This window comes from Cetorhinus maximus, chromosome 14, assembly GCF_964194155.1.
Source record: "Cetorhinus maximus chromosome 14, sCetMax3.hap1.1, whole genome shotgun sequence".
NCBI lineage: Eukaryota > Metazoa > Chordata > Chondrichthyes > Lamniformes > Cetorhinidae > Cetorhinus > Cetorhinus maximus.
Window position 1 is genome coordinate 3,621,833 of NC_135892.1, and position 72,089 is coordinate 3,693,921.

General features: G+C 45.5%; 1 long non-coding RNA gene across 1 annotated transcript; it reads right to left on the reverse strand.

Moving 5' to 3' along the window:
- Positions 1-7,491: 7,491 nt before the first annotated feature.
- Positions 7,492-36,635, reverse strand: LOC144690067 (uncharacterized). The gene is made up of 3 exons (XR_013578744.1): positions 36,588-36,635; positions 31,972-32,122; positions 7,492-7,548 (listed from the first exon to the last, which is right to left on the reverse strand). It is a non-coding gene; the product is annotated as an uncharacterized LOC144690067 (long non-coding RNA).
- Between the last annotated feature and the right edge of the window lie 35,454 nt (positions 36,636-72,089).

A 72,089-nucleotide genomic window follows, 5' to 3' on the forward strand; every position in this document is an offset into this window, starting at 1 on the left:
TCCCTGGAAGCATCGGGCAAAAGTGCAGCTGCCGGGATCAAGGCAGCAAACTGGCGGCAGGCTGGAGGGGACCAGTGCTCCGGGGAGGCTTAGAAGCCCTTACGTCCTGCCTGGCTACAGGGGACCCCCCTCCATCATGGTGGCCTGGTTACTAAGGGTATTTTCTACTTTAAAGCTAAGAAAAGTTGGAGAGGGTGCTTCCATCTTGGGGTACCCTCTCCCTCACTTACATCGATTCTTCACAGCTGGAGGGCCTCTTTGTTGGCTCTCCGGCTTCGTAAGCACCCCCCCACCCCCCGCCCCCCAGTGTCCTCAAATGGTTGACCAGCCTGCCTTTGGACCACTAATTGGCCAAGTCAGGGAAAATCACAGTGGGGTGACTGTTCCCTGAATAGTGCAGGATCCTGACCCCCATTTGACCCTGATGGCCGGATTCTGAAGCTTGAGGGGAAAATCCTACCGGACAAAACTGGTTGACATGTCCCTCCCATCACAGGGGTATTGGGACTAATCGTAGCATCCCCAGCAGAGAGGCAACATTGATGAGACCACATGTAGATACTGTGTACAGTTTTTGTCTCCTTACTGTAAGGAAGGATATACTTGCATTGGAAGCAGTTCTGAGAAGCTTCACTAAGCTGATTCCTAGGATGCATTTCCTCTTATGAGGAAAGGTTGAGCAGGTTGGGCCTATACTCATTGGAGTGTAGAAGAATGAGAGGTGATCTTATAGAAACATATAAGATTCTGAGAGGGCTTGACAGGGTAGATGCTGAGAGAATGTTTCCTCTTGTGGGGGAATTGAGAACATTTTAAAAAGAAGGATTCTCCTATTTAAAACAGAGATGAGGAGGAATTTTGTATCCCAGGGGTCATTAATCTTTGGAATTCTCTTCCACAGCGAGCAGTGGGGGCTGGGTCATTGAATATATTCAAAGCTGAGTTAGACAGATTTTTGATTGACAAGGGAGTCAAGGGCTGTGGGGGCAGGTAGGAAAGCAGAGCTAAGGCCACAATCAGATCAGCCATGACCTTATTGAATGGTGGAGCAGGCTTGATGGGCCAAATGGCCTACTCTTACTCCCATTTCTTGAGACCCTATGACAATGTATGGCCATACTGCTACTGTTGCCAGTACTTAACACAGTAGGGATATAAATCAGGCCCTGCCTGCTCTTAGTGGCTTAGCTCAACGTTAGGCTGCACATGGTACCATTTGAACCAGTGAAAGAGTTCACCTCACACTATTTTTCTCAGTTCCAGTATATCTAAAGATGATTATTGGATTGCTGCAAGCTCCTTTAACATGTAACACTAGGCCCTCACAGGTATTGGCAGTAAAGAAGAGATGGGTCAGAGATGGATTGTCAGCCTCCCTCCTAATGAGTTTTAGTACAGTTGGTATAATACTGCTTTCTCAACAGCTGCTTCTCCCCATTGCAAATAAATCAAGCTGTCGCCTTTAACAAGTATAGACGTATATTTGAGTGCTTGGCATTGAATTGTTCTGACTAGGATCATTTAAACCCATCTGGTGCCATTGGTGGATAATTTTAATGCCCTGTTTGCTTTCTTAGCTTCATATTAAAAAGTGCTATCAAAATAGCCTTTCAGTAAAACTAAAAATGGCAAGACAGTAAAATAGAAGGTTTGCATAACACCGATTGTGTTGAAGAAAATGTTGGTTAAGTTTTTGTTACCAAACATATGGCAGACACGAAGCGTGTTAAACCTTTCGCTTTTAATTTTACGTCAATACTCCCTCATTCTGGATCACTAAAGCAACGGAACATGGAAGGGTCATGGGGGTAATAGAAGGTGTACAAAAGGAGCATAGAGGTGGAGGGGGCATGGGGGTATGTAGGAGATAAGGAGGGCATGGGGGATATGAGCGGATATGGAGGATGCATGGGAGACAAGGAGTGGGTGTGGCAGTGAGATGTGAAGGCTAGAGGGGTGAACAGCCCTGAATTGAACAAGGCCGATGTCCCAGGCAATAGGGGAAGCAATCTAACTTGCCAGCCTTGCACTCCGCCCGCCTCCATGGCTGCCTCAGCAGAGGTTCGGGAGGCAGCAACCCCAACTCCAGCCTGTAGCTGACACCCAGAGACTAACGTGCCAGGCGAGTGGGCTGACCTTTAGAGGTCAGAAGGGAATGGCTCGACTCGCAGTTCCCGAAATGAGGATGGAAATCCGGTCCTATAAGTCCATACACACAGCATCCACTGCATTTTCCCCATCTGCCTTTTCCACCACTTCCTTAGAGAACTCTATCAGGTTCAACGAGCACGATCTTCCTTTCTGGGATCAGAGTTGGTGGCTTCTAATTAGTTTCCCCTCATCAAGATATTTAGAAATGTCTCCTTTGGTTAAAGATTCCTACATTTTCCCTGCCGTAACTGTCAAAGTGACTGGCTTATATCTACCTGACTTAGTTTTGTCTCTCTTTTTGAAAAGAAATATTACATTGGTTACCCTCCAGTGTACACCCACTCTCAACAGAACCCTGAAATATGAGCCCCACTTTCTACTTGGGCACCTGAGTTGGGCAGCAACCTGTCCTGGTCTTGGCAGCATGAGGCCCAGGAGGTTTTAAATCCTGGGCCTCATGTGCCTAAGGACATAAGAATTAGGAGCTGGAGTAGGCCAGAAGGCCCATCGAGCCTGCTCCTTTCTTCATTCAGATCATGGCTGAACCTTTACCACAGGTTCACTTTCCTATAGGTCATTGAGAAAGTGGCAGCTGGCTGATGTCTGGAAGTGTGACCGGAGGGGTAACAGGAAGGATGACAGGAAGGTGCCACAGTTTTAGGCGGGGGCGGGGGTGGGCTGTGGGGTGGGGACAGTCAAAGGTAAGTTGCTAGGAGAAATTTTGGAAAAGCCTCAAAATCATGGGAGAAAGTTGGCCTATATTTGAGGAACCCGGGGATGCCTTGGATGCATCTCATCAGATCCCAACACTTTGTTCTCATTTAGTTTAACAGTCATTTCTGTTATTTATTAGAATTTATTGTAATATCTCATCAGGCAACTTACCATGAACAAGTCTCAGCAATTCAATGCTTAGGAATATGAAGCAGAACGCAACAGCTGGATTTCATTGTAGTTCTAGATGCGTTAAATAAAATAAATAACCCATGAAAAACATTCATTCTATCAGCCATGATATTTGCCCAAATAGTCCAGGAATTTGCCATTGTTAAATTCTGTTATCATTGTTTGGTTGGTGATGTTTTCATACACTTATATGGCCTGTTCAAGAACTTGTCTGCCCTGTGCAGCATGTGCCAAGTCTCTAATCAGTGTCCATACAGTGCACTCAAAATTGAAAGTTAGGTATTTGCCTTTCAATGCTTTATCAGCTTTACAAGCAAAACAAAACAACTGCATAAAAGCAACAGAAGGCCAACATATAATAATGTGTTTAATGAATCATCAAGGATGTGGACCATGAGTGCATGAGTATTTTTTACAGGCCATTAACTCATGAACTCTCTGTGTTCATCCAGGATAGAACGATACAACACAGAAGGGGGGCATTTGGTTCATCATAACAGTGCTGGTTCTTTGAAAGAGCTATTCAATTATTCCCACCCCTGCCCTTTCCCCATAGGCCTTCAAACTTTTCCCTTTCAAGTATTTATCCAAGGCCCTTTGAAAGTTACTATTGAATCTGCCTTCTCCACCCTCTCAGACATTGTACTTCAGATCATAAAAGTTTCTGTAAAAGTTTTTCCTCATCTCACCTCTGGTTCTTTTTGCTAACCATGTTAAATCACTCCTCTGGTTACAAGTCCTTCTACCACTGGAAACAGTTTCTCCTTACGTTATATTCTACAGTTGGGCCGCTTTACTTGCGAATGCGGTTGCATGCCTATCTAATGGCTGGTGAGTTGGCAACAATATACTGCCGACGCAGAGACCAATATAAGGTGAAGCACATACTGTTTATTTACACAGATAACAGAGTACTAACATGATGTGTGCTTCTCCAACCAGACCCTACTCTAAACTACTCTTAACATTGTAACCCGCACTACACCTCAATTGGGTCTGACAGTCACATGGTCAATCTGCTCACATTCTCTTAAAGGTGTATTGCACCTCAGATTACCACACCTTATTTACTCTGTTAAAACCCTTCATGATTTTCAACAATCCTATTAAATCTTCCTTAAATTTCAGCGCACTAACAAGAACAGGAGCACAAGAACACAAGAAATAGGAGGAGTAGACCATACGGCCTGTCGAGCCCGCCATTCAATACAATCATGGCTGACCTTGACTTCAGGTCCACTTTCCTGCCCACTCCCCAGATCCTTTGATTCCCTGAGACACCAAAATTCTGTCTGTCCCAGCCTTAAATATATTCAACGATGGAGCATCCACAATCCCCTGGGGTAGGGAATTCCAAAGATTCACAACAGTTTGAGTGAGGTAATTTCTCAGTCCTAAATGATCAGCCCCTTAACTTGAGATTGTGCCCCTGCGTTTTAGATTCCCCGACCAGAGGAAATAATTTCTCAGCGCCCACCCTGTCAAACCCCTCCAGAATTTTGTAGGTTTCAATGAGATCACCTCTCATTCTTCTAAACTCCAGAGAATATGGGCCCAATTTACTCAGCCTCTCATCATAGGTCAACCCCCTCAATCCAGGGACCAATCAAATGAACCTTCACTGGACCACCTCCAACATGTATATATCCTTCCTTAAATATGGAGACCAAAGCTGAACACAGTATCCCAGGTGTGGTCACCAAAGCCTTGTACAATTGTAGCAAGACTTCTTTATTCCTGTACTCCAATCCCCTTGTAATAAAGGCCAACGTGCCATTTGTTTTCCTAACTGCTTGCTGCACCTGCATGCTGACTTTCTGCGTCCCTTCTATGAGTATACTCAAGTCTTTTTGAACATCAACATTTACAAGTTTCACACCTTTTAAAAAAAGTTAACTTTTCTATTCTTAAAACCAAAGTGAATAAGCCACGTTATACTCCACCACTTCCCCACATTTTACTCCATCTCTCACTTTGTTGCCCACTCACTTAATCCATCGATGTCTCTTTGCAGCCTTATTGTGTTCTCCCCACAGCTCCACCCAGTTTTGTATCATTGACAGATACATTACTCTCTTGCTTTTCTAGTGAATGATGTTGATCTAAAGACTTTCTTTACCTCTCATAGGTTTTTTGCTAATTGTCTAGAAGTGGGTTCCATGAAGGCTCGATAAAAGATGTTTGTTTTATCGTCTGAAGAGGTGATGGTCTTGCACCCTGGTCCTATAATATACTTTGACATGGAGTGGTAGATACCCCATGTCTTTGAACCTGTTAGTCCCTTTATGGTGATATCTAAATCCTACTCACCCCATTGGAGAGGGAGGGGTATAGGTACAGGACAGAGATATTTACCATAAGTCTTCGAAGATCTAGTACAATTTGGGCATAGTGGTGCAGTAATTATGGTACTGGATGAGCAATCCAGATGTGCTGAATGTAAATACTACTATGACAAACTATTAAATAGAATTCAAGTAATTCAGGTAAATTGGTGGCTTGCACCCCAAAAAATAAGCCTTAAAGTGATTGGATTGATGCAAAAATCTAACCTATTCATGAATGTCCTTCAGCAAATGGAACTTGCCACCATATCTGGTTTGATGGCCTAGCCAGCTATTAGGTAATGGCCTAGCGAGCCATTATATTATGAAAGAAATGTGGTAAGGTGGCCCTCATTAACTAGAGATAGGTTATAAATGCAGCCCCGTCGACTTCTTCCACAAGAATAATATGTAGAGGCTGTAGGAAAGTAGGAAAGTTTTGCATTTATTTATAAAGTGCTTTTCATGACCACGGGATGTCTCAAAGCACTGTTAAAATGCAGTCACTGTTTTAATGTAGGAAGCACAGTAGTTAATTAGCACACAGCAAGCCCCAACAAACAGCAATGCGATATTGCCAAAATAATCTGTTTTTGTGTTGTTGATTGAGGAATAAATGTCAGCCAGGACACTGGGAATAACTCCCCTTACTCTTTCTTCAAAATAGTGCCATGGGATTTTTTACTTCAACCCAAGCAGGCAGATGCGTGGGGTCTCATTTCAACATCTCACCGGAAAGACAGCATCGCTGACAGTGCAGCATTCCCTCAGTACTGTCCTGGTGTGTCAGCCTTAACTTCTGCACTCAAGCCCTGGAGTCAGATTTGAACCCAGCACCTCGTGACTCAGGGGCCAAAGTGCAACCGTAGGTAGCGTGGGTTGTCGAGCGGAACTGTTAACTCTGTTTCCCTCTCCACTGATGCTGCCGCTCCACCATTTGCTTTTTATTGCAAAGTCATTACCTCAGCTGGTATCTTGGTGCGTGGCAACCAAGAGAATCAGAAAGGAACAGAATGAAATCCTTTGAAAGGAAAAAGGACCTGTTAAACTTAAGACAAAAGTTGTTTTTCTATTTAGGACCCGACAAATTTTGTGCCTTAATTCCTTCCCGGCCTTTGCCCAGTTGACTGTCAGGCCAGCTGGGTGACCCATTGTAATTTTGTTCCTTGGTGGTGGGGGGGTGTGAAGGGAAAATAAAATCAATATGTTACAGTGACATAATTTTGAAATGTCTGACACATCATCAGCCAGTGAGACCATGTAACTGACAACGTAACCTCCCCGTGTCAAACTGTAAATGACTATGTGGAAGCATTATCAACAAATCCACAGAACCTAACCCGTAACTTTAGAATCAGAGTGACCCAGTCAATTTGTGAACAAAGATATTCGACACATGGGAATACTGTGCAATAGGATGCTAATATTTTAATCAAAGGGTCAGAATCGTAAGCTATTTTAATATTTCATAACTACACTAAATAGGTCGGAATTGTAGATGGATCCTTGGTATTAACATTTATTTTTTTAAATCCTGTTCTCTTTACATTTGTTAAAACCTGCTTCATTATTTTGGCTTGTGAAATGAACAGGCAGCTTGGAAAATGAGGTGGAAGTGGGTCAGGGAATATTGTCTGACCAAAAAGTATGGGAACAGGATGTGAGGTACATTGCTTTAAAAAAAGTACCATTGCTCTATTTATAGGCCAACATCCAAATGTCGCATTTTATTATCCAAAATGAGGGGAACCACTTTCCAGGGCCCCTGTCAGAGAGGCACATACCCAACAAGTGTTGTGACATCTGTTGCAGCCATGCGCACTGGTGCAGTCTGCACAATCTTATAGAGAGAAAAATAATGACCCACCAATGGCAGGGTGGCTCCTGTATCCCAATTCCAGGAAACTGATGAGTGTTAAGAACATGAGGTCTGAAAGGAACTATCAAACAGGGCAAGGTTGTTTGTGGCATTCACATTATGCTGAATGTTTTGTTTGAAATCTAGATCTAGATTTGTTATTTTGCAAATAAAGTTGAAGTCCAATTGTTCAGCTGTGTGTTTGTCTTCCTGCCCAAGCTGACGATGGCAGTGAGAGAGGGTATTCGGTGACTGGCATGCTGCCAAATGAGGGGATTCCTGTTGCTGCTGCTTCTTTGCTCTTCCTGCCTGGGGAGAAAAATGAGAATGGGAAATGGGCTTCATTCTGGCACAGAAATGTTTTGCTCAGGCAGGCAGCCAGTTTGAATCACTTTGCAGTCACCCCTCAGGCCTTATTCATCAGAGTTCAAGTGAAAGTACAAGTGTACATATTGGACACTAAATGCGCCATATGGAATAATTTGTTATCAGTAAAATCATTTCATTTTGCCAGTTGGCTCTGGGTCAAGATCTATAAACGTGCGAGAGACTCTCTCACCTGCCCTTTCCTCACCTGCGATTGCCTCCAGTCACCCCAGACCAACACCACCTACCACCTGCCTTAGTGCCGGGGAACTATTCCTCCTGATTGCTGGGTAGCGGTCTCCCACTGCCTGATATTTAATGACCAGACGGCTACTTATGATTGGCTACTTGGCCATTTAGGTCAGGAGGTCAGCCAGCCATTAGAATCGACTGAGCCTTGCCCTCAGGCAGGTCTATCACTCACCAGGCCATGTTCCTGCCCAGGGAGTTAAAATCGACCCCAAACTTAGACAGTAACACTCCCAATTTAAAAAAAGCAAAAATTGTTCCATATAAGTATTGATTAGTGGCGAAAATTATTTGCAGACAAATTGAGAGCAAAAATTGGATCGACCCCTTCCTGTGACAGTCTCTCTATGGGGAAGCTCCGAGGAACCATTATAGCAACTGCTGCTCGTCATAAAGAGATTCTTCTAGTAACATAATTGGGCCGAAAATGATGGGGAGAGAACAGCTTTCTTGTGAAATGGAATAATGAAAGTGGAAAATAACCAGCTACAAGATGGAAAAGCACAAGTATTGAAGATGTACTCAGCCAATGAAGAAGAAAATTGATGCGCATTCAGAGAAGAAAATTTATGAGCTACCCACCTTTAATTGGAATGATGACATAACAGAACCAAAATTGTGGTTATGGCATCACCCTAGCTACCTTATTGCTGCACCAAAGGCTCAACTTTCGTCTTATACAGATGTGCATTAAACTCGACCTCCCCTCACTCATAATTGTGAAGAAGGAACACTCCTCACACGGATGAAAAGCTGCCTCTCCCCTTTAGCATTGAGGCACTTTAAGGGAGAGTCTCTGCAGTTGCCCAACCCCTCTCTCTTCAACTTTTTCAGTTCTCACATTTGTCCTGGAGCAGCCTCCTAACACTCAACTCCCATTGGTGGATCGGGACAAGGGTGAATTCAGATTAATAATCTGAAAGCACTCCAGTTCTCAAGTCACCTCGTAGCTTCCTTGGTCCCTGCCCTTCAACCTGCAAGCCCCATAATTTATGCTCCACTGTGTCTGGCAGAAATTAATTCTCTTCCCCCCCACCACCGCCCACCTCCCCCACTTTGAGCCTTTCTTTCATTGCCGAAGGTTAAATCAATGTAATCATAGAACTATAGAAAAGTTACAGCACAGACGGAGGCCATTTGGCCCAACTTGTCCACGCCAGCCCGAGGACACCCAGGTGCCCTTTCTAATCCCACCTTCCTGCACCCGGCCCATAGCCCTGCAGTTTACAGCACTTTAGGTGCAGATCCAGGTACTTTTTAAAAGAGTTTAGAGTTTCTGCCTCTACCACCAACTTGGGCAGCGAATTCCAGACACCCACCACCCTCTGCATAAAAAAGTTCTCCCTCATGTCCCCCCTACACCTTCTGCCACTTATCTTGAATCTATGTCCCCTGGTTCTAGAATTCTCCATCAAGGGAAACAATTTTATCCTGTTCACTCTATCTATTCCCCTCATAATTTTGTACACCTCAATCAAGTCACCTCTCAGCCTTCTTTGTTCTAAGGAAAATAACCCCAACCTATCCAATCTTTCCTCACAGCTACATTTTTCTGACCCTGACAACATTCTTGTAAACCTCCTCTGCACTCTCTCCAGAGCTATTACGTCCTTCCTGTAATGTGGTGACCAGAACTGCACACAATACTCCAGTTGTGGCCTCACCAGTGTTTTATACAATTCCAACATTATATCCTTACTTTTATATCCAATACCTCTGCCAATGAAGGAGAGGATTCCATATGCCTTCTTTACAACCTTATCTACTTGAACTTAATCGTGGAGGACGCTGCTGTGATATATTTAGGCTTCGATAGAATTGTTTGACTTGGCCTTCGCAGGAGGTTACAGGTTACAACAAATGAAACTGGTGGACAATGACAGGTAGCCCATGCTCTTACAGAAGTTAAACACCATGGTAGCTGGAAATCTGAAACGAAAGCGGAAGATGCTGGGAACGCCCAGCAGGTCAGGCAGCACCTGTGGAGAGAGAGAAACAGAATTAACAGGCAGAATTTTACTAGCTCTCCGCGAGCTGGCAGGCTGAGAGGGGAGGGGTGGGGTGGTGGCACAGAATGGTGGGTGCTGCCAGTGATATAGTGGAGAGCAGCATCGGGGATGGCAGTCCTGCCCCGGAAAAGTTTCCCGGCAGCAGGTAGTGAGGAAGATTGGCCATCTTACGCAGCCACCGGCACTTTGGGAGCAGTGGTGCAGCCTCCTCCCCACCTCAAGTGGGGAGGCCACCAGCTTTCACCTGCTGCAGCCCAGAGACCATCAGAGCTCGAGGGCTCCATGGCCTAGAAAAGGGGCTGCAGCCCCAACAATCCCCATGGTGAGATTTCCCCATCAACCCTCAATCCCCCGATTTCTTTAAAATTCTTAGGGGAGAACCTTCTTCCCGCCGGGCGGGCGATTTGGGAGTGGGCATGTAGCTGATCACCGCCCGCGATTGGCTGGGCGCTGCCATTTTGCGTGGACGGGCCAATTAAGGCCTGTCCAGAGTGACTTGTACCCGGAAGCGCTGAGTACTCCCTGTGTGGGTGGGGGGGGAGGAGGGAGAGTTGGGGCCTGCGCTCTTTCACGCACGTGTGCTAAAATCTCCGTGCCTCAGGGAGATTCATTTCATTATAAAACTTTGCAAAAAAGAATTGAAAAAATGATTCAGACATGAGCTGGGACTTGTCAATGATTTTTACTAAAAATTCTTATTACATTTATAAATTCATCATGAAGCCTCAACCCGCCCGTGGATGAGGTTCCATAAAAAATGTGAAGGCCGCCTGGGCTCTTCGCCTGCCCCCCCACCAACCTTAAGATTAGACGGGATTAATTATTGCAATTGGTATTAACGGGCCCTTGACAGTTCGGCGGGAGCACAGCCAACTCCAGTGTGCGGCCGCCGAACTGAAGATTGGAATGACACGCGGTGACGTCTGGACGCACACCTGATGTCACCCCGTGTCATTTTATGCATCAGTGAGTGGGTCCCGCCCCCGCACACCGACCACAAGATTCAGGCCTTAATTTACTTGCGTGGAGGCCCCCCCAAGGTCTCCTGGCTACCTCAGCAGCATCCACCTCTCCTGCTGGCATTGCTGAGGCTCCAGAGCTGCAGCCAAAGAAAGCAGGAGCTGTTCAGATACACAACTCAGGATCCTGAGTAAAGCCCCGATTACAGTTTTCAAAAAGAGAGCGACAGATCCCAGGTGGCACAGGCCAGTACTAGTTCCCTGGGCATTGTAAGGCTCAACTGGCAATCCTTAAAGAAACATCTCAAGGCCTACCCAAGGAAAGGTTACTTTTGTAGAGGAAAACATTCTGGCCAGGAGGGGTAGGAATGTTCCTCCGATCCCCGCAGGCATCTCCCAGCCCCTGATGCACTGTCATCCCACACTCACGTCCCCACCCAGCATCCATTTACCCAACAGGGGCCAGCTGGCTACATGCCCAGTCCAGCTGATTTTCCCAGCTGCTGTTGTTGGCAGGCACTCTCTGTCTCACAATCTGTAGAAGTGAAGAGGACCCTTCCCACAGAGCCCAGGTCAAGAGCTTGCATGAGGAGTTTTTTAACATGGCAAGCTATTGCACAGCAGCTACCACACAATTCTGACTGACCGGGAAACTTGCCCACTCTTACCACCTGCCATAGGCACATCAGAAGGATTTGCAGGTTGACAGCCAACCTTCTTTGCCACACAATGAACGCACCTCTCATGACCACCAAGTCCTGGGGTGGGACTCGAACTCGAATGCAGAGCTTCTGGCTCAGAGGTAGGGACTCTACCCACTACGCCACAAGACCGCCTTGGCAGGCATTGAGGGCGCATCGCCAATATTGCACCTGTTCGGGGCCCTAAGCAAGCGTCTACTTCAATCTTTGAAAAAGTTCAAAATCAGAAAAAGATATTCGAGTGACAGTGGGCAGTTCACCAAGACACATCATGGCAAAAACTCAAAGTGGAGGCAGCGCAGAAGGTAACATTTGACTAGATTCCCCAAATATAGGCACAACTTACAGCTGTATTGTTAGAAATCGGGTTTTTGCTTTGACACAGGTGGAAGCTTACTATATGTACCCGATTTTCTGAGGGCAGTTCACTAGGTATAAATGAAAATGCAGGTCCAGATGAGTGTAGGGAGCGGATTATTGATCGCACATAAGTGAAATTCAGGGGTGGCATTCACCCATTTATATTAAGTGGAATTAATATGTCATCCAAATATGTTTAGCATTTTCAGGTTAACATCATAAAGAGTCAATTTAAGACTTAAATATACATGAACAACACCCCATTCAATGTTCCAGAATTTCTCATTGTGCAACGTTCATCCTTTAAATACAAACTTTACCACCCCTAAGCTACTCAGCATCCTGACCTGGAAGTATATCGCCGTTCCTTCACTATTGCCTAGTCAAAATTCTGTAACTCCCTCCCTAAGAGCACTGTGGATGTACCTACACCACATGGACTGCAGCGGTTCCAGAAGGCAGCTCATCACCACCATCTCAAGGGCAATTAGGGATGGGCAGTAAATGTTGGCCTAGCCAGCGAAGCCCACATCCCAGGAATTAATAAAAAAACCTTGACTACTGCCTCAGGTTTTATCGAGTTCTGAAAAGTATTTATCTGAGCATTCTGAAACTTTTGCTCTAATTCCAGTATTTATCCCATATGGTCTAGGATATTACATCTTTCCAGATTCTGCACAGCAAATACATTCCTAATTTCTCTTGGTGGGGGAGATGATTGTCACATTTTTGAAATGCTTCTTGCATTTGTATTAAATTCCTCTCTGTAATACTAACAATAGTGGCTTTCTTAAATTTATGTTTTTGTTCTGGGCTCAACAACAAGTGGAAACAGTTTCTGCACATGTTGCCTTGCTCTCTCTCCCTTTCAGGTAACCTTTGCCATCATGTTTGGTCCCAAGATGCGTTTCTGATATCTGCACCATAACTTGAGACTGCCAATTTCCACCTCCACAACATCTCCTGATTTGACCCCTGCCTCATCTGATCTGTTGCTGAAACCTTCATTTATGCCTCTCTTACCTTTAAGCTCGACTATTCCAATACAGTCCGGCCGGCCTCCCACATTCCACTTTCCTTAAACTTGAAGTCATCCAAAACTCTGCTGTCCATCCACTTACACACACCAAGGGCGGGATCTTCCGGTCAGCGAGTGGGGGGGCGGGGCCTGCTCGCCGACGCGTAAAATGACGCGGGGATGACATCAGGCGGAACTCCCGACGTCACCCCGCGTCATTTCCATTTTCAGGTCGGCGGGGGCGCAGCCGGGTCAGCTGTGAACCCGCCAACCTGTCAACAGCCTATTGAGGCCATTGAAAAAGTAATTAACATCATTAACGGACCTGCCCGCCCAACGGTAAGGTTAGCGGGCAGGCCGGGAGCCCTGGTGGGCTTAAGAAAAAGCATCAAACCTCCTCCATGGCCAGGATGAGGTTTCATGAGGCTTTTGAAATATTTAATAAAGGTTTCAGTAAAAGTTATGGACATGTCCCAACTCATGTGACAGTGTCAGGGAAATCTTGCTATCATTTGTTTAACAGTTTTTAGTTGGAGCCGATCTCCCTGAGGCTGCACTTATCCTCAGGGAGATCAGTGCGTTCTTTCGGGCGCATGCGTGAAAAAGCGCATTCCCGCTTTTGGGGAATCTCCCCCCCCCCCCCGCCCCCCGCCCCGCACAGGGAGCACATAGCGCTTCCTGGCAGACATCAAGCTGGGCGGGCCTTAATTGGCTCGCCAACTTAAAATGGCAGCCCCCCCCATGATTGGAGATGCCGATCGGAGGTGCGCCCGCCTGCACCCACTCCTGCACTTCTCCCCCAACGAGGGGAAAATTTTTCCCCAAGTCCCGTTCCCCTATCACCCCTTTGCTGGCTGACTTACATTGGTCCCTGGTTAAGCAAGGGCTCAATTTTAAAATTCTCACCATTGTTTTCAAATCCCTCCATGGAGTCATCCCTCCTGTAATTTCCAACTGTCCCACAACCCTCCAAGATATCTGTGCCCCTCTAATTCTGGCCTCTTGAGCTTCCTCTATTTTAATTGCTCCACCATTGGTGGCTACGTCTTCAACAACAAAGGCCCTAAGCTCTGGAATTCCCTCCTTAAGCCATGCTGCCTCTCTCTTTCCTCCTTTAAGCGCTTCTTAAAACCTGCCTGAGTAATTAAGCTTTTCTCATTTGCCCTAATATCACCTTATGCGGCTCAGTGTCTAAAGTTGCTTTGTAACGTTCCTGTGAAACACCTTTGCTTTATAATGTTAATGGTGTTATGCAAGCTGGTGTTGATTTTGTTGTAGGTATCAGCCTTGGCTCAATGGATAGCACTTTCACTTCTGAGTCAAAAGATTGTGGGTTCTAACACTCACTCCAGAAGACCTGAGCACATAATCTATCTTAACACCCTCAGTGCAGAGCTGAGGAGGTGCTGCACGGTCAGATGTGAAGTCTTTAGGATGAAATGTTAAACCAAGGGCTTGTCTGTATTCTCAGGTGGACATAAAAGATCCCATAGTGCGATGCTAAAAAGAGCAGGCAGTTCTCTGGGTGTTCTGGACCAAGAGCACTAAACAAATTAAGTAGTCCTTGATTTTGTCACTGTTGGTGGGACTTTACTGCACAAATTGGCTGACACGTTTGCTTACATTAAAAAAAAATGACTACATTTCAAAAGTGTTTCATTCAATGATTTGGTTCATCCTCCAAGCCTGAAAGAGGCAACAGAAAGACAAACTTGTTGATGTGATAATGCCACCCATTTTACCTGACCAACATGATTGTCACTGTGATTCTCAATTGCCCAATATTGAATCGTGGATGGAACGAAACATTCTCCAGCGTATCAGCGGCAAAGCTGAAGCCATCTTGTTTCGCTCCCACTGAAGCTTCTCCCCCCAAAACCATTCTCCACCAACAATCCTCGCTCAGGCTGAGCATAAGAAAGCGCAACCTTGGTTGGCGCTGACTTTTAAACCCTGTAATCCATCATCGCTAAAGCATCCTGTTGCTGTCTTCGATTTGTCTTCTTCACCACAATCCCCGATCTTTTGAAACTCAGACCCATGCTTTTATTCCCCCTTGCTCCATTCCCTCAATGCCCTCCTTGATAGCCTTGCAGCACGCTCCAAGCTCCCTTACATAATCTCCAACTGATCCATAACTCGACTGTTCATCCCCAGGTAGGTCCCACATAAAAGGTCAATATCAGAAACATGCCAGCACTTTAGCTGTGAGGTATGGTGCAGTGGGTAGCATCCCTACCTCTGAGCCAGAAGTTCTGGGTTTGGACCCCACCCCAAGTGGCCAAGAAAGGTGCATTCATACAGCAGCCAAACAGATTGAATATCAACCTGCAAACCCTCCTAATGCACACGCCAATGGCAGGTGGTAAAAGCAGGAGGAATTTCTTACATGCCCATGTGATGGAAAGAAAGTTGAAGCTGCTGCCGTCACTATCCATAGCCCCGGACTATAACATGTATGTTGCCGTGGCAATTTGGACTCCCTGAGTAATCTGTAACACAACACTGCCATCTTAGATACAGATTCTACAAGAGCCTTACATTTAGAAGAGACCATTGGGGTGATAATTTAGCTGTAACTGCTTCAAGTGGAGGATGGTGGACATATTGAATTAACTGACAGGAGAGACAATGGAGAAATAAAATGGTGGAGAGTATGACAGGTAAAATATTAGCCCCACCAACAAGGCGAGAGGGTGTGGGGGAAGGTGCCAGTCTCCTGGGTCAAGCCTGCCCCTGGGCCATTTTTGAAGATGCAGGATCGTGGGTGTGTAGGAGGGGAGGGGGTTGCACAACACGGGCTACTCCACCCACACGTGACTGGAAACCATCACAACTCACTTTGAGGCTAATTTGAGGAGGGCAGCTGGGATTTTCCAGTCAGCCTCCTGCTGCCTGGAGGCAGCCTCCCACTGGCAGGCCGGGGGTCCAGTGCTCCAGGCAGACCTGGGGACCCACCACAATGGAGCCAGTTTTGATGAAAGGTCACCAGACCTGAACCATTAACTGTGTTTCTTAATCTCCACAGATGCTGCCTGTATTTCCGCATTTTTTTGTTTCTACTTCAGATCTCCAGCATCCACAGTGTTTTGCTTTTGTATTAGCCCATAATCCACTCCCTCTCCCCCACCCATGAAGGGGACCCTGGCCCCCACGATCCCCAGCCGCCTGCCTCTGCCATGCGTTTGGGACCACTCACTATCTCTCTCACTCTCCTACTACACCTACCATCTCTCGTAGAGTTCTCTCTTGTGAAGCAGACCTCTCAACTGAAAGGCCTCCGGCCTAGACCGACAGAGGGCAAGAACCCCACCTGAAGGAGCCCTGCAGTTAAATTCTGAAGGATATTCGGAAAACCGGTTCCCCTGGTTTCCTGACCTCGCAGCAGGCCCTCTCCACCTCACCAAACATCATCTGCCTCCCCACCCACCCGGTTTAGCCTTCAGGCTAAAGTCCAGGCCCATACTTTCATAGTAAAGACAAACTTCTGGGATTAAACACCATGCCTATGAGCATTCATACAGGGAAAAGACAAATTAGCATTTCAGGCATATACACCCTTCACCAGAGTTGCAATTTTTAGAATTTATGATTACATTTGTAACGTTGCTGATTACTTATTAACAGATTACGTGCCTCAACCAGGTTAACTGCCTGAATAACAAATAGTTGCTTATGATTGTCCACACCTTTCCTGATATTTCCATTGTCTACTGAGTGACACATCTGTGAACATTATCTTAATCACCGGCATGATTAGCGAGTGAATTAAATTCAATGTACCACTAGGTTTATGACCCAAAGAATTGTGTCAACCAATGGTGATTTCAACTTTAAATAAAATTGATTTACCAGATGCCCCGTCCAGCACATCATCCTCCCTCACAGTAGCAATTGAATCTTTGACCCCGATTGAAAATGCTGTATTTGTAAAGTGCAAGAGATTTTTAAAACGGATTTGCTTTTCTTGACTAAAGTTTTAGATGTTGTGATTTTCAGTGGGTATTACAGACGCGTGTGAGGTTTTTCACCCTGTTTACCACAGATTTTCAATTGTATCAAGTTGACGAACAACACACTTGGATGAACTTGGGCTTCAAATTAAAATTCAGGCTACCTAAAATCTGAAGCAGAGCACCCAGTTCCAAAGGAATTGTCCATTTATATGTGCAGTTCTGGTCACCTCATTATAGAAGGGGTTTAATTGTATTGGAGAGGGTACGGAGGAGATTTACAAGTATGTTGCCAGGACTGGAAAATTGCAGCTATGAGGAGATATTGGAGAGGCTGGGGTTGTTCTCCTTGGAGCAGAGGAGGCTGAGGGGAGATTTGATTGAGATGTATAAAATTGCGAGGGGCCTGGATAGAGTGGATGGGAAGGGCCAGTTTACTTTTGCAGAGAGGTCAGTGAATAGGGGGAATCGATTGACAGTGATTGATAGAAAAATTAGAGGGGAGATGAGGCAAAGATTTTTTCACCCAGAGTAGGGGTCTGGAACTCACTGCCTGAAAGACTAGTAGAGGCAGAAACCCTCAACTCATTTAAAAGGTGTCTGGATATGTGCCTAAGTGCCATAACCTGCAGGGCTACAGACCAAATGCTGGAAAATGGGATTAGGTTGGGTGGCCGGTGCAGGTACGATGGGCCAAATGGCCTCTTTCGGTGCCGTAAACTTTACATGATCCTATATTAACCTTAGTTGTTTTCTTTTGCTTGTTATATCAACACGAGTGATTCCATCAAAATTTTTTTTGACTCCTTTCGTAAACACTGGGCGCACAACACATGAACTCAAGAAACTTTTATAAACCGGCTGAAAGGAAATTAATCAACCGCTGTCAACACTGAGCTCCGGAAAACGGCTTCATAATTTGCACAAATCGATCAATACAGCCCTAATATCGCGTCATGAAACTCCTTGAGGTCTGATCTCGCTTCATTGCTTTTCATAAGCCATTGAAACCCTTAGTGATTAACACGATCAAATTTCAAGACATGAGGGGGATATTTTAACTTCCTCCATCCGGTGGAAACGAGGCGGAATGAGAGCTAAATCTAAGTGGTACACTTACTGCACTTTTCCTGCCCCACAAATATTTTAAGGCTGTTGTTTTCTTATGTGACTGAGGCACCCACCCAACTCATTTATGCAAATCAAGACTCTACACGGGTAGGACCCTGACGCAGTTAAAACAGGCTATTGAGCAGCTTGTTTGCTACGGATGGACACCCAGCGGAAGGCCCTGTAAGGCAAGTGTAAAACTTATTTTTTGGAGCACTTAGGTGGAAAACTTCCTACTCCTCTGGGCCCTAAAACGGAAGTTTGGGCCCTGCACGCTGCCCCCTCTTGAACATGTCAACCACTGTGACCCCCCTCCCCGCATTCCCCTCCTCCCACAACAGTCCCACTCCCAGGATGGAAGATGGTGTATAGTGGTAATATCACTGGGCGGTCCAGGCAAATGTTCTGGGGCCATAGGTTCAAATCCCACCATGAAATTTAAATCTATTCATAAATCTAGAATTGAAAGATAGTCTCAGTGGTAGCGATTGTAAGTAAAACCTTTCCTACTGTTTTAAGGATCACGCAATTGTACTGACGAATCAGCCCTAAGCGTGGGTAATCTTATGGACGGATCTTTCTAGTCGCGGACCTGGCTCAAGCATGTAGCTTCTCCTAGAGCTCTGTAAATAAAGTTAACTGTTTCTAACAAGAAACCTGTCCTGTACTCCAAGTTTATTACAATTGGCAACGAAGATAAATAGCTCTGACACTGCATCTCACCCCCTGAATGTGAGTATATCAATTTTTAAGCAAATAAAGGAAAGTACAATCACCAGCCCTGCCACTCTTTGGCAAAATCGACCCGTACGACTGGTCCATGGAAGACTGGAGCCAGTACGTAGAGCGCCGAGGGTTTTATTTTGTGGCGAATGAAATAACATCGGAGGAGAAGCAGGGAGCAATTCTTCAAAGTGTCTGCAGGAGCAAGACATATAACCTCATCCATAGTCTGACAGCCCCAAACGCGCCCAATTCCAGATCTTTTAATGAGTTAGTAGACCTTGTGAAGACACATTTTCAGCCTAAGCCATCAGTGATGATGCAAAGATTCAAGTTCAACTCCAGAGTAAGGGCCCCGGGTGAGTCAATCGCAACTTATATCGCGAAGTTGAAACAGTTGACTGAGCACTGCAACATTGGAGATACTCTCAATGACATATTGTGAGGTCGTTTGGTTTGCAATGTATACGACGAGGCCGTTCAGTGCTGTTTACTTTCAGGAGTTAATATTGACCAGGAGGGTACCATGGAGCTAGCGCTAGCAATGGAGAGTGCTGAGAGGGACTCACAAGCTTCACAGATTGTGCAACGTGGCGCCATTCTTCAGTTGGGGCGGGAACTCACAGCCGGGCATGGCGCGAAGTCCAGGGAGACAACCACGAAGCAGGAAACAGTCTCTGCTGCCCGAGAAACAAAAAGGAATACTGGAAGCATCTCACCAGCGATTCAGAAATTAATTTGTTACCAATGTGGGGGTAACCATGTACCGGGAACCTGCAGATTTAAAGAGGCAGAATGCCATTACTGCCACAAAAAATGCCATGTTATAAAGCAATGCAAGGCAAAATCAAGACAGCCAATCAGACAGCAGGCCAAGACAATTAAAGGCCATAATATAACTGAACCTGAAGCTGCTGATACTGATATCTATTCTCTATACGGTCTCAAGGCAGTGAAAACTGAACCAATCACCATCACCCTTCAAGTGAATGGGAAGCATCTAGTCATGGGGGTTGACACAGGAGCATCCACCACAGTGGTGGGAGAACACATCTTTAAATACCTAAGTGAAGATACCCAGCCACTGAATCTGGAGCAAACCACGGCTCAGCTGAAGACGTACACCGGAGAGGCAATACAGGTGAAAGGCATCGCCTCTGTATCTGTATCCTACAGGCAACAGACAGCCCAGCATCCAGTGGTTGTTGTAACAGGTGAAGGACTTAGCCTTCTGGGCCGCGATTGGTTAAAAGAAATTAAGCCCAACTGGTCAGAAATCTTTCAAGTGAGGACAGGAGGAATTCCTGAGCTGTTAAGGAAGTGCGACAGGGCGTTTCGTGATGAATTGGGAAAGATGAAAGGTCTACAAGCAAAAACATGTAGATTCGGATACAACGCCCCAGTTCTTTAAGGCCAGACTTGTGCCTTACACCCTGGAGGAGAAGGTGGATGCAGAATTGTGCAATTTAGAGAAGTTGGGAATAATCCAGCCAGTCCAATTTTCAGAATGGGCAACGCCCATCATCTCTGTGATGAAACCAGATCAAACTATTCACATTTGCAGAGACTACAAATTAACTGTGAACAAGGCTGCTAAATTAGATAAATATCCAAAGAACCATGGAAAGCTTACTACAAGGAGTTCTCCGAGTTGCAGTGTAACTGGATAACGTCCTGATCACAGGTTCAACAGAAGCCAAATATTTGGCCAACCTGGAAGAGGGTTTTAAGGATATTTTTGGAGGTTGGAGTATGCTTGAAGAAAGAAAAGTGTACTTTCCAAGCGACTGAAGTCACTTATTTAGGTCACCGAGCAGATGTCCAAGGGTTGCATCCAGTAGAGGAGAAAGTCGGGGCAATCAAGGAGGCGCCCTCTCCTACCAGTGTCACTGAGCTCAAGTCTTTTTTGGGCATGATAACTTATTACAGTCGCTTCTTGCCTAATTTATCAACAGTGTTGGTCCCTTTACACTTATTATTAAAGAACCATCGATGGTCATGGAAGGTGCAACAGGAAGAAGTCTTCATAAAAGTCAAGAAGCTATTACACTCATTATGTCTACTAGTACATTATGACCCATCAGAACAATTAACATTAACCTGTGATGCATCTCCCTATGATGTGGGAGGGGTATTCTCACACAGGATGGAAGATGGGGCAGGATTTTTCATTGAGAGAGCGGGCGCTCGCCCAACCTGCTCGAGTGTAAAATGACGTGCAATGACGTCGGGCGAGCATCCCGACGTCCTCGCACATTATTTCGGTCGGTGAGCATGTGCAGGAGTCAGCAGTGCGCCTGCCAACAACTAAAAAGCCTATTAAGGCCATTAAAGTGACAACTGAATGAAATTTTTCGCTGTCCGTCCAACCTTACGGTTGATGGGCAGGCGAGAAGGCCAAGCAGCCTTTGGGTTTTTTTAGGAAGCCTCATCCATGGGCAGGATGAGGTGTCCAACAGCAAGGTCATTTTTTTAAACAGTGGAAACATTTTCATTTTTCAGTTTTTAAATCTTTACCTTGCTTTCATCACGCGCACGCGCTGGAATATTGTTGCGGGGAGCAAGAGTCATTGTCCCTTCGGCAAGGAAGGGAACCACTGTTGACAGAGTTTCACAGTGCGCATCCAGGCATTTCGAAAATGAAGACCCTTGTGCGAAGCTATGTCTGGTGCCCAGGTACAGACAGTGACATAGAAAAAATGGTTAAACACTGTCTCCAGTGTCAGCAACAACAGAAGCTGCCTGTTTCAGATCTACTGCATCCGTGGGAATGGCCTGGTCCACCCTGGGTTAGACTACATAGTTTATACGTAGGGCCATTTTTAGGTACCACATTTTTATTGATCATCAACCTGCATTCTAAGTGGATGGATATGTATGAATTTAGATCACCGACATCATGCGCGGCTATTGAAAACCTGCGCCAATGTTTTGGTGTACATGGCCTACCGGAAATCATTGTTTCGGATAACAGTATGTCTTCACCAGTATGGAATTCCAGAGATTCATGAGCTTAACTGAGATTAAGCATATTAAAACAGCCCTCATCCAATGGGTTAGCAGAAAGGGCAGCACAAATTTTTAATGAAGAAATTATCCGAAGAAGCACGAATTTCCCAATTTCTCCTCAACCATCGTACGACTCCTCATGCAACTATGGGTTCAACGCTGTCTGAATGACTGATGAAACGCTGCCTTCGTACAAGGTTGAGTCTGGTGCTCCCTAACTTAGAGGGGAAGGTAGAGAAGAACCAGAGTAGTCAGAAAGTGGATCATGATATTCCCATTAAAGCTCGAAAATTTACTGTGGGAGAGACAGTTTTCGTGTGAAATTTTGGAAATGGACTTAGTTGGGTTCCTGGTATAATTGCCTCTGAAACAGGACCAAGTGGAAGTGGAAAACCTGATTGTTTGAAAACATGTGGATCATCTAAGGAGTAGAGAGACACTCCAACAACCAGTTACTCCACCTAAAATTGAAGTCAAACCTTTAATCCCTGAGGTGCCAGGTCGACATAGCATACCTGATGTCTCTGTTGAATTAGCTAATTCTGAACTGCCATTGCTTAAGGATGTTCCTGATGCTGCAGTTCCTGATCAAGTCAATCCAGTGGGAGAATCTCAAGCCGTAGGGTCACTTTAACCAAATTAGAAAACCCCTCAGAGACTTAATCTATAATTGCATGAACTGTGTATATTTGTATATATTATAGGTTAAGATATTCTTGTAAATAAGAGATGTAAAAAAAAATTAAAGGGGGAGGAATGTAGTGATTGTAAGTAAAACCTTTCATATGGTTTTAGGGATCATGTGATTTTACTGACGAATCAGCCCTAAGCACGGCTAATCTTAGGGGCGGAGTTTCCTAGCTGTGGACCTGTTTCAAGCATGTAGCTTCTTCTAGAGCTCTGTAAATAATGTTAACTGTTTCTAACCAAAAACATGCCCTGTGCACCAAGGTTATTACAGTGGTGAACATGACAATTATCATTAATTGCTGTAAAAACCCACCTGGTTCACTAATGCCTTTCAGGGGAGGATATATGCCATCCTTACCCAGTCTGGCCTGCATTTGACTCCAGACCCACTCTTAACTGCCTAGAAGCCCCTCAGCTCAAGGGCAATTAGGGATGGGCAACAAATGCTGGCCTTGCCAGCGACACCCGCATCCCATGAAATAATAATTTTTTTAAAAGCCCGGTGCCCCTGAGCTGACCAACCTTTTGTGGGCCCAAATCCAGGGAACTGCCTCTGGATACTATTTTGAGTGGAATGTTAATGAGGCTTGTTCGATAAAGGGTCCAGACCTCACACTTCATCTCTCACAGGGCATCTCAATTGCACTGGAGATGACACTTCCTGTTTGGACATTATGAAGATAGATTGGAGAAGTTGGGACTCTTTTCCTTGGAGGAAAGACTCAGAGGAAATTCAATAGAAATATTCAAAATCATGATGGGTTTGGACAGAATAGATAGGGAGAAATTGCCCCCACTCGTGAAAGATAGAGAACGAGAGGGAACAGATTTAAAGTAATTGGCAAAAAAAGTAGGTGGTAGAAGTAATAATTTGCCATTCCAAGTGACTTGATTAAGAACATTGCATTATTAGAGAGTGTCAACTTTTACCAAGTCTGCAAAGAGGAGATCAGGGAGGGGACACACGGGGAGGTGACAGTGATAAGATATCTGTCTTAACTGAAAGCTTTGCTGATGAGTTTCGTACAACTTTGTTATTCCAAATATTCCTATTTTGCAAAGAGTTACGAAGGACATCCATCCCCAATCATGGTCACGTTGTTGTGATCTGGAAGGTTGGCGGAAGTAGACTCAGCAGCAAACTTCAAAAAGAGAATTTTTGGGATGTGCACTTCCAAAGGAAAGCGTTTTCACAGATATGGGGGAAAAGAGTGGGCGGAGTGAGAACAATTGGCTAGCTCCTTTAAAGTGACAGCACAGGCATGATGGACCAAATGGCATCCCTCTGTACTTCATCATTCTATATACATGCTGATATTAATGGGGTGGGGGGAGGCTGAGAAGGAGCAAAAAACTGCCAAGTGTTTAATGGTGATGTGGAGGTTCCTGCCATTTATATTTTGTTGGAGCCATCTCTTGCCGAATGGACAGCCTGGCCAGCAGGAGGGAAGGAGGAGGGGATTGTGAGCAGCAGAAGGCTGCAGCCAGGGAACCTTTTGCATGGTGCCCAGTAATTGGGAGGGGGTAAGAGGCTCACAATCAAGCGGGCAGGGGGGAGGCTGGCAACCGGGGCTTGGAGGAGGCTGTAAGTTTCTTGAATGGGCTTGTGAAGAGCTCCCCTGACCCACAGAGTGGGCTGAGAGAGGTGCTTACCTCACAGCTGGCAGCTCCCAGCTCCCTTTCACTACCGTGTTTCCCGACATGAGTGAATTTTAAATGAGGCCCTGAGTTATGGGGGAGCCTGATTTAAATATATGTCTCCATGCTGGGCCGCCCAGCCATCCCCATAGTTTTCACTGTTAAAAAAAAAAGTGCCTGTCGCAATGGGTTAGCATCACATTCTCTCTATTTCACTTTAGAAACTCTCCTCCTCCCAAATTCTCTTCCGCCTGTCAATGGCGGGGAAGGGGAGGGGGTGTTATTATTCTACAAAATTCTTTAAGTGAGTTTAAAGGCTATCTTTTAAATAACAGAAAACTGGAAATGGCTGGGATGGATGAGTTGCAATGTTAATCTTACTGCCTTTCCTTTGACTTTCATTGAGTAAAGGCTCGATGAGAAGCTATGCAGGCGTTTATATTTTTGATTTCAACATTGTGGAGGCTTTTGTAGCAAAGGTCAGGTCAGAGGTCAGCCAGAACATCTACGAATCTGATTTCGCTGTGGCACTTTTCTGTTAGTGATTGAAATTTTAAAATTTTCTATCCAAGCATTTTGACTAAGCAATATTGTCATTCTGATTCATCAGCAGGCACCTAAATACCAAGCTGTTCATTTATGTCAGCTTTTCAGATCTAGTTTATTTTAGGGAACAGCCATTTTGGAGTCATTCCTCTTTGTGCTTTCCACAGCCTCGATTCGGCTTTGATGTGACCACTACCACCTAGAGGCTCCCCTCCAAGTCACTCACCATCCTGACTTGGAAATATATCGGCCGTTCCTTCACTGTCACTGGGTCAAAATCCTGGAACTCCCTCCCTAACAGCACTGTGGGTGTACCTACACCACATGGACTGCAGCGGTTCAAGAAGGCAGCTCACCACCACCTTCTCAAGGGCAACTAGGGATGGGCAGTAAATGCTGGCCTAGCCAGTAACACCCACAGCCCATGAATGAATTTTTTTTTTTTTAAATGTAGTCATGTTAACGTGTTGTCCAGGCAAATGGAACAAACTTCGAATTAAATGTAAATTCTGAATTGGCCTTTCATGGATCAATTTAAGTGCAAACAGCAAACAACACAAAGTTTACCAGGTTTACGGTGACAGAACTATGAGGAAATTCAATTACTTTCCAATGGGTTAATAGGAGAGAATAAAACCAAAGTTATTAAACAAAGAACATTATTGGACAGGGATGATTTGAATGGCGCCATAGCGATGGGGTATCACAGAATCAACAATTCCCTCACAGTCCTGAAGTCCAGAACTCGACACTATCCCCACTGGGATCTACTGGATGAGATCTGGCAGTTCCCCACACAATTGCTTTGCAGTCACCAGGCAAGGTCCATGTAGATCAATGGGAGCAATCGTCTGCACAATTGCAGGTGGGAGGGTTTCAGCCACTCAACCATCCAGCGTATGGATTTTGGACAGTTCTCCACTCTATTGGCAGCATTGCTATCAGATAAAAAGCCCATTAACATTAATGGTGTGCTGTTCTGTTTATGCCAAAAGTCCATCATTGCCAAATAACTGTTGGTTTTTGTTGTTGTTGTTGACAACCAATTCATGGTTTCATCAGCAGCTAATTAATATAGTCATTTCCCACTTAAAATGTCACTCCAAACGCCAAATTCTTAACAGCAAAGCATATTAACATGAGCACATTTTCCATTCCTTTATTTACCAACGTACGAACATACAAATTAGGAGCAGGAGTAGGCTACTCAGCCCCTCGACCCTTCTCCAGTATTCAACAAGACCATGGCTGATCTGACTGTAGCCTCAACTTCACATTCCCACTTACTCCAATAACCTTTCACCCCTTGCTTATCAAGAATCTATCCATCTATCTCTGGCTTAAAAATATTCAAAGTCTCTGCTCCCACCGCCTTTTGAGGAAGAGAGTTCCAAAGACTCACGACTCTCAGAGAAAAAAATTCTCATCTCTGTCTTAAATGGGCAATCCCTTATGTTTTAAGCAGTGACCCCTTGTTTTAGATTCTCCCACAAGAGGAAACATTCTCTCCACATCCACCCTGTCAAGATCCCTCAGGATCTTACACATTTCAATCAAGTTGTCTTTAATATAAAAGAAAAATACTGCGGATGCTGGAAATCTGAAACAAAAACAAAAACTGCTGGAAAAACTCAGCAGGTCTGACAGCATCTGTGGAGGGGAAGACAGAGTTAACGTTTCAAGTCCGTATGACTCTTCATCAGAACGAAAGAGAAATAGAAATGTGGTGAAATATCAGCTGTTTAAGGGGGATTGGACAGGTGGAGCTGGATAGAAGGCCAGTGATAGGTGGAGGCAAAGGAGAGATTGCCAAAGATGTCATAAACAAAAGGTCAAAGGGGTATTGACGGTGGTGATATTAGCTAAAGGATGTGCTAATGGTGACATTAAGGGTAGAAAGCAGAATGAGCAAGTGACAGATGGGGGGGTGGTGGGGTGGGGAGAAGGGATCGAAATAGGCTAAAAGGTGGGGATGAAACAATATGGAAATAATTTGTAAAAACAATAGAAATAGGTGGGAAAAGAAAAAAATATATATAATAATTATTAGAAAAAAGGGATTAAAAAAAAGGGGTGAGGATGGAGGAGAGAGTTGTTGAACACAATGTTAAGTCCGGAAGGCTGTAAAGTGCCTAGTCGGAAGATGAGGTGCTGTTCCTCCAGTTTGCGTTGAGCTTCACTGGAACATTGCAGCAGGCCAAGGACGGACATGTGGGCATGAGAGCAGGGTGGAGTGTTGAAATGGCAAGCGACAGGGAGATCTGGGTCATGCTTGCGGACAGATTGAAGGTGTTCTGCAAAGCGGTCACCCAGTCTGCATTTGGTCTCTCCAATGTTGAGGAGACCGCATTGGGAGCAATGAATGCAGTAGACTAAATTGAGGGAAGTGCAAGAGAAATGCTGCTTCACTTGAAAGGAGTGTTTGGGTCATTGGACGGTGAGGAGAGGGGAAGTAAAGGGGCAAGTGTAGCACCTTCTGCGGTTGCATGGGAAAGTGCCATGGGAAGGGGTTGAGGTGTAGGGGGTGATAGAGGAGTGGACCAGGGTGTCGTGGAGGGAATGGTCCCTACGGAATGCTGACAGGGGCGGGGGGGGGGGTGGGGTGAAGGGAAGATGTGTTTGGTGGTGGCATCATGCTGGAGTTGGCGGAAATGGCGGAGGATGATCCTTTGAATGCAGAGGCTGGTGGGGTGATAAGTCAGGACAAGGGGAACCCTATCATGGTTCTGGGAGGGAGGGGAAGGTGTTAGGGCGGATGCGCGGGAGATGGGCCGGACACGGTTGAGGGCCTGTCAACCACCGTGGGTGGAAAACTTCGGTTACGGAAGAAGGAGGACATGGTAGAGTAAATGTTTTTGAAAGTGGCATCATCGGAACAGATGCGATGGAGGTGAATGAACTGAGAGAATGGGATGGATTCCTTACAGGAAGCAGGGTGTGAGGAGCTGTAGGAGTCAGTGAGCTTGTAATGATGGTGGATAGTCTATCACTAGAAATTGAGACAGAGAGGGAAGGGAAGGGAAGTGTCAGTGATGGACCATGTGAAAATGATGGAGGGGTGGAAATTGGAAACAAAATTAATAAATTTTTCCAGGTCCAGACGAGAGCATGAAGCGGCACCAAAGCAGAAAGAGTTGTGGGAAGGGGCCTGAGTCGGACTGGAACAAGGAATGTTCCACATACCCCATAAAGAGACGGGTGTAACTGGGGCCCACGCTGTTAGTACTCTTCTAAATTCCAGTGGATACAAGCCTCGCCTGTCCAAACCTTCCTCATAAGACGACCCTCCCATTCCAGGTATTAGTCTAGTAGACCTCCCATTTAATGCCGAGTTTTTCTCTTTGGGAGCAACCTGCGCCAGTCACTGAACTCCACCAATGCGTGATCACAGATTCATAGTTTTGTGTGTGCCAAAGTGGATCAGAGCGGAGGCAGGCAACCAAAAGAAAATAGCATCAAGGGGCTGCATGTCCATCTGCTGCCTCTTCACCGACCCTGCTGACTTCGGCAAAGTCAGGGGGAGGGGGAGGAAGGGAAGTCGCCTGCCTTGTTAATTGGGCATATTTACATAATTAAGGAACTGATTGAGACCCTGCCTCCTAACGCACTCAGGTGTTGTTGGTGGGCGGCCAGTCTTGCTGATCTGTGCAGAGCTGGACAGCTCCAGCCTGTTGGGAACATGGGAAAAGCTTTATGTGGATTTAAGAAGTGGGGGTTTTGATAAAAATATATTGCACAGCAATGAAACTTTAAAAAATACTAACATTTCTCTATCCGATCCCAAGTTACAGCTTTTCATCTGCCTGGCCAATTTGAAGGTACACATTCTTTCCTTTTGTACAAATCATTCACAGGCTCCCCTCATATCCTACCTCCATTTCCCCTCCACCCATTAATTGGATTTGGGGAGCCTGGAAATGAAACCCGCCTTCCAAATCCCACCTCCTCTGAAAATCCATCCCTATTTCTTTTCCTATTTTATTCACAATCACAGAATTGTTGTGGCGCAGATGCAGGCCATTCGGCCCATTGTGTCTGCACCAGCTCTCCAAATGAGCAACTCACTTGGTGCCATTCTCCTGCCTTCTCCCCGTAGCCCCTACATATCTTTCCTTTTCAGATAACAGTCTAATTCCCCTTTGAATGCTTGATTGAACCTATCTCCACCACACTATCAGGTGAAAATGTTTTTCCGCACATCACTTTTCCTTCTTTTGCCAATGGTTTTAAATCTGTGCCCTCTCATTCTCGATCCTTTCACGAGTGGGAACGGTTTCTCCCTATCTACTCTGTCCAGGCCCCTTGTGATCCTGAACCCCCTCTATCAAATCTCCTCTCGGCCTTCTTATACACACATACGAACAAGGAGCACGAGTAGGCCACTCGGCCCCTCGAGCCTGTTGTGCTATTCAATAAGATCATGGCTGATCTGATTGTGGCCTCAACTCCACATTACGCCTAACCTGATATCCTTTGGCTCCATTGTTAGTCAAGAATCTATCTACCTCTGCCTTAAAAATATTCAATTGCCCAGCCTCCACCGCTCTCCAGGAAGAGAGTTCCAAAGACTAACAACCCTCAGAGAAAAAAATTCTTCACATCGCCAACTTAAATGGAAGACCCCTTATTTTTAAACTGTGTCCTCTAGTTCTAGTCTCCAAGGTAAACAGTCCTAATTTCTCCAATCCATCTTCATAATTGAAATTCCTCATCTCTGGAACCATTCTTGAGTCTTTTCTGCACTTTCCAATACCTGCACATCCTTCCTAAAGTACGATGCCCAGGACTGATGTTCTATTCTCACAGCAACAACAACTCGATTTATATAGCACCTTTAACATAGTACAATGTCCCAAGGTGCTTCGTAGCTGTGATCAGACAAAAAAATTGACACTGAGCCAGAGAAGGAGATAGTAAGACGATGACCAAAAGCTTGGTCAGAGAGGTAGACTTTAAGGGGCATCTCCAAGGGAGAGAGAGAGAGAGAGAGAGGTAAAGAGGTGGAGAGGCTTAGGGAGGGAATTCCAGAGTTTAGGCAGAAATAAAGGAAATTGGCTGAGCATAATACTCCTCTTTGGTCAGAACAGTTGCTTACAGCCAGTATTCAACACATTCAGAATGTCAAATGACAAGTACCTAATGGATCTTTGATTGTTCCACTCCATTACCCTAGTCCCTGATGGTATCCTCCATAAAGCATTACTTCAAAAATATAAATGATATACCCAACTGTGCCATAACCAGTGGAACTCCGTAAAATTTCTATAGTTAATATTGAGTTTAAATGCTTTAATCCATCAGCCAATTCTGACTAAAATGACCACCTTATGGCTGACTGGGACCTGGAGATGTTTGGTGTTTTGCGAAAACAAATGGAAGTCAGAGCCAGCGTGAAAATCTCTGCATGGGAATAAAAACTGGAAAACTCTAGAAACACCTGGCAAATCTGTCAGCATGTGAAGAGGAATGATGACTCGATTCTGATGAGAGGGTTTCCAATGGAAACTTCAGCCTGTCTTTTCTGGTTTCAGGTGTGGACAAGCCTGTTGTACAATTTCAACATCTCGACTACAACGAATTACAGTTTCACCATTGGAGATGAATCATAATCACACTGAAACTCAGTGTTGGGAACTCAAACATCATGACGACTGTAGCATACCATTGCTGGCTCTTTCCTGCTAAGGACCATTTAAGCACATAACTGTCGGTATGGTATATAATTGATAAAGTGACGACAGGAGACTGGTTGACATTCGGCAAACAAAACAAGAATTGCTAACTTTCTCTGATTGGAAAGAAAGCAGCAAAGAGACCAGTTAAAGTGAGATCCGTTCTCTTCTCACTCCATTTTTGCCGACTCTCCTTTTTTTGTGGTGGTTTCTGTGGTGGCCTCATTAACAAATGCAAACTGCTGACGTTTTAACATGTTCTGGAAACAGGCCAGCCCAGTGTCACCGAAGCCCGCTGGCACTATCTTAATAAACTTTCCTCCACTGAGCCAAGAGAAGGAGAAGGCAGACCCGGCAGAGAGCACCCAGGCTTTTGCTGCCTCCGGCTCCTATCTTTTCCCCACCACCAAACCACCCACTTCTTGAGACCCTCACCACAAGCCCCTCCTAGACTTACCTGTTGTCCTCTAAAACCCCAATATTTCCCCTTCAACAAGCCCCCGCCCCAACCTCCCCCCCCCGACCCCCCCACACCCTACTGCCCCCTTCCCACAAGATACTGACGGACTTGACGGACGGCTCCTCAACTAAGATCTGCGGGACCTGTGCCAAAGGGGCTTCTGAGCAGGACGGTCATGCAGTCTGCTCATTCCAGGGATTAAAATTGATTTCAGAGACCACATGTAACCAATTCAGTGAATTCCTCATTCGCAAATTCCACAGAAACACGTAGTTGTAATTCCCATGAATATACTAAAGTCACAGGAGGTCAGTCAATTTGTTAAGTACTGAAACACAGGGACTATTTCTCCTGCACAGCATTAGTCGCAATACACACACCACAGGCGGCCTTGGCCTTTGCGCCGTGCTGGGATATTCACACAAGAGTGAAGGTCCAGGGAAAAGGCAGTTTGCCAGCTCCCTGATGCAGTGGTGCATTCAGCTATTTCTCCCACACCGGCAGGCAGCGCTTTACCTCTGCCTTAGCCTGGCAGTAAGGGTAACCACCGCGAAATGGGGTCAGTCGGTTAACAGCGGCAGTGGGGCTGGCACCATTTTGACAGAGGCCTACTGCCGGCCAGGCATCCAAACCACCCGCTTTCAGGCAATGGATCCCTTTTAGTATCAAAATCAGGCTCCTATGATGCAGCTTGGGCCTGTAGCTATTAGAGTGTAGAAGAATGAGAGGAGATCCTGAAGGGACTGGCTGGATACTGAGAGGATATTTCCCCTTGTGGAGAAGTCTGAAACTAGAGAACACATTTTAAAAATGAGGGGTCTGCCGTTTAAGGCTGAAACAAAGAGAATTTTTTTCTCTCTGAGGATCGTTAGTCTGTGGAATTCTCTTCCCCAGAGAGAAGTGGAGGCGGGGTCATTGAATTTATTCAAGGCTGAGTTAAGTTTTTTTGATTGACGAGAGAGTTAAGCATTAAGGCAGATAGGATAGGGCAGTTGAGGCCACAATCAGATCAACCATGATTGAATGGCAGAGCAGGCTTGAGGGGCTGAATGGCCTACTCTTCTTCCTAATTCATGTGTTCTTATGAGCCCGCACTGTCCCTGCTCCATGAACCATGGAAAATAAGGGATCCTCCAAAGGTGAGTTCTGAATTATTGTTTTGTAGGTTCCTGAGTAACAGGCACGCACCTCTTAAAGCAGCTGGTTCCTAGCACAAAGCCACAATTGGACTGCATCACTAGGGAATGTTTTTGGCAGCCTGATACTCACCGTCCATGTTTCACTGGCATGGTTCCCTGGAAGCCTGGAATGTGCAGCTGTCCTGAGGGATGTCAAGTCTGCAGCTGGAAGACTTGATCCTCCTCAGTCCTCTTCACTATTATCTCCATGGCTTGCACTGCCCATTGCTTTGGTGAAAATCCTGTCAGAGAGAGGAGGTTGAGTGAGCATCACTCCCTTTTGGTTAAAGAGACAAAGGAGGGAGTGAGTGGAATGTTGTGATTCACAAAATTCCTCCAGCAACATTGTCGGCGCTCAGTCATTCCTAGGACAGGCAAAGGTCACCTCAGGGTCTCCCACGACAAGGGTCAAATGTAAACCACTAGCTCCAGGGGTTTTTCTTTATAAAAAAGGTACAAAGCTGCCCTGGTCACTTGTGGTGTCCAGCTTTTGGTGGGCATTGCGTACTAAATACCCCTGCGAAGCACTCAGTAAAGGAGGGTAAGTCTGGCAGTTAAGGAGCAGTGGCAAATGACAGAGGGGAGGTGAAGTTAGAAATGTGGATGGAGGAGCAGTGATGGTGTAAAAGTGAACAAAGGGGCCTTGGTGTTGTGCAAGGCACAGTGACACATTGTTGGAGGTATTGTTGTGAATCAGGAAAGCTTTGTATCTATACTACATAACAGGGAGTTGAAGATGCCCCTAACCAGAGAGCATTATGAAGAGTGAACAAGAGGGTGAAGAGTGCGCTATGCCCATGGGAGAGGTGGGCTGTGTGTTGCCTTTCCTACTCTCCTAAAGACATGGAAATTCTTGGGGCTTTGTCTGCTGCCCTGGGGATGAGGGAGTTAACTGGCAACTAATGGCACTGCTGCATTTCAAAGTTATATAAGTGATATCTCTGTGGTGGCACCGCCCCCTGCCCCTCCCAACTGCCCCCCATACTCAATAGTCTCCTGGTCCTGCCTTCTGTGTCCTCTGGCAAAGCCAGGAGGTCAGGATGAATAATGCTCACTCTTCATTCCTGACTTTGTGTCTTTCCCTGCTGCAATTTGGGCACAGATTCCACTTGAATATTCATTCTCCTGTCCAAGTGTAATAAACGATTATTGGAATGACATGCAGTGGAGGTGTTCCCGAGAGTAATGAAAGAAGCAAGCAAAGTTCCTGCCTGATCTGCCTGTCTCCCAGTGTCTTGATGACTAATGCAGGCTGAACAGTGCGATAAAAATTGCACAGCAGTTTCCTGGCAATTCAGCGACTTTGCACCAGCTTTGCAGTGTTTTTACATGAATGAATATGCAAAGGAGAACTCAGGTGGTACCCAAAGGAGGAAACTTCTGTGTATCTCCCCCTGAAGGGTCAGTAGCAGATGGAACACTTTAAACGTGCAAATTGAGAAAATTCTGGACCACAATCTTTGAACACTTAAGTACCAGGATATCACTGTTTCCTCCTATTAAACTGACTCAGACGTCTCAATTTAGGATCTTTTCCTCCAGCGGGTTCTAAACGATTGTATTTTTCATATTCCTCTCACGGCCTCTTTTAAAAAATTAAAAACTTCTCAGGGGAAAAGAAGTCTGGGTCAACTGCAAATATATAAAATAAACTGGCGTTCAACGGAGTGGCAGGAGAGAAGGAACAATTAGCGACTGCAGAGAAGCAGGAAAAAGAGTGAAAAGATTGGCTGCAACTTCAGAAAAGCAGGAAGGACGGAGCAGAAGTTTGTTCAGGAGCAGATCAAAAGCCAGTCAGGCCACCCAATCCGGCTCCGTTTGATCAATTGAAAAGTTTTGCATTCCATTGTATCTTCTCATCTAGTTCTCCCTGCTCCAGCTGTGGGAAAGAGAAACAAGGGGCGGGATTTTTAGGCCTCGCAAGAGGCCAGGAATGGAGGCAGATAGGGCCTGAAAAGCCTGCACCAGCCGCCCTTGCCTGCTCCCCGACCACGTTCCGAGCAGGCAGCCCATTCGCCTGGTTAAGAGAAGGGCTGCTAATGGGGGCAGGCTTGAATCTCCCAGTTGGCCTCCAGTGCAAATGCGGGGAGGTCAACTGCCTGGAGGTGGGCACCCAGCCGCAGGCTGGAGTACCAGCACTCCAGGAAGCCCTCCCTGCCCGCCTGGGTGTTGGTGGGCTGGGCGGCAGCCAAAGGCCACACTCTCCCCCGCCCCAATTCAACCACCCACCCCTCCCCGCAGCGATGGCCTGGCTGCTTTCTTATTTTTAATTGATTTTTTTTTAAGAAAGTTGGCAAGCGGGCATCGCCATGTTGGGGCGCCCTCTCGGTTACTTACTACTCATTAGTCGGCTGCCCCTCTGAAACTAGAAGGCCTCTGATTGGCCCTCCAGCTTTGAGTGGCAGCCTGCCATCCGCAATTGGACAGGGAATCTGAGGGGGCGCCCGGGTCAAAATCCAGAGTGGCTGTTCTCCTGCCCCCCACCCTCCAGGGTGGTTTCAAGACCAGGAATCAGTCGTGACACTTGTTTCCCATTCCCCAAAGCGAGAATTCAGCCCCTGCTGTGGAGAGTTGTCGGGAAAGTCAGTGTTAAGGAGGAACATTCAGCCCTGGTTTCTCCCTCCTCCCAGCCTCCCCCTTGCAAGAGGACTAATTCCAATTTTTTGAAAGAAAAAAATGACCCTACCACTTACTGGGGTCCAGGTCGACTTGGCTTGCTATGAGCTCTGTCCGCTGCCCACATCCCTGCCACCCCCTGCCCAATGGGGCCCACTTGCACTCATCTGGGGGCAGATTCGTTGCCCTCAATGTACCAGCCCCCGACTAATGCTTCCTGTGAAGTGGCGAGTCAAAAATGATCTGTTTTTCTTCATATTTGACAATCACCTTGCAAATAATACTTCATTATGCGCAGCTTAAAAGACCATCAGAGACCAAAGCCTGATTTAAAAACAAAGCAGCAATAAAAGTTCAACTTTAAGGTCAACGGATTAAATTTACAGCCAAAAGGCAGATGAGGGAAGAAGGTTTGTTGCTGATATAAGTTGTGGATGGAGAAGACAAATGTAGTGTGAATGTTGCCAAACCCTGCACTGTCTTCATGTTTATGCACCAAAATCATAAGACAATAACGCTTTCACTTGATTCTCAAGATCTTCATGTCAAAAATCAAAGCAACATTAGGCGGAATTAGTTCCCACCCGTGATTTGTCAGTATTATCATATATACTCGAGTAATAGCCAGACCTCCAGACCTTTGGCCAAGAAATCCTTCATTTTTCGTATATTTCGTGTAAACATCAACCCCCCCCAACTTTCCAAGGAGGCTCCGCTCCAACTCAGTGGACCCGTCTGTGTTCTGGGTAACGCAGCAGGATTTGAGTTTTCTGACCTGTCTGTGTCAGCGCTAGGCCCCAGAGTGCAATTCATCCACTGAGATGGCCGGGGAAACTTTAGTCAACGTTTAATTTCTGGTGGAGATGACGGGGGGTAAGATTGGAACAGACTGCGCAGTGGTCAGGATTTTCCCATCGGCGGGCGGGCGGGCTCGGCAGGAGTGACCATGAATCAGACCGTCGCCCGCGATCGGGTCACAAGCGCCATTTCATGTTGGCTGGCATGAGTGGGGCGCTGCAGCGCTCAGCGCTGCCTGTGTGGGTGGGGGGGCGGTGGAGAGCGAGCGCGGAACATTGCGCGCGCGCAGTAAAAGCTCCCTGAAGGCACAGAGCTGCCTCGGGGGAGCCGAAGCTTTTTGAAAAAAAAAAAGAATTTACAAAAGTTAACAACATGTCCCCTCATGCGACCCTGTCACACGAATAGGGACAGGTTACAAATTAGTTCGAAAAATTTTAATTTTTTTCAGATCGCTGATTGAGGCCTCATTCCGACCGTGGATGAAGTTCCGCAAAAAAAAATCCAAAGGCCGCTTGGTCTTTTCGCCTGCCCGCCAACCACAAGGTTTGGATAGGCAGCAAATAATTCCATTCGATTAGATCTTTAATGGCGTTAACAGGCCTGTTAATTGTCGGTGGACGCGCAGCCGACTCCCACACGCGCCCTCCGACCGAAATATCGCGCGAGGACATCGGGACGCTCGCCCGACGTCATTTTACGCTCGTTCAGTTCGGGCGCGCACCTGCCCAACAAGCGGAATATTCTAAAACAAAAACAGAATTACCTGGAAAAACTCAGCAGGTCTGGCAGCATCGCCGATGCTGCCAGACCTGCTGAGGTTTTCCAGGTAATTCTGTTTTTGTTTTGGATTTCCAGCATCCGCAGTAGTTTTTTTGTTTTTAAGCGGAATATTCTGTCCAGTGCGTTTGAGCCGTGAGCCTATTAAACTTTCCCCAGAAATGGAACTAACCTGACTGAGCGGTCATAAACATTCCTATGGCCCCATAGGGAAAGGAAAGGCATTATAAAAAGCTTTCCTTTTAAAGGCTTCCTTCTTACCCCAACCCACTACCTTGTGAACCACGGGTATCTGAAACTGAGACTGAAAACCCAACATGGTTCCTGCTGGCTGTCTGAACCACGAGCATTGCTAGTTAAAAACATGCCCCTTGTAAAATATAACCCCTTAACTTGTTGCCTAAAAAAGGGTTTCAGAGATTTGACGTTTACACGAGTACATACAATATCTCTTTCGATATAAAAGAAAGGTTTAGCAGCACACTCAAAACGTAAATGGTTCGCCAGCGACCTCACCATTGTCACAGGCAGGGTCCACATCCTCACTAGGCAGCACAATGGCACACTCCTCAAAGTGAGTGAGGGGCCTAAGGTGGGCCACTCCACCCCCAGGCTGGGGCCTCTTCCTCCTGTTGTGAGCCTGCTTCTCCTGCATGAAAACAGATGGAGAGTGTGTGAGCAGGACACATGGCACTGTGTGGAATGTTTGTGTGGTGAGTGGAGTCACGGACGGGATGAGGATGTGAGCTCCAGAGGATATGAGCCTGATGGAGATGTGAGGGTGTGTGTGAGAGTTAGTGGTGTTGTCCCTTGAGGTGAGAGATCCCTGTGGATGTGTGATGGGTTTGTGAGAATGATGAGGTGCTTGACTTACCCTAGTGGAACGGATGAATGCATTCATCCTCTTCCCGTACTGGATGGCTGACTTCCTCTGAGCTCTGGTGACGCTGACTGCCGCTGCCATCACCTCCCAGGCCGGATTAGTGACTCTGGGAAGTGGATGATACAGCCCGAAAACTCACAATGGTGGCTGGTGGGTGAAAAGTCCTTTTTCACGTCTGTTACCGCATTTAGTGCAAATCTGGGATGAATCCACCCCAAAAATCCAAGTTGCGCTGCTCGTTATCCCCTTCACAGAAATGACATCTCCCCCTTAGCCTCCCTATTTCTTTTAGGAACTTGCAGCATCTGCCCATTAAGTTCACTCCAGAGAATTAAGACACATCATTGCAAATGTAAAGTATACTTTTAACAATGTAGTAAGTACTAATGGCGTCCATTCAACCTCTCTGGTACCAAAAATTAATTATAATCGTGGAATCTTATCACTTCAGCTTTTGAAGTTTTCAAGGCGATTCTAAAAATACAAACTTACAACATTATTTTTCTTACTTTTCCTTTCCAACTTTTTTTCTCCCTTCATTCAGTCTTACTTTCCCCTCACTTTATTTCTCTTTCTTTAGCTGATCTTCCATTGAATTCACCACCTTTGATTTTTCCGTCCTTTCAGAGTTTATTTCCCAATCCATAAATCGCATTGCTTACAGAGATACCCTGCTGGTTGCCGTATTTGCTCAGGTCCCTGGAGCCCTCATCCCTTGCTAAGCCATTACGAGCTCCCACTTCTGGCAGCTTTGTAAATGAAAGTATTTCGAGCTTGAGGCTGAAGGGCCAAGCTTAGCTAACTGCAGGCAGTGTTAGAAATCCTGGCTGGTATATAATGGAGAAGGAGCACTTGCCCACTGGCTGGATAACTGGTAAGGAGGCCTATGCCACCTCTTTTTGGGAAGGCCCACTGTTTTACATACCACTCAGGCATTTAACTGGACAGCGGCAGGTATCAAGGACCCTGGGGGCAGAAGTCTGGGTGGGGGGGTTGCGGAGGGAGAGCTCTCAGCAGGCACACCTCCCCCCTCTTCCCAATCATTTTGAACAAGGGCACACCCCCTTCCCCCAGGGAGCCTATAAGCAATTCCTTATGGATTTGCTCGTCATGCTCCCCATCCACCTTAGGGTTAATTCCAGTAGTGGTGAGTTAAGGCCCTTAGGTGGGCATTATGGGCTTCAGTTGATAGCACACCCGCCACCCTGACACCCAATCAAATGCCACCCCCCCCCACCAAATCCGCCATGGGGGAAGGGCATTAAATTCCGTGCCTGAGAGCGCAAAATCTCGCCCACTAATGCAACTGATTTTGACGACTCTCTCTCCTCCTGTTTGGCCTCTTTGTGAAGTTTAGTTTTCAGTTTCCTGCAATTGTTTCCAACAATCCCCATTTCATTGTGGCCCTTTCAGCACCTTCTCTCCTCCCTGTAGCAGTTAACCTGTAGCTCCCCCACCAAGCTTCCCATCTTCAGAATGGATCTCAATAGCACCATCTAGCAGTATTCATTGCAAAGCATCTCACTGCCTTCAGTTAGTATAATTTATCTCTGCTTTCAACTCCAGTGTTGAGATGCCTGAGAAGGACTTGGCAATAGTTGTGCCCTCGAAGGTTGGTTATTTTCATGATGCGGTCTTGCTATCGGTCTTACACATTGGCCTAGAGCTTCCGGTTTCCAGACGTTTCGTCACAGTTTCAGAGACCAGACATACCCTGGGAGATGTGCTATGGGACCCCTGGGAAGTCCCAATGCAAGGATTCCATGGGAATTTCCCATGGCCAATTCCCCTGCCCACTGGGGCCCTCCACAAAAGTCTCCAATTCTGAGTTAGTGTCGCAGAATTCAGGTGGTTCCAACTTACTTAGCAGGATAGTTACCTAGGAAATGTTAGTCAGGAAAAAAACCATGTCTGGCTCCTGGGTAACTATACAACTGACAGCCCTGACTCCCCCTTCAACAGCTCCCTCCCCCCCATCACCGACTATCCCCGTGACCCCAAACTCCTTCCTGACCCGACTAGCACCCTCTTTAGCTCTAAAGAGTCATATGGACTCGAAACATTAACTCTATTTCTCTCTCCACAGATATTGCCAGAACTACTGACTTTTTCCAGCATTCTCTGTTTTTATTAGCTCCCAGCCAAACCTGACTAGCCTCCACCTGACTACCCCAAGCCCCCAACTACCCCTTGAACACCTTCTTCCCTTCCGACCCCCCTGACTCTCCCCAACCCAACCAGACTAGCCCCCACCACCCAACTCCCATCCCGGTCCAACCCGACTACCTCACAACTCACTCACCCACCCGCCACTCTATCCACCTACCACCCTGTGCACCTGCCACCTTATCCATCTACCCACCTCAGCCACCTATTACCCTTCCCACCTACCCACCAGCCAGTCTAGCCCTCTCAGCCCCATTTTCCTGAGTCAAATAAAATCCAACAGCACACTCTGATGACAGCTGACACTCATCTTTGCTGAATGGTAATATTATTGGCACCGTATTACGAAAAACACTGAACACAGTTTCAAATTCTGAATGTCTTGAAATGGGGCACTTCAATTGAATTAGAAAATATTGAAGTTGTCCCCAGGTCCAATATATTGGGAAAGGAACAACAGCGAACACAGCAAATTTGAAACAAAAACACTGCCATCAGTGTCTGTACTGAAGTTTCAATCGAGATCACGGGCTCAAATCTCTAGCGTGGGTCTTGAACCCAGTACACTTTGACTCATCCACTAGGGTCGCCAACTTAAATGATTCCCGTAGGTTTCATCACATGACTTGCCCCCATGCTCCAGCCATTAGTCGGCCAACACATCCATCCTTGTGTCACACTGCCTTCCTATGCCAATTGGAAAGCAAAAAGACTCATGACGCTTGACTGTCAGCGAAACAGCTTCCCCTCCCCCCCCATTTTCAATATTTTTATATCTGGTAAAGACATGTCAAAGAAAATGAAAAAGCCCAATATTTTTTAACGTCCCAATGATTTTTCTCCAGGGTCACACACAGCAGTGTCCTGAAGATTGATCTTCAATTCCTGGAGACTCCAGGCCAACCTTGGAGGGTTGGCAACCCTATCAGCCAGGGCTGACACTTAAGGACTGAAATTGTTTGAGTTAAGAATTTTGCATTACTTCTGTCAGTCTCAGTTGTACGCAATGCTACACACTTACAGGAGGAGTAGTTGTCTCTGCAATAGATGGCTTTGTCACTTATGACAATGCAACAATCGAAACACTTTTATAGTTTGCAAGCAATGAATGATTTAGAACATCGCTACAATTTAAAAAAAAAATTACTTAAACTTTTTATTGAATCAAGAGATGGGCATGAAAGGAGCCTTGATGAGAAGCGAATGGTTTAACAATACTCAATTTAAAAAGCAGTGATTTGGAGTTCACATATTGGCATTAAAAATCTTGCACATAGCACATACTTTCTGTAAGTTGCATACATCATATTACTTGTCCAAGTTTAGATGCAATTCTACAGTATATCCTCTGACTCACCAGCAAAAACCATGGGAGTAGTAGTGGAACAAATTAGTAGCTAATGATTTGATTGAATATGTAGGAAAGTTGCAGACAACTTGACCATATGTGCATCCTGCACAAGATCAGTATCATTCCGCAGTGGATGATTAACTAAAGGCTGTGCCTATGATCCTTCTAGACCGATCACCTGATGATGGAAAAGTGAATTTGTAAAATGTTCCAAAGTATTTCCTGGGAATCTCTGCTACAAGGCAAGACTGTAGATGAAAAAAACATTCATAGCATAAACTCCATTCTAACATTCAATTTTTCATTCTTTACCTTCATAAAGGCAAAGGAAGATGTCATCTCATACTGAGTACTTTGTTTTTGTAGATATGGGTTTATCATACCATATATACTCAAGCAATGGTCGATTTCATGTATAAGTCGACCCTCGACTTTTAGTCAAAAAACCCAAACTCTTTGTACTCATCACCCGCTCGCTGAAGTCAAACTCACCCTGGTCAAACCAACTCGTTGATTGTATGATAGAGTAGCACACCATTGAAGACAGCTGTTCAGCTCCTCATGTCTGTGCAATTCAGCGCGTGATGCCAAGGCTGCTTTAGGGGCCGGGGTTAACGTGAACAGTCTCCGACCTGGCAACCCTGCAGCAGCGAGACGATGGGAGAGGATGATAGCAAAAAACCGCGGATGCTGGAAATCCAAAACAAAAACAGAAACACCTGAGAAAAACTCAGCAGGTCTGGCACCATCCTTGGCTTGCTGCATTGTTCCAGTGAAGCTCAACGCAAACTGGAGGAACAGCACCTCATCTTCCGACTAGGCACTTTACAGCCTTCCGGGCTGAATATTGAACTCAACAACTTTAGATCTTAAACTCCCTCCTCCATCCCCACCCCCTTTCCGTTTCTTCCCCCTCCTCCTTGTTTTTTCCAATAATTTATATAGATTTTTCTTTTCCCACCTATTTCCATTATTTTTAATGTATTCCACCGATCATTTATCTATACCTTTTATGCCCTTTTTGGTCTTATTTCACCCCACCCCCACTAGAGCTACCTTGCTTGTCCTGCTATCAATTCTTAATTAGCACATTCTTTTAGATAATATCACCACCTTCAACACCTCTTTGTTCTTTTGTCTGTGACATCTTTTGGTTATCTCCTCCCATCACTGCTTGCTTGTCCCAACAACCACCCCCCTCCCCTTCTCTCTCTTCTCCCCACCCCTCCTTCCCCTTAAACCAGCTTATATTTCACCCCTCTCCTATTTTTACTTAGTTCTGTTGAAGGGTCATGAGGACTCGAAACGTCAACTGTGCTCTTCTCCGCCGATGCTGCCAGACCTGCTGAGTTTTTCCAGGTATTTTTTCTCTCTCTCTTAGCTGAACTGCAGACTGCAGCTCCTTCCGAGCTGGACTGCCTTCCTGTTGACCCTCCATCTTTGAGAGCCCACCTGCCACCCTGAAATCGATGGCAAACCCCCACCTCTAGCCATTAATTGACCAATCGGGGAAAATCCCAGCCGGGTGACTTTCCCACACAGTGCAGGGTTCTCACCCCTGTTTCACTCTGGTGTCTTTGTCCGAGCACGAATTGACAGAATTTTGCCCTAACTATTTGAAATGAACATTTGGAAAGCAGTTATAATCAAAAGTAGAAAATATAGAACATTTTCTTTCTCATTTTTGCTCAGCACTTACTTTAAGTTTTTAAACTTTGAATTATGTCTAGGTTTCCAACTGGTCTGGCTTTTAAACTTGTCACATAAATTTTGCTTCTGTCCCCATCATTTTGGTAGCTAAAAGATTGAAACATGTTGACATTTTGCTGTTCAATAGCAAAATGATATGCTGACAAGTAACTGGAAAATATTTTGAAAGGTTTATTTTTATTTATTTATCCATGGCTATTAAACAACATTTAGATTTATAAATGAGCTTTGGATACGAATGCTGAGCCATCACTTAATGCTTACGTTATTTTTTTTTCCATTAGCATTAAGTTTTATTTTTAAAAAACAGGGCTCCTTCTTCCTGACTCCCAGTTATACGCTCAGCGGGTGTTTGGCACGTTTCGTGAAGTAAGCCTCAGTGCTGGGGGCTGGTGAGGATTACCGTTTCTCTCATACACTCACCAACCAGCTCAGAATAACCACATTATCTACAGGAACAACCAACAGTTACCGTAGAGGGCTCAGGAACACGATAGAATCTTCACAGAAATTGTAGGAATCCAAGTTTCCAAATAAATGACGATAAACTGTTCCACCTAGCAGACTGCGAGACATTCACAATATTTATAAATACAGGAGTGCTGTAATTAAAAGGAATAATGAGTCTATTGCTGGGGTTTAGCTACATTCCGATGAACTGTTTACTAGATGGATTGCAAAGTTGCAAGTTAAATTGAAATCTGAAGCTAAAATACCGAGAAATACTATTGCTGATGTTTCTGTGCTTAACAAGACGTGGGGTTTCTGTAGCAGTGGGTGTCCTGGATCTGGCACCTGCTATCAAGCACTTTGGAGTCAGATAAACCACAAACCATAGCTGCCTTCAACAAGGGCGTTGTGTTTGTTCTGTTGAAGGGTCATTCGGACTCGAAACGTTAACTGTGCTCCTCTCCGCCGATGCTGCCAGACCTGCTGAGATTTTCCAGGTATTTTTGTTGTTATGACATTTGAGCAAAGGCAAGTGGTTGAAGGCAGCTGTGGTTTGGAGTTTATCTGACTCCGAAGTGCTTGATAGCAGGTGCCAGAACCAGGACACCCACTGCTGCAGAAACCCCACGTCTTGTTAAGCACAGAAACATCAGCAATAGTATTTCTCGGTATCTTAGCTTCAGATTTCAATTTAACTTGCAACTTTGCAATCCATCTAGTAAACAGTTCATCAGAATGTAGCTAAACCCCAGCAATACGTCGATGTTTTAATTTCCTCCCGGCATCTGAGAGATTTATAAATCAAAATCAAATTATAAACAAATGTAATTCTGCGTAATCGTTCGTAATAGGAACATTGTCGAAGCCACCCAAAGTCATTCCACTTCGGCACTGAAAGAAAGAGTCTGAAGTTATGCAGCACTTTTCATTACTTCAAGGTCCTTACAATATACTTTACGAGGTATATGTTGAAGGGTAGTCACCGTTGTAATATAACTCCATCGCAATAGCCTGGCCTGGATCTTAAGCAGAGGTATAAGTGATAATCAGTTCCCTGAAACTATATAGGGTCAAATCCTGTTGGACTTTGACTTGCACCCTTCAGCTGGAAGAGTTTTTGCTCCATAACTTGCAGGAAGTGTGAGGTTATAATGACACGGCTAGAGCAACAGAGCATCTGGAGTCTTAGTGAACAACAGGATCAATAGTCTAACCCCTTAATCAATGAGGTTTAAGGATTGAGATAAAAGCTGGGGAATTTTGGAGAACAATTACTGAGTGGATTAGAATCAAATCAGATACAGAAGGAGAAATAAAGATAGGTGAAGAAAGATTGGGTTACAAAAGAGAAAAAAAAAATCAGAAAGGGAAAGTAAGAGAAACATTATATATATTTTTTTAAATCTCAGGGAAAAATTCACCACCTGAAGGCATGAGACTCCACATTTTCAATTCTTTCCTTTCTGGGCCAGAGATTTTGAGTGGTAATGCATTAACAATTATAACGTTGCAAGCATGGTATTTATACCATTGATTACCAGTCTTAACTTTCTGCAACTAATTAATTGGTAATTAATGTGCAAATCCTTCGGGAATTGCCTGTAGTCTCAGCAGTGGCCACCGCTCGATCCTGGTGCTGCTGGGACTACAGAGTGGCTGGCCAATTAGATTGGCCGTCAGCTCGGGCAGCACATCCTCCCAAATAGGGGTGTAAGTCCCACTCAATCAATTAAGGCTGCTCTCAGGATATTATCTCAGTGGGACATCTGGCTTCCGGGTTGGAGCGCTCACGACCAACTTTTCCTTCTCTGCCTCAACTATTCCTTTTGGCAAAGCAGTCAGTACTCACACAACTCTTTGTATAAAACATTTTTCTTACCCACTCTCTTTGCTCACTTTTATTCGAAGTAAGTAAATCATGTTAATACAAAGTACAACTTTGTTTCCTTGTATATGAACACCTCCTTCACTTGGAAAACCAACTCAAGACACTGGCAGCCAAACACTTCCCAGAAAAGGAATGTCAGCTCCAAGCATCTCTCACAGACTCTCTATAACGGCCAATATTGAGCTCAGGGGCAAGTTGTCCACCCTCCTCTCCACAGCTGGAGTTGGCACATGGTTGAAAGAGACCAAGGATTGAGAATCAATAGACGAAGTCATCCTCAACAAGGTAAACTGCATTTTTAAAGGAGTATTTCCACCAACTAAAACATTTCAAATATTCCCACCTATTGTATTGCAGAATTGATTAATGTCTAAAACCTTCATTCATCAAAACTGTCAAAATCACTGCTATACAATGTCACACTTTCTGAGGATGTAGGATGTGCAAAATGCATTGCAAAGGCACATATCAAATCTTTGAGTACTGCCTTATATGCCAATAAAGGAAGATTTACAACAAATTTCTTCCTTTCTCTTCCCACATCTAGTGGCAAATGAGGCAGACAAAGCACATGTTTATGTCTATAATAAAATAAAAGCAAAAAATTGCGGATGCTGGAAATCCAAAACAAAAACAAAAATACCTGGAAAAACTCAGCAGGTCTGGCAGCATCTGCGGAGAGGAGCACAGTTAACGTTTCGAGTCCGAATGACCCTTCAACAGAACTAAGTAAAAATAGAAGAGAGGTGAAATATAAGCTGGTTTAAGGGGGAGGGGGGGGGTGGGGGAACAAGTAGAGCTGGATAGAGGGCCAGTGATAGGTGGAGATAACCAAAAGATGTCACAGACAAAAGGTCAAAGAGGTGTTGAAGGTGGTGATATTATCTAAGGAATGTGCTAATTAAGGGTAGAAAGCAGGACAAGCAAGGTACAGATAGCCCTAGTCGGGGTGGGGTGGGGTGAAGGAATCAAAAAAGGCTAAAAGGTAGATATAAAACAATGGATGGAAATACATTTGAAAATAATGGGAATAGGTGGGAAAAGAAAAATCTATATAAATTATTGGAATAAAAAGGGGGGGATCGGAAAGGCGGTGGGGATGGAGGAGAGAGTTCATGATTTAAAATTGTTGAACAATATTCAGTCCGGAAGGCTGTAAAGTGCCTAGTCGGAAGATGAGGTGCTGTTCCTCCAGTTTGCGTTGAGCTTCACTGGAACAATGCAGCAAGCCAAGGATGGACGTGTGGGCATGAGAGCTGGGTGGAGTGTTAAAATGGCAAGCGACAGGGAGGTCTGGGTAATGCTTGTGGACAGACTGAAGGTGTTCTGCAAAGCGGTCACCCAGTCTGCATTTGGTCTCTCCAATGTAGAGGAAACCGCATTGGGAACAATGAATACAGTAGACTAAATTGAGGGAAGTGTAAGTGAAATGCTGCTTCACTTGAAAGGAGTGTTTGGGCCCTTATACGGTCAGGAGAGGGGAAGTAAAGGGGCAGGTGTTGCACCTTCTGCGGTTGCATGGGAAGGTGCCGTGGGAGGGGGTTGAGGTGTAGGGGGTGATGGAGGAGTGGACCAGGGTGATCGGGAGGGAACGATCCTTGCGGAATGCCGCCACGGTGGGGGTGAAGGGAAGATGTGTTTGGTGGTGGCATCATGCTGGAGTTGGCGGAAATGGCAGAGGATGATCCTTTGAATGCGGATGTTGGTGGGGTGATAAGTGAGGACAAGGGGGACCCTATCATGTTTCTGGGAGGGAGGAGAAGGCGTGAGGGCGGATGCGCGGGAGATGGGCCGGACACGGTTGAGGGCCCTGTCAACCTCCGTGGGTGGAAAACCTCGGTTAAGGAAGAAGGAGGACATGTCAGAGGAACTGTTTTTGAAAGTGGCATCATCAGAACAGATGTGATGGAGGCGAAGGAACTGAGAGAATGGGATGGAGTCCTTACAGGAAACGGGGTGTGAGGAGCTGTAGTCGACTGTAGTCGAGGTAGCTGTGGGAGTCGGCAGGTTTGTAATGGATATTGGTGGACAGTCTATTACCAGAAATTGAGACAGAGAGGTCAAGGAAGGGAAGGGAAGTGTCAGAGATGGACCATGTGAAAATGATGGAGGGGTGGAAATTGGAAGCAAAATTAATAAATTTTTCCAGGTCCAGATGAGAGCATGAAGCAGCACCGAAGTAACATGTTTATGTCTGTTCCCATAACTAATTTTTCCTGGAACAGATCACTAGCCTGTCACCAGAGGCTATAGCTTGTGGGGTACTACTTGCTGAGAAACATGGCTGACCAGAAGATTCGACCGCTCTTACCACCCGCCATAGGCAAATTGGAAGGATTTGCAGGTTGACAATCAATCTGTTTGGCCACACTATGAACACACATTCTGTGGCCATTAAGTGCTGGAGTGGGGCCGAAACCCAGAGCTAGTGGCTCAGAGGCGAGGACGCTCCTCACAGCGCCACTGGACCTCTACAACAAGCTTCAAAGGTGACTGTAAGATAATCATCAGTGCCAATTCACAATGCTCTGAAGCATTCCAAATATTATTAGGCAATAAGAGAGCAATAAATAAAAATAGTATAAGAGCAAGGAGGTTATGTTGAATTTCAGAAAGTCGCTAGTTCGGCCTCAGCACAAGTATTGTGTCCAGCCTGGGTTCTGCACTTTAGGAAGGATGTGAAGGCTTTGGAGAGAGTACAGAAAAGGTTCACAAGATTGTTTCCAGGGATGAGAAACTTCAGTCATGAAGGTAGATTGGAGAAGTTAGGACTGTATTCCTTAGAGAAAAGAAGGTTGAGAGGAGACTGAATAGAGATATTCAAAATCACGAGGGGTCTGGACAGAGTAGATAGGGAGAAACTTTCCCACTCGGGACTGAATTTTTTGAGGAAGTTACAAGGAGGGTTGTGCAGTTGATACAGTCTACATGGATTTTAGCAAGGCTATGGGCAAGGTCCCACATGGCAGACTGGTTTGAAAAATAAAAGCCACATGGGATCCAGGGGAATGGAGCAAGCTGGGTACAAAAGCAAAATACTGCAGATACTGGAAATCCGAAAGAAAAACATAAAATGCTGGAAAAACTCAGCAGGCCTGACAGCATCTGTGGAGAGAGAAAGAGAGTTGGTGTTTCAAACCCGTATGCCTTTTTTCAGGCTGCAGAAGAATCATACGGACTTGAAACGTCAACTCTGCTTTTCTCTCCACAGATGCTGTCAGACCTGCCGAGCTTTTCCAGCATTTTATGTTTTTCTTCTAGCTGGGTACAAAATTGGCTCAGTAGCAGGAAACAAAGGGTAAGTGTTGATGGATGTTTTTGTGGCTGGAAGGCTGTTTCCAGTGGGGTTCCGCAGGGTTCAGTACGAGGTCCCCAGCTTTTTGTGCTACATATTAATGATTTGGATGTAAATGTAGGGAGAATGATCAAGAAGTTTGCAGACGGCACAAAAATTGGCCGCGCAGTTGATAGCGAGGAGGATTGCTGTAGACTGCAGGAAGATATCAATGGACTGGTCAGGTGGGCAGAGAAGTAGCAAATGGAATTTAACCCAGAGAAGTGTGAGGTGATGCATTTAGGGACAAGCAAGGCAATGGATTACATAATAAATGGGAGGATACTGAGAGGTGTAGAGGAAGTGAGGGACCTTGGAGTGAATGTCCACAGATCCCTGAAGATAGCAGGACAGGTCGATAAGGTGGTTAAGAAGGCATTTGGAATCCTTTCATTTATTAGCCGAGGCATAGAATATAAGAGCAGGGAGGTTACACTGGAGCTATATAAAGCATTAGTTAGGCCAGAAGTTGAGTACCATGTGCAGTTCTGGTCACCTTATTACAGAAAGGTGTAATTGCATTGGAGAGGGTACGGAGGAGATTTACCTGGATGTTGCCAGGACTGGAAAATTACAGTTTTGAGGAGATATTGGATAGGCTGGTGTTCTCCTTGGAGCAGAGGAGGCTGAGGGGAGATTTGATTGAGATGTACATAATTGTGAGGGGCTTGGATAGAGTGGATGGGAAGGGCCAGTTTACTTTTGCAGAGAGGTCAGTGACTAGGAGGAATCGATTGACAGGGATTGGTAGAAAGATTAGAGGGGAGATGAGGCAAAGACTTTTTCACCCAGATGGCAGTAGGAGTCTGGAACTCGCTGCCTGAAAGGGTGGTAGAGGCAGAAACCCTCAGTTCATTTAAAAGGTGTCTGGATATGCACCTTAAGCGCAGTAACCTGCAGGGCTATGGAGCAAATCCTGGAAAGTGGGATTAGGCTGGGTGGCTCATTTTTCGGTTGGCTCAGACGCGCTGGACCAAGTGGCCTCTCCCTGTGCTGTAAATGTCCTATGACTCTATGATTCCCTTAAAGGATCGAGAATAAGAGGGCACAGATTTAAAGTAATTAGTGAAAGGAGCAAAAATGATGTGAAGAGGAACTTTTTTAATCAGAGAGTGGTTAGGGTTTGGAATGCACTGCCTGACAGGGTGGTAAAAGCAGGTTCAATTGAAACACTCAGAAGGAAATTCGACTGTTATCTGAAAAGGAAGAATGTGCAGGGTAATAGGGAGAAGGCGCTCGGTGAATTGCTCATTCAGAGAGTCAATGCAGACATGATGGACCAAATGGTCTCCTTCTGTGTTATAACAATTCTATGATTCTGTGATTTTTGCTCCCTTGATTTTTCGTTTGGTTTTACCTTATTTATTTTTTCTGTAGGTTTGCTCTTGTCTGTTCTTGTTTTCTCTTTCTTAAACTGACTTCGAAATTCTCTCACTATTACTCCTGCCCGAACCCTGAATTAGTGTGCTTTGTTCTCTTCTTCCTTCATTTCTGCCTGCCTTTCCCCCTTTCTTCATCTCTGACTGCACATTCTCTGGTCCAATTCTGGAAACAACGTTTTAGGAAGAATGTGAAGGCATTGGAGAGGGCGCAGAAAAAGTTTATGAGAATATTCCAGGGATGGGGACCTTTGGATAGATTGCAGAAGCTGGGGCAGCTTTCCTTAGGGAAGGGAAGGCTGAGAAGAGATTTGAATGAGGGGTTCAAATTCATGAGGATCCTGGACAGAGCAGATAGGGAGAAACTGTTAGCATTGGCGAATATATACTTTATCTCACTGTCTGCCTATCTATTTGTTCTCACCCTTCCTATTTAGGTACTAACTCTTATTATAAAGAGCCAAGAGAGAGTAGGACAGCAGGAATACTGCATCAGATTAAGATTCCTATCCTGACATGCCTCCTCCCCTCCCCTCCCTTCCCAAAAAGTGCTACAAATAATTGAGATAATAATGGGAATTATGAATGACATCTTAATCATTCTATATTTGGCATGAATATACTACGCAAGGAAGAGATGTTTTGCTTTCTAACTACACGCCTAAGAAAAATAAAGTTAATCAGGCACAGACAATGAGGGTTGGGCAGGCGACTTTAGCTCTTTGCCAAGACTGCATAAGGAAATGTAACCTGAAAATAGCCATTGATAATGAAGAACTCATGATTAAAAATTGGGCTTACTCCAATGCCTTGAACTCGAGGTGCCTGGAAATGAGTCAAAGTGTAGGAAATGCAACTGGACTGTGTAGAAGGTGTTGGTGGTTAAGCCTAGAAGTGGCACTAAAACATGTGTAATGTCTTCCTGGAGTCACTCACCACACCCAGCAATGTCCTTTCTATTGGAAACAGTGCAAGCTTGTGACACAGAATGTCTTAATAACAGCAATACAATTTCCTTTCCACATAACACAGAAGAAAGCTGGGAGGTGTCCTTCCTAGCTTGCATTTCATGAGTTTGCGTGATATACAATCAAAACATGCATTGGGATTCTTACAGTAAACTTCACTTCATCCAAAATTTTGCTGTCCATGTCCTAACTCGCACCAAAAGCTGTTCATCCATCACTCCTGTGCTCGCTGACCTACACTCACTCACGGTTAAACATCGCCTCTCTTTTACAATTCTCACCCTTGTTTTCAAATCCATCAACGGACTTGCCCCTCCTTATATATGCAATCTCCCTCAGCCCTACAACCCACAGAGGTGTCTGCACTCCTCTAATTCTGGCATCTTGAACATCCCCAATTTTGATCGCTTCACCATTAGTGGCTGTATCTTCAGCTACCTAGGTCTTAGGCTCTGGGATTCCCTCCCTATACCTTTCCACTCCCTACCTCGCTTTCCTCCTTTATGACACTCCTTAGATAAACTACCTCTGAACAAGCTTTTGGTCATTTATCCTAATATCTCCTCGTGGCTCAGTACTATATTTTGACGTGCTTTGGGATATTTTATTATTTAAAAAATTTATTTTAAATTATTATATAAATAGAACCTATTGATGTTGTTAACCTGGGTTGGTGTTATTTTTATTTGTTTGTGGGGTGTGGGCGTTGCTGGCTAGGCAAGCATATAATGTCCATCTCTAATTGCCCTTGAGAAGGTGGTGGTGAGCTGCCTTCTTGAACTGCTGCAGTCCATGTGGTGTAGGTAGACTACAGCACTGTTGGGGAGGGAGTTCCAGGAATTTGGACCCAGCGACAGTGAAGGAATGGCGATATATTTCCAAGTCAGGATGGTGTGTTGCTTGGAGGGGAACTCCCAAGTGGTGGTGTTCCCATGCACCTGCTGCCCTTGTCCTTCAAGGTGGTAGAGGTCACGGGTTTGGAAGGTGCTGTCAAAGGAGCCTTGGGGAATTGTTGCATTTTATATGATTTGATTTGAGTAATGTGATTTCATTGGACTGGATTATATTGTTGGATTGAATTGGTGGATTGTATTGGTGAATTGAATTGGTGGATCAGACTGGCTTAGACTACTGGACTATATTCAATTGGATTTGAATTAGATTGGATTTGGACTGGATTGTACAGGTAGATTGGTTGAGGGACATAGGAATAGGCCATTTGCCCCCTCTCGTCTATTCCAGCATTCAATGAGGTCATAGCTGATCTGCAACCTAACTCAATTTACCTGTCTTTGTTCCATGTTCCTTAGTAGCCTTGGTTAACAGAATTAGATCAGTCATTTGGTAGTACTTGTGTATTGCTGCAAAAAGCAACATGCTATCCATGCTCCCTGGTGCATTCTCCATGGCAACATCTTTGTCAATCGGAGTCCACTTGATAATCAGCACTTAATCACAACAAACAAGTAAAGAAGTATAAATTGTTGTTCCCTTTACAATTTGGTATTCTTGTCCTGATTAGTGCAAGATGAAAAGCTTCGATGGAAATAGATCAATCTCAGATTTAAAATTAATAATTGACCCAGCATCAACTGCTGTTTCCGAAAGAGAGTTCCAAACCTTTACATGTAGAAATATTTCCTAATTTCACTCCTGAAAGGTCTGGCTCTAATTTAAGGCTATTCCCCCCCCTAGTCCAAGATTCACTACCCAGTGGAAATAGTTTTTCTCTAGCTATCCAATCAGTTAGAGTCATTGAATCATAGAATGGTTACTGTGCAGAAGAAGGCCATTCAGCCCGAGGAGTTTGTGTTGGTTCCCCTTAACATCTTGAAAACTTCAATCAAATCACCTGTTAATCATCTAAATTCTGGAGAGTACAAACTTAATTTGTAGGCTCTCTCTTATCTCACCCTTTTAGTCCAGTATCATTCTTGTAAATCTATGCTGTACTCCCTCCATGGCCAAAATATTCTGCCTGAAGTGTGATGGTCAGAACTGAACACAATACTCCAGGTGTCTGTTAGGTTGGAGCGGTGGGTTGGATTTGGACTGGATTAGGCCCACATTGGATTTAGATTGGATTGTATCGGTGGACTTGATAGGATTAGAATGGATTGGATCAGATATGGACTATATGGATTATATTGCTGGGTTCAAACTGATATGTCCTGGTGCATTGGATTGAATATGATTGGACTGGGTTAGATGGGGTAGGCCTGATTTTAGAATGGACTGGACTGGATCATTTAGAAAGGAACTGCACTAGACTGCAATTTGATTAAATTATGGTTATCAGATGGATTTAATTTTTTTTTTCTTTTTTTCTATTTTTCATGTTTATTTAAGCAACCTATTATGTTCATAGCAGGGGAGTTCTCCTCAGTATCCTGGCCAATATTTATCCCTCAATCAACATCACTTAAAAAAAAGATTATCTGGTCATTAACACGTTGCTGTTGTGGGAGCTTGCTGTGCAAAAATCGGCTGCAGTGTTTCCTACATCACAGCACTGATTACCCTCCAAAATTACGTTATTGACTGTAAAGCCATCTTGAAGTTGTGAATGGTGCTATATAAATGCAAGTCTTTCGTTCTTGGTGACAGCAGGGGAAGCGCCCCTCGGCATCTACCCTATCAACTCCCCTCAGAATCTTATACGTGTCAATCAGATCGTCTCTCATTCTTCTTACTCGAATGGATACAGACCCAACCTGTCCAACCTTTCCTCACAGGATGGCCCCATTCACCCCAGAATCGGTCAAGTGAACCTTCTCTGAACTGCTTCTATTTGTGGCTGGTAATAAGATCTTTGCACTTGCCTTTTATTTATCAATTCCTGTTTTTGTTCTGCATAAAATAACTCTTTAAACTCCTTAGAGGCTGTAGGAACAGAGAGACATTGGGGTTTACGTACACAAACCTTCAAAAGACCAGTTGATAAGGCTGTTAATAAATCACACAGGATCTTTAGTTTTATTAATGAAGGCATTGAGTAGAAAAGCAGGGAGGTTATGCTAAATCTTTATAAATCACTGGTCAGGCCCCAGCTACCGTATTGTACCTACGCCATCTGGACTGCAGCGGTTCAAGAAGGTAGCTCACCACCGCCTTCTCAAGGGTAGTTAGAGATGGGCAACGAATGCCAGCGGCGTTCACACCCCATGAACGAATAAAAAAAGAAAAGATTTATTCAAACGGTACCAGAAACGAAGGACTTCAGTTATGCGGAAAGGCTAGATAAGCTGGTGGTGTTTTCCTTTGAGCAGAGAAAGTTAAGGGGAGATCTAATAAAAAAGGGGTTTGAAATTATGAGGGGTTTCGACAGAGTTAAATAAGGAGAAACCTTTTCCTTTGGCAATTGGGACACAGGTTTAAGATAATTGGCAAAAGAACGAGAGGTGAGATGAGGAGAATTTTTGTGCAGCAAGTTGGCGCTCTGATCTGGAAGACAATGCGTGCAAGAGTGGCAGAAACAAATTCAATAGTAACTCGCTAAAGGGAATTGGATAAGTGCTTGGCGGTGGAAAAAAATTGCAGGGCTATGGGGAAAGGCAAGAGGAGTGGAAAATTAGACAGCTCTTTCAAAGTGCTGGCACAAGCATACTGGGCTGAATGGCCCTCTTCTGTCCTCTGTATCTCCTGATCCTGTGAGTGACAACGACCTGAATTTTCACTCCCGATTAGGGTGCACAGATCCGGCAAAATTCCTGACTCCCCCAAACCCGACTTGGGAGAAACTTCCTCGAGCGGTTGGGTTTTCGTTCCGGGGGCTGCGGATGCGAACTGGAGTTGGATCTGTCGCCCCAGAAACAGTGTGGAGGCAGCCACGGGGGTGGTGGGGTTGGGGATGGGGGGGGGGGGGCGGTGCTGCTGAGTGCTGAGGCGGGCAGTTTAAAAGGCTTGCATCAATGCTCTATGACTTTGTCCCAGTTATAATAAAAACAGTAAGGCCCTCTACCCTTACCCCTCATACCCCTCACCTCCCACACACTCCCCATGCCCCATCCATGCCAAATGATGCCACCTCATTCCCCCCCCACCTGCACTCCATGACCCCTCATAGCCTCCATGTCATGCTATGCCCCTCTACCCACCCCATGACTTCTTATAGGCCCAAGCCAACTTAATGCCAAGCCATGCAACCCATGCCTCCACACCCACCACCCTTTGCGCTTACACCCTCCATGCCAACTCATCCTGTATCCACCCCCATGAGCAGACCCAGGAGCCATGCTGAGATCAGATAAAATAAAGCCATAGGTATCTATTACAGTCTTCACTATATTTTTAAAAATCCAATTGATAAAAGCCCATTCAATACATTTAAATTCATTCAAGTATATAATCCCTCATAAAAACATTTATATTTTTTATTATTGTTATTATTATTGTCGTGACCATTATTCGTAATTATGTAATTCTCTTCCCCAGAGTCCAGTGAAGGGAGGATCATTGAATATTTTTAAGACTGAGTTAGATGGATTCTTGAGTGACAAGGTAATCAACAGGTGTAGGAGGTAGTTAGGAAAGTATAGTTAAGGCCAACCAGATCAGCCATGATCTTATCAAATAGCGGAGCAGGCTCGAGGGACTGAATGGCCTAACCCTGCTCCTAATTCATATGTTTATATGTATGCTTATATAACCCCACATCAAAAACAGCTAATCCCTTTATAATCACTTGTAGCTGTCAGTCAGATTGTAAATTACAAGCTCCCCATTGTGATACTGAGAGGTTGTGCAAGCAGCCAGGCAGTATTAATACTATAATGATAACCCTCAGACTTATGTCAACAAACAGCTAGTGAAATTGCAAGCATTGATTTTTTTTTTCAACTGAGAGACACAGCAGGCTGGTTTTTTTTTCAAAATTGAAAGAGCAGGGGATTTAAATTATTTAACAGTTCCACAGGCCTCATCCACCTTTTACGCACATTCATGTCTACTCTTAATAATTCCAAAGGGGTACCTGACCTCCTCAAAAGGGTACCTGACTTCTCCAAAGAGCTTCAACAGGTTTAAGCCATTTATTCAAATTTGTAAATCCCATGATTCATATTTCAGAAATCGCAGTGATGGAAATTGCTTCTGAGTGAAGGCAAACGCACTTTTAAATATGCTGCTGTCGCTGTGAACCACGGATGTGTGAAATACGCCCTACCCCCATTCTCCCCACCCACCCCGTGACAGTAGTGGGTGCCAGATCTGGGGAGTGGTGGGGGTTTGGGGGGACGGGACTTCTGCATTCTGGGCTCTGGCACCATTTTGGATGAGGCACAGGACCCTTCTGTCTCCGCAGAAATTCAGACCAATGTGTCACAAAACGCAAGACATACTCAACTGTTAAATGACTTATTCAACTGCTTCCACTTTGTTCTTGCAGGCTGCATCATCATCCAGCCACCTTGCTGCAATCCCAGCCAGCTGTTGTCCTTCATGTTACATCATCTAACCTCAGCTTCCCAAGAAAGCCCACACATTACTAAAACACCCAAAAATATTGTCTAGGATGTGTTACGCACCATGTTATAAGTCTGGCTAATTGCAGCCACATTATCCTCGGTCAAATTTTACTTCAGCAGTATAAGAAAACCACAATACGGAAAGCAACACGATTAGTGAGTTTAAGTGCAAATTTTGGCAAAGGTTCGAGAGAAGGTTGTTCCTTGTGCGTCACAGAGGACTGGCTAAAGAAGTGGAAAATTACACAGAAGCTACAACACAGGAACTAAGCTGCTTGGGCTGGTCAGCCTGTGTTGGTGTTTAACCCCTGCACCACCAAATCGTTCTAATCATCGTTTGCATATCCTTCAATACCTTATTCTTCATCTACCTATCCAATCTAATCTCAAGTGTTGGCATGATTTCTTGCTCGACCATGAACCCCGAAAAGTGCATTCTACAGCCTCACTACTAAATGTGTGAAGAGATTCCTTCTGCCCCTCCATTTCAAATCTCCTACACTTAAATCTCTGTAAACAGGATCGCGGCTGCACTTCTGGTGACATTATGGCAATGCAGCAGGAGCACCACCGAGAGAATTCCCAGCCAATGTTAAATAAAGGGGAGAGGAAGATAAATGAGCAAATTGTTTTAGTATGTGTAAAAGTAATTCAGAGAAGGTTCACCCGACTGGTAAGTGGGGTGGTGGAGGGGGTTATCTTCTGAGGAAAGGTTGGACACGCTGGGCCTGTGTCCATTGGAGTTAGAAGAATGAGAGGTGATCTAGCTGAGACATGTAACATTCTGAGGGGACTTCACAGGGTGGATGCTGAAAGATGCTTCCCCCATGTGGGAGAGACTAGAACTTGGAGACACAGTTTCGAAATAAGAGGTCTCCCATTTAAGGCGCAGGTGAGGAAACATTTCCTCTTTCAGAGGGTCAGGAATCTTTGGAACTCTCGTCCCCAGGGATTGGTAAAGGCAGAGTCATTGAATATTTTTAAGGCAGAGGTAGATAGATTTGTGACTTACAAGACAGTCAAAGGTTTTCGGGGGTAGGTGGGAATGTGAAGTTGGGGCCACGATCAGTTCAGCCAAGATCTTATTGAAGGGCGAAGCAGGCTCGAGGGGCCGAATGGCCTACTCCTGCTCCGAATTTTTATGTTAGTACGTGCATTCCTGTTTAGTGGCTGCATGTGGCCAGTGTAAAAACAGTTAAAGTTCCTACAAGTATTTAAAGTCACTAAAGTGAGCATTGGCTCCTTAGATGGTGAGACTGGGGAATTAATAATGGGAAATAAAACAGTGGCATCTACCCAGCAATGTGGAAAATCGCCCAGATATGGACTGTACACAAAAAGCAGGACAAATCCAACCTGGCAAATTACTGCCCCATCAGTCTACTCTCGACCATCAGTAAAGTGATGGAAGGGGTCATCAACAGTGCTATCAAAAGAACACTTGCTTAGCAATAACCTGCCCATTGACGCTCAGCTTTGGGTTCCGCCAGGGTCACTCAGCTTCTGACCTCATTACAGCCTTGACATGCAAACATGGACAAAAAAGCTGAACTCCAGAGGTGAGGTGAGGGTGACTGCATTTGACAGAGTGTGGTATCAAGGAGCCCTAACAAAACTGGAGTCAGTGGGAATCAGAGGGAAAACTCTCTGCTTGTTGGAGTCATATCTAGCACAAAGGAAAGCGGTTGTGGTTGTTGGAGGTCAGTCATCTCCATTCCAGGATGTCACTGCAGGAGTTCCTCAGGGTAGTGTCCTCGGCCCAGCCATCTTCAGATGTTTCATCAATGACCATCCTTCCATTTTAAGGTCAGAAGTGGGGATGTTCACTGATGATTGCACAATGTTCAGCACCATTCGCGACTCCTCAGATACTGAAGCAGTCCATGTTCAAATGCAGCAAGACCTGGACAATATCCAGGTTTGGGCTGACAAGTGGCAAGTAACATTTGCACCACCCAAGTGCCAGGCAATGACCACCTCCAACGAGAGAGAATCTAACCATTGTCCCTTGACATTCAATGGCATTATCATTGCTGAATCTCCTACTATCAACATCCTGGGTTACCACTGACAAGAAACTGAACTGGACTAGCCATATAAATACTGTGACTACAAGGGCAGGTCAGAGGCTAGGAATCCTGCGATGAGTGACTCACCTCCTGACTCCCCAAAGCCTGTCCACTATCTATAAGGCACGTCAGGAGTGTGATGGAATACTCTCCACTTGCCTGGATGCAGCTCCAGCAACACTCAAGAAGCTTGAGACCGTCCAGGACAAAGCATCCCACATGATTGGCACCCCTTCCACAAACATTCACTCCCTCCATAACCAACACACAGTGACAGCAGTGTGTACCATCTACAAGATGCATTGCAGGAACTCACCAAGGCTCCTTAGACAGCACCTTCCAAACCCACGAGCGCTACCATCTAGAAGGACAAGGGCAGCAGATACATGGGAACACAACTGCCTGGAAGTTCCCCTCCAAGCCACAATACACCTTGACTTGGAAATATATCGCTGTTCCTTCACTGTCACTGGGTCAAAATCCTGGAACTCCCTCCCTAACAGCACTGTGGGTGTACCTACACCACATGGACTGCAGCGGTTCAAGAAGGCAGCTCACCACCACCTTCTCACGGGCCACTAGGGATGGGCAATAAATGCTGGTCTAGCCAGCAATGCCCAAACCCTGTATATGAATTTAAGAAAAGAAACAATGAAATGGCAGACGCATTGAACAAGATATTTTGTGTCTGTTTTCCCTGTTGAAGAGTCAAAAAAACACACTAAAAATGCTTGAAAATCAAGAGGTAAAAAGGAGGAGGAATTTTTTTAAAATTCATTCATGTGGTGCCAATGAAGCGGGCTGCTTTGTCCTGGACGGTGTCCAGCTTCTTGAGTGTTGTTGAAGCTGCACTCCAGGCAAGTGGAGAGGATTCCATCACACTCCTGACTTTTGCCTTGTAGATGGTGGACAGGCTTTGGGGAGTCAGGAGGTGGGCTCCTCGTTGCATGATTCCCAGCCTCTGACCTGTTCTTGTAGCCACAGTATTTATATGGCTAGTCCAGTTCAGTTTCTGGACAATGGTAACCCCCAGGATGTTGATAGTGGGGGATTCAGTGATGGTAATGCCATTGAACATCAAGGGGCGATGTTGGATTCTCTCTTGTTGGAGATGGTCATTGCCTGACCCTTGTGTGGCACGAATGTTACTTGCCACTTGCCAGCCCTGGATATTGTCCAGGCCTTGCTCCATTTGGACATGAACTGCTTCAGTAACTGAGGCATCGCGAATGGTGCTGAACATCATGCAATTATCAGTGAACATCCCCATTTCTGACCTTAAGATGGAAGGAAGGTCATTGATGAAGCAGCTGAAGATGGTTGGGCCTGGGTCACTACCCTGAGGAACTCCTGCAGTGAAGTCCTGGAACTGAGATGACTGACCTCTAACAACCACAACCATCTTCCTTTGTGCTAGGTATGACTCTAACCAGGGGAGATTTTCCCCCCTGATTCCCACTGACTCCAGTTTTGCTCAGGCTCCTTGATACCACACTCGGTCTAATGCTGCCTTGATGTCAAGAGAAGTCATTCTCATCTCACCTCTGGAGTTCAGTTCTTTTATCCAAATTTGAACCAAGGCTGTAATGAGGTCAGGAGCTGAGTGGCCCTGGCGGAACCCAAACCGGGCATCAGTGTGCAGGTTATTGCTAAGCAAGTGCCGCTTGATAGCACTGTTGATGACCCCTTCTATTGCTTTACTGATGATGGAGAGTAGACTGATGGGGCGGTAATTGGCCAGGTTGGATTTGTCCTTTTTGTGTACAGGACATACCTGGGCAATTTTCCACATAACCAGGTGGATGCCAGTGTTGTAGCTGTACTGGAACAGCTTGGCTAGGGGCGCGGCAAGTTCTGGAGCACAAGTCTTCAGTACTATTGCCGGACTATTGTCAGGGCCCATAGCCTTTGCAGTATCCAGTACCTTCAGCCATTTCTTGATATCACATGGAGTGAATCAAATTGGCTGAAGACTGGCATCTGTGATGCTGGGGACCTCCAGAGGAGGCCGAGATGGATCATCCACTCGGCACTTCTGGCTGAAGATTGTTGCAAATGCCTTATCTTTTGCACTGCTGTGCTGGGCTCCTCCATCATTGAGGATGGAGATATTTGTGGAGCCTCCTTCTCCAGTAAGTTGTTTAACTGTCCACCACCATTCACGACTGGATGTGGCAAGACTGCAGAGCTTAGATCTGATCCGTTGGTTGTGGGATCATTTAGCTCTGTCTATCACTTGCTGCTAATACTGTTTGGCGCGCAAGTAGTCCTGTGTTATAGCTTCACCAGGTTGACACCTCACCTGTGAAGGCAGGACTTCGTCTCCACAGTGACTGTGCAGTGGTCACTCCTACCAACACTGTCATGGACAGATGCATCTGCGGCAGGCAGGTTGGTGAGGATGAGGTCTAGCATGTTTTTTCCTTCTTGTTGGTTCTCTCACCATCTGCCACAGACCCAGTCTAGCAACTATGTCATTTAGGACTCGGCCAGCTCGGTCAGTAGTGGTGCTACCGAGCCACTCTTGGTGATGGACATTGAAGTCCCCCACCCAGAGAACATCCTGCGCCCTTGCCACCCATCAACATGGAAGAGCACTGATTCATCAGCTGAGGGAGGGTGGTACATGGTAATCAGCTGATGTTTCCTTGCCCACATTTGACCTGATGCCATGAGACTTTATGGGGTCCAGATTCGATGTTGAGGACTCTAAGAGCAACTCCCTCCCGACTGTATACCTCTGTGCCACCACCTCTGCTGGGCCTAGTCCGTCCTGCCAGTGGGATGGTGACCTGGGACATTATCTGTGAGGTATGATTCCGTGAGGATGACTATGTCAGGCTGTTGCTTGGCTAGTCTGTGAGACAGCTCTCCCAGACCAGGTAAGGACAACAGATTTCCTTCCCTAAAAGATATTAGTGAACCAGATGGATTTTTACAACAATCGACAATGGTTTCATGGTCATCACTGGGCATTGGGCATTGGAATTTTAATTCCAGGTTTTTACTGAATTCAAACTCCACCATCTGCCGTGGTGGGATTCGAACCCGGGTCCCCAGAGCATTACCCTGGGCCTCAGGATTACTAGTCCAGTGACAATACCACTATGCCATCATCTCCCCCATAAACAATAAACAATTACAACAATAACAAGCAGCAGGGAAAGGGTACTGGGAAAAGTAATAGAACTAAAAGCTGGCAAGTCCCCTGGACCTGACAGCCTTCATCTTGGAGCCTTAAAAGAAGTGGATGCAGAGACAGTAGATGTTGTGATCTTCCAAAATACCCTAGATTCAAGGAAGGTCCCAGCGGATTAGAAAATCGCAAATGTCTATATAAAACGGATGTTCACCATTAATTAAAAATATTTAACACACCCCCTAGCTACCATGAAAAGTTTGACAGGAAGCTTATTTCTCAGCCAATTCTGATCATGTTTTCTTTATTTTTCCAATGTGAAAAACGATTACATTATCTACAATGATGCCACTGCTGTGTGATTTGAATTTCCCTCCCCATCCAACTCCAGTGAGGCCACAATGGATTTTCCATTAAAGATTCTCCTGCAGTACTGTCTTTTACTGGGAGAAGATTTACCTGAAACACAGGGCCGAATTTTCCAGCCCCCGGTGGTTTCCCTGTGGCAGGGCCAGCGAACCATTGAAATCTCCATTCACATTGTTATGATGTGGCAGATGATGTTTGCCGGGTGGACCAAATCCACAAGGAAAACCTGGCCACGCTATCACAACGGTTTTGCAACTTGTATTTATTACAAGATGTGCGCACTGAATTCAGAAGTAATGTGTCCACCAAGATCTTCAGAGATTTTAAAAATTAAATAAAAATATTTATTAACAAAAGAAAAGATTTCAAGTACATACATAAGACTGCAATTACTTAATACTATAACAATTCCTATGAGTCCGAATTAACCTGACTCCTAGTTACACACCCACTTTAAGGCAACAAAATAGATTTTAGATTACTTTAAAAACCAGCAAGTTAACATAGTGCCCACTTGACAGTGGAATTCCAAATGACTTTCTCCATCTTTAGTTACCGGACACGGCAGACATTTGCACAAATGGCTGACAGCTTCTTCAAGGCTGTTTCACACACTCCAGTTAGATCTTACATGGCCTTCACTACATAGCCTTTTATACTCTTTTATATATGTTTATCCCTCATTAATATGTAAATTCCATTGTTCCATATGTCTTTGGAATGGTACATTTCCCATAATATAAAAACTTTCATGTTGCCAATATTGTCAGTAACCTTTTGGAAAACTAAACACACTGCTTAGTCTTGCTTATCTGGCTGGTGGTAAACATACTAACACTCCTTTGAAATCCTTTCAATCCCTTCACTTATCTAAAAATGCAAATTCCCTTCACACCTTACATGCTAAGGCAGCATCTATGTTTACTCATTAGGATTTCAAATACATTTCTACATCTAGCTTCTGTTGATGATTTCAAGCTTGCAGTCTACCTGACTCCAAATATAATTAAATCACACAGACAGAACCATATACACTGACACCCAAAAACCTACTCTACAACAAACCAGAAAAATATTATGAAAATGATTATGCTTTCATACTAACATCGGCGGGACTGGAAGACCCCTCCGGCGTGAAGGACTGGGAAATTCCAGCCATAGGTTGGGAACAGTGGTTGGGCAGCTAAAGAGGCTACACACATGCCTACCTGCTGGTAATCCTCCCAAACCAGGGTACTTCCACCTCGACATGACCCAGGAACAGTATGCAACGAGGCTGAACTGCACACAGAAACCACCAGTGAGTTATTCCACTTGTTGTAACAGCCCACCTCCATCTCCAACTTCACCTCCACTGCCAGTGACAATAAACAGTGCTAACGCCCATAACCTTGATGCTATGAGGTCATTCCAACCTTAGCTAATCAGGGGTACGCAGGTGTATGAACCATGCCTTACATTGTTTGCAATGGCCAACCAGTTTACCCAATTCCCATTAGGCAGAGGGATCACATTTTTCTAGGTGACCATCTTCCCTAAAACCCATGAGGATTGGCATTTTTCCCTGGGCTACCTCCTCTAATTCCAAGCTCCATCTCTGATCGCTGACAGAGGACAGTTCTGAAAATTCCTCCTGTCACTGTTCTGTGGTAATAGTCAGTCTTCAACTACAGTTTCCGTCTCTAACCAGAGAAAAAACAGAAGCTGCCTCCATTTGGAAAGCACAGCAGCACTTTAAGAGCTGCTGCAACTTCCAATCCCCCACTTGCTGCCCACTTCCCTAATCCGCTATTTATTGAGATCATTGAAATGATTCAAGCCCGCCAATGTTGGTTGGTTAGTCGGTTAACCACACATACGACGGAGGCGCTTGTAGAAGCTGCAGAATTAAAATGGACCAGGGTGTGTGTGGAAAAGGGAACAAAATGTTTGGTGGAATGGTGAGAAAGTTACACAAGCTGAGTCATTTGAAATGAAAAGTATAGGTGACCTCATTCAGATTGGGTGGCAGGCATGTAGAAAAAGGGAAGTCCTCAACTCAGCATTAAGCTTATCATGAAACCATCATTCCTGAGTCAGAAGTGGCTGTAATTTAACAGAATTTGCATATCCTGTGTACCTTTGGCCTTGTTTCCTTTTTTAGCGATTAAACCGCAGGGCTGATTGCAGCAATATTAAGCTGCACCACCACATTAGCATTTTTAACACCTTTAGTATTTTCAGCATTTGACTGCTGGAGTCAAATTGTGACATTAAGTGAACTTTTGCACAAAAAAACATCTGGAAGTGTTTTCAAAGAAAGCATCAACAAAGCAGCCAAGCCATGGGAAAGTAGCGTGACGCAGGCATGTTCCAATTTTAACCGTAATCTTGGGATGATCTGTAAGGTCCAGCCAAGCCTTCAAGCTATGCTGTGATCTTGTTTTCCAAAGCTAATACTTTGGCTGCAGATCTGAAATGAGTATTTTACATTACCGAGGTATAGTTTTCCATACAAGCTTAAATAAAAACTTATGACAATAGGTAACTGCAACAAGGCTGTAATCCAACCAAACAATTTTAATTGCAACAAGAGTAATTTAGAAATGTAAGTTGAAACAGATATGAAGTAATGATGTAGCCATGTGCCAGTATTAGTTACAGTGTGTTGTATAGGGAGATTCTGTTGCAAGCAATAAAAAAATAAAAACTCTGGAAATGAGCAGTGGAATCTGTGGAGAGAAACAAAGTTAACAGGTGGAATTTAACACCTTTCCCCAAGATAGGTTTGGTGGTGGGGAGGGCATTTAATTGGGTGGGCACCCTACCACCTTCCTGCCTCCACCAAAATTGGGTCCAGGGCAGGAAGGCTTCCCAACACTTCCCCATGAGGGCTGCCAACCATCTAGGATTGTCCTGGAGTCTCCAGGGGCAGAAATTTGGGCTGAGCGCAAAATGACGCCCGATAACATCGGGCAAGCGTCCTGACGTCATTGCGCACTCGCACAATATTTCGGTCGGCGGGCGCACAGGCAAGTTGGCAGCGCGCCCGCCGACAGCTAACAGGCCTATTAAAGTCACAACTGAATGGAATTTTTCGCTGCCCATCCCATCCAACCTTACGGCTGGCGGGCAGGCGAAAAGGCCAAGCGGCCTCTGGATTTTTTAGGAAGCATCATCCACGGGCGGGGTGAGGTTTCCAACAGCAATTAAAAATTAAATCAAAATTTTTAAATTTCATTCGTAACATATCCCTGATCATGTGACCGAGTCACATGGGGGGACATGTTTTTAACAGTGGAAATTTTATTATTCTTGCGTTTTTAAATCTTCGGTTCCCAGAGGCAGCTCTGGGCCTCAGCAAGCTTTCATAGCGCACACTCGAGCGCGTGCGTGAACCTTCATACTCGCCCTCCTTCCGTTCCCCCCACCGACAGCGCTGCAGCGCGTGCTTCATGCTGGCTGGCCATTAATTGGCCAACCGGCGTGAAATCGATGTCGGGGCCCGATCACGGGCAGAAATCGGCTTCACCAACGCTCCTGGCCCCGCCTGCTGCGCCCGCCCGACGAGGTCAAAATCCTGGCCCAGGAATTGGAGATCAATCTCCAGGAAACTCATGTGAGCAACCCTGGAGAAAAATGATCAGGACATTAAAAAACACTGGGGTTTTTTTTGTCATTGTCCTTGAGCTTTTCTCTTTACCAGATATAAAAATACTGAAAATGGGGTGGGGGGGGGGGATCAAATCCTGTTTGGTTGAGAGTCAAGCATCATCCAATTGGGTAATGAGACTTTTTGCTTTCCGATTAGCGTAGGAAGGCCGTACGTCATGAAGATGGTTGTGTTAGCCGATTAATGGCTGGACCATGGGGGCAAGTCATGTGGTGAAACCTCCAGGAATATGTTTAATCACAGTTGGCAACACTATTCCCAATCCACCACCAATTGAGGCCCTTAAGTGGACCTCATCCCGCTGTCGCTGATATTAAAGCAGTGGCGGGCTGATGGGCCTGTTGCCATTCGATGAGCCCGTATAGAAAACCCTGGCATGTTGCTTCCAGGCTCCATGGCAATGGGGCAGAGGGTGTCCCTCGTTGTCAGGCACTCAGTACCTGATTGAGGGACCCAGCATCAGGAAAGTGGGGAGGGGACTGCTGAGAACCATCCCCTGCCCTTGCTGCTAACACCCCTCCCCTCAGCCAGCGACCCCCTGGCCTCGATCCCCATCCCACCCTCGCTCACCTGTTGGCCTGGAATCCAGCCCTGATCTTAGGCCTCTTCGGTGCAATGCAGTGCCGTTAGCAGCCACTACGCCTCCTTGGCATTGCCAAGCACTGAGAGCTGCCAGCCTCTGATTGGCTAGCAGTTCCAGGCGGGCAGGATTCCCACCCCCAAGGTCCTTGATTCCAGGGAAGGCCTGGCACTGGCCAGTTGAGTGCCTGAGTGTGGCATTTAATTCAGCTGGCCCTCTCTAAAAGAGGCAACATGGGTTTCACACCGACTCTCCAGCCAGCAGGCAAGACCCCGTCACCTCCATTAAATACTGTCCAACGTTTCAGGTCGACGACCTTTCCTCAGAGCTGTTACAACCAATCCGGTGCTAGATGTAAAGACAATCAAGTACTCTTTTATTTTATAAAAGCAAAAAACTGCAGATACTGGAAATCCAAAACAAAAATAAAAATACCTTGGAAAACTCAGCAGGTCTGACAGCATCTGCAGAGAGGAACACAGTTAACATTTCGAGTCCGTATGACTCTCCAACAGAACTAAGGAAAAATAGAAAAGAGGTGAAATATAAGTTGGTATAAGGGTGGGGTGGGACAAGTAGAGCTGGATAGAGGGCCAGTGATAGGTGGAGATAACCAAAAGATGTCATAGACAAAAGGACAAAGAGGTGTTGAAGGTGGTGATATTATCTAAGGAATGTGCTAATTAAGGGTAGAAAGCAGGACAAGTAAGGGACAGATAGCCCTAGTTGAGGCGGGGTGGGGGGAAGGGATCGAAATAGGCTAAAAGGTAGAGATAAAACAAAGGATGGAAATACATTTTAAAATAATGGAAATTGGTGGGAAAAGAAAAATCTATATAAATTATTGGAAAAAAGGGGGATTGGAAAGGGGGTGGGGATGGAGGGGAGAGTTCATGATCTAAAATTGTTGAATTCAATATTCAGTCCGGAAGGCTGTAAAGTGCCAGTCGGAAGATGAGGTGCTGTTCCTCCAGTTTGTGTTGAGCTTCACTGGAACAAAGAACAAAGAACAAAGAAAAGTACAGCACAGGAACAGGCCCTTCAGCCCTCCAAGCCTGCACCGATCATATTGCCTGTCAACTAAAACATTTTGTACTTCTGGGGTCCGAATCCCTCTATTCCCATCCTATTCATGTATTTGTCAATCTGCCTCTTAAACACCACTATCGTACCTGCTTCCACCACCTCCTCTGGCAGCGAATTCCAGACACTCACTAGCCTCTGCATAAAAAACTTGCCCCGCACATCTCCTCTATAGTTTTCTCCTCTCACCTTAAATCTATGTCCCCTAGCAATTGACTCTTCCACCCTGGGAAAAAGCTTCTGACTATCTACTCTGTCCATGCCACTCATAATTTTGTAAACTTCTATCAAGTCGCCCCTCAATCTCCGTCGCTCTAGTGAGAACAATCCGAGTTTCTCCAACCTCTCCTCATAGCTAATAACCTCCAGACCAGGCAGCATCCTAGTAAACCTCCTCTGCACCCTCTCCAATGCCTCCATATCCTTCTGGTAATGTGGTGACCAGAATTGCATGCAATATTCCAAGTGTGGCCTAACCAAGGTTCTATACAGCTGCAGCATGACTTCCCAGGTTTATATTCAATACCCCTGCCAATGAAGGCAAGCATGCCATATGCCTTCCTGACTACCTTATCCACCTGCATTGCCACTTTCAGTGACCTGTGGACCTGTACACCCAGATCCCTCTGCCCGTTGGTGCACTTAAGGGTTCTGCCATTTACTGTATAATTCCTGCCTGTATTAGACCTTCCAAAATGCATTACCTCGCATTTGTCCGGATTAAACTCCATCTGCCATTTCTCCGCCCGAGTCTCCAACCGATCTATATCCCGTTGTATCCTTTGACAATCCTCTTCCCTATCTGCAACTCCTCCAACCTTAGTGTCGTCTGCAAACTTACTAATTAGCCCAGTTACATTTTCCTCCAAATCATTTATGTATACTACAAACAGCAAAGGTCCCAGCACTGATCCCTGCGGAACTCCACTAGTCACAGCTCTCCATTCAGAAAAGCACCCTTCCACTGCTACCCTCTGTCTTCTATGACCAAGCCAATTCTGTAACCATCTTGCCAGCTCACCTCTGATCCCATGTGACTTTACCTTCTGTACCAGTCTGCCATGAGGGACCTTGTCAAAGGCCTTACTGAAATCCATGTATATAACATCCACTGCCCTTCCATCATCGATCATCTTTGTCACTTCCTCGCTAAACTCGATCAAGTTAGTGAGACACGACCTCCCCTTCACAAAACCATGCTGCCTCTCACTAATACGCCCATTTGCTTCCAAATGGTAGTAAATCCTGTCACGAAGAATATTCTCCAATAATTTCCCTACCACTGACATAAGGCTCACTGGCCTGTAATTTCCTGGATTATCCCTCCTACCCTTCTTAAACAATGGAACATTGCAGCAGGCCAAGGATGGACATGTGGGCAAGAGAGCAGGGTGGTGTGTTGAAATGGCAAGCGACAGGGAGGTCTGGGTCATGCTTGCGGACAGACCGAAGGTGTTCCGCAAAGCGGTCACCCAGTCTGCGTTTGGTCTCTCCAATGTAGAGGAAACCGCATTGGGAGCAGCAGATGCAGTAGACTAAATTGAGGGAAGTGCAAGTGAAATGCTGCTTCACTTGAAAGGAGTGTTTGGGCCCTTGGACGGTGAGGAGAGGGGAAGTAAAGGGGCAGGTGTTGCACCTTCTGCAGTTGCATGGTAAGGTGCCGTGGGAGGAAGTTGAGGTGCAGGGGGTGATGGAGGAGTGGACCAGGGTGTCACAGAGGGAACGATCCCTATGGAAAGCCGCCGCGGGGGTGAAGGGAAGATGTGTTTGGTGGTGGCATCATGCTGGAGTTGGTGGAAATGCCGGAGGATGATCCTTTGAATGCGGAGGCTGGTGGGGTGATAAGAGAGGACAAGTGGGACCCTGTCATGGTTCTGGGAGGGAGAGGAAGGTATGAGGGCGGATGCGCGGGAGATGGGCCGGACACGGTTGAGGGCCCTGTCAACCACCATGGGTAGAAAACCTTGGTTAAGGAAGAAGGAGGACATGTCAGAGGAACTGTTTTTGAAAGTGGCATCATCAGAACAGATGTGACGGAGGTGAAGGAACTGAGAGAATGGGATGGAATCCTTACAGGAAGCGGGGTGTGAGGAGCTGTAGTCGAGGTAGCTGTGGGAGTCGGTAGGCTTGTAATGAATATTGGTGGACAGTCTATCACCAGAAATAGAGACAGAGAGGTCAAGGAAGGAAAGGGAAGTGTCAGAAATGGACCATGTGAAAATGATGGAGGGGTGGAAATTGGAAGCAAAATTAATAAATTTTTCCAGGTCCAGATGAGAGCATGAAGCAACACCGAAGTAATCATCGATGTACCGGAGAAAAAGTTGTGGGAGGGAGCCAGAGTAGGACTGGAACAAGGAATGTTCCACATACCCCATAAAGAGACAGGCATAGCTGGGGCCCATGTAGGTACCCATAGCCACACCTTTTAATTGAAGGAAGTGAGAGGAGTTTAAGGAGAAATTGTTCAGTGTGAGAACAAGTTCAGCCAGACGGAGGAGAGTAGTGGTGGATGGGGATTGTTCGGGCCTCTGTTCGAGGAAGAAGCGGAGAGCCCTCAGACCATCCCAATGGGGGATGGAGGTGTAGAGGGATTAGACGTCCACGGTGAAGAGGAGGCGGTTGGGGCCAGGGAACTGGAAATTGATGATATGATGTAGAGTGTCAGGGGAATCACGAATGTAGGTGGGAAGGGACTGGACAAGGGGAGAGAGAATGTAGTCAAGATAGCAAGAAATGAGTTCCGCGGGATAGGAACAGGCTGACACGATCGGTCTGCCGGGACAGTCCTGTTTGTGGATTTTGGGTAGGAGGTAGAAGCGGGCCGACCGAGGTTGGGAGACTATGACGTTGGAAGCTGTGGAAGGAAGATCTCCAGAGGAGATGAGGTCAGTGACAGTCCTGGAAACAATGGCTTGATGTTCAGTGGTGGGGTCATGGTCCAGGGGGAGGTAGGAGGAAGTGTCTGCAAGTTGACGCTCAGCATCTGCAAAGTATAGGTCAGTGCGCCAGACAACAATAGCACCACCCTTGTCAGCGGGTTTGATGACAATGTCAGGGTTGGGCCTGAGAGAATGGAGTGCAGCAAGTTCAGAAAGAGACAGGTTAGAGTGGGTGAGAGGAGCAGAGAAATTGAGACGACTGATGTTACGCCGACAGTTCTCAATGAAAAGATCAAGAGAAGGTGAGAATCCAGAGGGAGGGGTTCAGGTGGAGGGAGAATATTGGAGGTGGGTAAAAAGGATAACTTTTTTTGCTGTTTTATTGGATAGTATTGACCCATTAGATTCATTATTCCTAAGAGATTCTGGCATCAAATAATAATTAATATTACTTATAGGGAAGAAACAATCTAAAGGGCAGCATTTTCTGGCCGTACCCACCATCAGGATCGTCCAGTCCTGCCATAAGTCAATGGACTTTTGGCTGGGCCACCAAATCTCCTGAGGCGGGTCCCGGCACAGTGCAGCCGGAGAATCTCGGCCCGAGACTCACCAAAACTGGAAAATGTCCTTTAGGCGGGAGGTGGATTGGAGACATAAGGAACAATTTTAACTCAGGATTAGAATCAGGGTTGTGGGACCAGAAGTATGTAAGAAATGTGGACTTTTTATATCTTCCTGTTTATTACAAACCTTATGCCATGTACCCCTTATGCATGTTTTGTATTAACTTTTGGTAAGCAAAGAGTTAACTGCTGGCTTGTACACCAGTAGGAGATTACTGCTCACATTGACTGGATTGGAGGCATAAATGAGAATGTCACCCGATGATTAGAGATAATATGTTGTATGAAACCCGACATTTATAGAGATAAAGAGAAAGAAATTGGAACAATTTAAAGTGATTTCTGTGGAATGTACAAATTAACAACAGAGACAGAGAAAGGACAGTTAACTGGTAAGGCTGCCTGGCTTCTGGTTGTATTACTAAAAGCCCTTGGTATAAAGTTTGGCAACAACACAAAGTGCAAGACCTGGGAGACTTTCACTCACAGAATCACAGAATTCTTATGGGGCAGAAGGAGGATGTGTTGACACTGGCTCTCCAAACTAGCAGTTCTGCCGAAGGGTCATGAAGACTCGAAACGTTAACTGATTTCTTCTCCACCGATGCTGCCAGACCTGCTGAGTTTTTCCAGGTAATTCTGTTTTTGTTTAGCAATTCACTTAGTGCCATTCTCTTGCCTTCTCCCCATAACCTGCACATTGTTCCTATTCAAATAACACTCTAATTCCCTTTTGAATGCTTCAGTTGAACCTACCTCCACCACACTCTCAGGCAGTGCATTCCAAACCTTAACCACTCACTGCGTGAAAAAGCTTTTTTTCTCATATCACTTTTACTTCTTTTGCCAATTAATTTAAGTCTGTGCCCTCTCATTCTCAATACTTTCACGAGTGGGAACAGTTTCTCCCCATCTACCCTGTCCAGACCCCTCATGATTTTGAATACCTCTATCAGATCTCCTCTCAGCTTCCTCTTCTCCAAGGAAAATGGTCCCAACTCCTCGATCTCCTGGACTTATTTACAAGTTCCAGCCAGAGATAGATGGAACTGTGTCACCACCAGCAGGCAAGAATCAAAATGGGAGGGGCGGGGGCTGGTAACCATGGAAATTGTCCCCGGCAAGGTAAATACAAATTGATGGGTGGGTTGAGTGTGGCAAATCCATGATTACAGCGAGTCCCAACCCAGGGTAAGGGAGGCCCAATGTTTTGTTGTGGGGCCAGGAGGAACTGTAACTCGTAAGCTGTGGGCTACTTCATAGAGGCTGCAGGTGACTAATGTCAGTGCAGGCATGATTGGCAACACCCTCACCCGTGAATCAGAAGGTTGTGAGTTCAAGTTCCACTCTAGGTCTTGTGCAGGGGAGTTACCTAAACTGTGACAGTGACTGCACCTCAAAATTACTTCATTGGCTGTAAAGTGGTTGTGAAAGGTGCTGTATTAATACAAGTCTTCGCTTTCCGTTTCTAAGAGTGCAAAAGAGCAGGGCACATGAAAGTACTGGCATAAAACTTTTATAATTAAAAGCAGAAAGCAGCCTACAAGCCACAACTATTTTACAAGATAAAAATCAGTTCCTAAATAAACCTATCACTGGCCCCTTATCCAGCTCTAATTGTCCCACCCCCCCACCTTAAACCAGCTTATATTTCAGCTCTCTTCTATTCTTACTTAGTTCTGTTGAAGGGTCATTCGGACTCGAAACGTTAACTGTGTTCCTCTCCGCAGATGCTGCCAGACCTGCTGAGTTTTTCCAGGTATTTTTGTTTTTGTCCTAAATAAACCATTGTAGCCAAACCCTGTTTGTACATAATCTGTGGGTTTCAAAACATCATCTTCCTCCTCTAAACGTGCTGCCCAGCTAAACAACCTTTCTTCTTCTGCATCTCCAATATTTATACAATTAACAAACAACCATGTTCACAGAAAATGTAAAAAAAGACACAGTTTTATTAAGGACCCCTGTGGGAATTTTCTCAGCAGTGTTCCAGAAGATTAATCTTTAATTCCTGGAGTCTCCAA